Source organism: Hylobates moloch, unplaced genomic scaffold (genome assembly GCF_009828535.3).
Source record: "Hylobates moloch isolate HMO894 unplaced genomic scaffold, HMol_V3 SCAFFOLD_6, whole genome shotgun sequence".
Classification (NCBI taxonomy): Eukaryota; Metazoa; Chordata; class Mammalia; order Primates; family Hylobatidae; genus Hylobates; species Hylobates moloch.
In genome coordinates, this window is record NW_026652281.1 from 115,561,732 (window position 1) to 115,633,122 (window position 71,391).

At 45.5% G+C, this 71,391-nt stretch overlaps 2 protein-coding genes and 1 non-coding gene across 3 annotated transcripts in view; all 3 read right to left on the minus strand.

Annotated features, from left to right (window-relative positions):
• Positions 1–17,993: 17,993 nt before the first annotated feature.
• ETF1 (eukaryotic translation termination factor 1) lies at positions 17,994–53,733 on the minus strand. The gene is made up of 8 exons (XM_032158014.2): positions 53,594–53,733; positions 53,330–53,433; positions 29,135–29,310; positions 28,017–28,156; positions 23,221–23,836; positions 22,741–22,805; positions 20,863–21,010; positions 17,994–20,285 (listed from the first exon to the last, which is right to left on the minus strand). The coding sequence occupies exons 2-8, from the start codon at positions 53,413–53,415 to the stop codon at positions 20,203–20,205; spliced, it is 1,314 nt and encodes a 437-aa protein (XP_032013905.1). The 5' UTR covers positions 53,416–53,433; positions 53,594–53,733; the 3' UTR covers positions 17,994–20,202.
• Positions 53,734–65,830: 12,097 nt separating this feature from the next.
• The window catches only part of HSPA9 (heat shock protein family A (Hsp70) member 9), a 20,619-nt gene continuing 15,058 nt past the window's right edge, over positions 65,831–71,391 (minus strand). The window contains exons 11-17 of the mRNA XM_032158016.3: positions 69,942–70,169; positions 68,619–68,723; positions 67,941–68,058; positions 67,474–67,568; positions 66,844–66,936; positions 66,522–66,662; positions 65,831–66,185 (exon numbers count right to left, since the gene is read on the minus strand). Of these exons, the coding sequence (XP_032013907.1) occupies positions 66,108–66,185; positions 66,522–66,662; positions 66,844–66,936; positions 67,474–67,568; positions 67,941–68,058; positions 68,619–68,723; positions 69,942–70,169 (858 nt within the window). The 3' untranslated portion in view covers positions 65,831–66,107. The remainder of the gene's footprint in view (positions 66,186–66,521; positions 66,663–66,843; positions 66,937–67,473; positions 67,569–67,940; positions 68,059–68,618; positions 68,724–69,941; positions 70,170–71,391) is intronic.
• LOC116472067 (small nucleolar RNA SNORD63) lies at positions 69,037–69,106 on the minus strand. The gene has a single exon (XR_004248978.1). It is a non-coding gene; the product is annotated as a small nucleolar RNA SNORD63 (small nucleolar RNA).

Below are 71,391 nucleotides of genomic sequence, written 5' to 3' on the forward strand. Positions count from 1 at the left end.
AGACTGCTGCATCCTTGGCTTTCTGTTCCAGGGAAAGTGAAGTGGAACCTTTCCTCTGACTCAGGATTTAAAGTGTTTCCCACCCCCTCAGGCCCACAGCATGGGTGGGAGCCTTGGAGTCATGCTCCTGTCACCATGCAGAGGAGCTCTGTGAGCTATGAGAGCCAGGCTGGCTAAAGGCCTTCAGTGATAGATGAGAGGTCTCCCTGATTTTTTTTTTTTGAGATGGAGTCTCGCTCTGTCGCCCAGGCCTGAGTGCAGTGGCGCGATCTCGGCTCACTGCAACCTCCGCCTCCCGGGTTCACGCCATTCTCCTGCCTCAGCCTCCCCAGTAGCTGAGACTACATCCCCAGTAGCTGAGACTACATCCCCAGTAGCTGAGACTACAGGCACTCGCCATCACGCCCGGCTACTTTTTTGTATTTTTAGTGGAGACGGGGTTTCACCATGTTAGCCAGGATGGTCTCGTTCTCCTGAACTCGTGATCCACCTGCCTTGGCCTCCCAAAATGCTGGGATTACAGGCGTGAGCCACCACGCCCGGCCGAGGTCTGCCTGATTAAAACTGCTGGGCTTGGCTGGGCCCGGTGGCTCATGCCTGTAATGCCACTTTGGGAGGCCGAGGCAGGTGGATCACTTGAGGTCAGGAGTTTGAGACTAGCCTGGCCAACATGGTGAAACCCCATCTTACTAAAAATACAAAGATTAGTGAACATTTGTGTGGTGCAGTTGGTTGGTGTGCTTGCCTCCAACTCTGGAGATGGGTGGTTTGAGCCCATTCTGGAGAGTTTCTCTTGCATTTTGGCCAAGTACGGTGGCTCATGCCTATAATCCCAGCACTTTGGGAGGCCAAGGTGGATGGATCACGAGGTCAGGAGTTCGAGACCAGCATGGCCAACATGGTGAAACTCCGTCTCTACTAAAATACAAAAAATTAGCAGAGCATGGTGGTGCACACCTATAGTCCCAGCTGCAGGCTAAGGCAGGAGAATCACTTGAATCCCAGAGACAGAGAATGCAGTGAGCCGAGATCACGCCACTGCACTCCAGCCTGGCGTGGTGGCACGTGCCTGTAGTCCCAGCTACTCGGGAGGCTAAGGCAGAAAAATCACTTGAACCTGGGAGGTGGAGATTGCAGTGAGTGAAGAGGGTACCACTGCACTCCAGCCTGGGTAACAGAGCAAGATGTGGTCTCAAACAAACAAACATACAAAAAAACTGCTGGGCTCTCCAGCCTCTTCTCCAAGAAGCACCTCCTTGCGTCTTCAGATCTCCCGAGGCTGTTCAATTGAGACATCTTGGTCTCTTAGGAAAATTTCAAGGCTTGGGGGGTCTCGCTATGTTGCCCAAGCTGGCCAACTCTCTCATAAATTGGGAGTTGTTCTTGAGGAATCCATATGCCTCAATTTCCTTATCTCTAAAACAGAGATAACAGTAGGATTACCTGAGGGGGGATTAAATGAGATAATAAATGAAGAGTGGTTGACACACTGTGGGTAAATGTTAACTATTAACACTATCAACACCTCCCCTGTTTTGCTCAAGGTCAAAACCTGATAGTTCCTTCCTCCTCTTGCTTTCTCCCTGACCCTGTTCCATTTGCCAGGAAATGACCCTTCTTATCTTTTTGGACAGAAGAATGCACTCAGAAGAGAGCATGTGGGAGAGCAGGAGGAGATCCAGGGGTCTCTGTCCTTGCTGAGACCTGCCTGTCCCCTCCCACAGCACTCAGACCCAGGGCTTTCCCACGAGCATCTCTCTTGGACAAAGCTCTGCCCAAGGGTTCATTTTAGAGACTTCTGTAATCTCAAGAGGATCAGTATTAATCTTCCCCACCTACAAGATGAGTGGCAGCCCAAAGCCAAGTGCTTCCCAGCCAGGGAGAGAAAGACAAGGAAGTTCCCTTTTTTTCTGTGTCTCTCCCCGCCTCCTTTTTGCGGGGGAGCTGAATGTGCTCCTCTGGAGGGACTGAGGGAAGCCAGGGCTGGCTCGAAAGTGATTTTGCCTAGATGAAGCTGGCAGCTGGGAACCACTTTCCCTCCGCTTGCCCTCTGCCGGGGAAACTCCATGACGGAGACAAGGCAGCTGGCAGGGAGAAGCCTCTGGATTGGGGCTGCTGGGGCTGCTGCAGTGCCAGGCAGGGCCACACAGGAACACACGGGCCCAGAGGCAGACGCTGATGCCACCTTTCCTTGCTGAGGACTCCCTAGATAGGCAGTGCCTTGGTGCCTGCGGGGAAGACTATCTTTACCTGTAGCACAGAAGCAAATATAAAGGAACACAGAACTAGTGGAAAAGGTACGGGGCTGGGCTCTGAAGAATGGGGTCCCAGCCCTGGTGCTGCCACTCCACTCCACGGCCATGCGATTTTTGGTCAAGGTGCTTAAGATCTTTCCCCAAATTCTAGTTTCCCTATTTGCAAAATGAATGTTGTAGTATGTCCCTCATAGGAACTGTGCAGAGAATTAATTGAAATGATGTATGGGAAGCTGGGACATGGGAGATGGCTAATAAATATTCATTTTTTCCACAGAGGAACTGAAGAAAAAGGAAATCGCTGGATTTTGGAGGCTTTATGATTTATCAGCTTATTCTATGGAATTAAGCCCTGGGCATCATGCCATTTGTCAGGGGCCTGGTTCTAGCGAAGATATGTGTTTATCCTTCACCATGAGATCCCAAGAGTCTCCCAAAATATTCTGGGCCTCAGAACTGGTTTCTCTGGGTGGCAGAGGATCAGCACACAGGGCAGAAGGAACCTGTTCCTCGGAGATCCAATCGACATCTCCCTTAAGCCTTTTGCTGCCCTCCACGAACCCATCCTTTTGTGCTGCCAGCTCCATGTCCCCGTTCTGGGGGAGGCCAGAATGACACAGCTACATGTCACCCCATAGTCTGCAATGAGGGGAAGGAGCTGTGTCCCTGCTGGAATTGAAAAACATCCTTGAGGGCTGCAACTTTTACAGAGAAGGTTACCATGCCAACGACAGCCTCCTTCCCTGACAGGGATGAAAGGAAACAAGGCCGTGGGTGACATGCATCTATTGTGTGTCCACAAACTTGCCTGGAATCTATCAGGGGCTGTGGATTGCTGCTCAGCAGGATGGAACAGGAGGATTCAGGTTAGATTTCAGTGGGACTCCGGGACGGGCAGGACTGATGAGGGCAGGGCAGGGCAGGGCCAGCAACCGAGGATTGGGAAATGCTTCTCTGAGATTGATACCCATCTCTTGGTGAAATGTGTGGGTATGGTACTGACAGCAGGCGTGGGAGGGGACGGTGTCCTAGATACCAGTTTCTGGCTGTGATGGGGAACCTCGACTTCCTCCAGGTTCTTTCTGCCTTCACAGGATGGTCTAGGAGGTTACCTATGCTCTGGGGTAGACAGAGGAGGGCAGCAGGCAGGGATGGCAGGTCACCGGGGCAGTGGGCCACAGGCATGCTTATGGAGAAGGCCCAGTCTTGGCGAGGAGGCCCCGAGACGCCTAAGGAGGAGCGTCTCCCTCAAGGGGCAGGGCTTCCAGGGAGATTGGCGCCCACTCCTGAACAGGGAAAGGGCACAGAGGACTGAGGAGCTGGCACTGCCGAAGCACCTACGCCACGTCAGGCACTTGACACAGCCCCCATTTCATTTAATTATCTCCACAAACCTGCACAGCAGGAACTCTCACTCCCATTTCACGGAGGAGATGAGGACACAGGCTCAGGAGAAGGTGAGTACCCGTCCCAGCATCACCCGGCTGGCAAGGGGAGACGCTGGGGCTGGAACCCCGCTGTCTGAACTGGAAAGGAAAACTCCAGATTCAGGGTGCCCTATTTTCTTCTGGAAAGATCTCTCCCGAAGCCGTCCGCTCCTCGTTCTGCCCTTCGTACAGGCTTCCCGGGCCTGAGACGGCTGGGAAGAGGCTAAAGCGGCACGACCAGCCGGCGTCTGGGAAACCGCTCCTGCAGCCTGCAACTGCGAGGGCCCGGAGCCGCCACGCGGGCCTCCCCCGCAGCCTCTCGTTTCACTCCAGCCTCGGGAGAGGGCCCGAGGCTCAGAGACGAAGGCATTGCACCCAAGGCCACAGATCGTGCGCGGCCTTGCTGGAATTCCCACCGGGCCCGCAGGCGTCGAGGCCGCGTAGAACCCTGGAGCCCCTGCGCCCCTGCGCCCCGCCCGCGGCTGCGAAGCTCGGGGCCCGCAGAGGCCCCGGCGGAAACAGCTCCATCCCGGGCGGGCTCCCGCCCCCGGCCCGCCCCCGTCCGCCCCGCGCCATTTATGGCGCTTCCTCCCCGAGCCCTACAAGGCGCTTCCTCCCGGCCCCAGGCCCATACAAGGCGCTTCCTTCCCGGCGCGGCTGGCTGGCGGCCCGCGGGCTGGGAGCCCGGTCCGCTGGGCCCGCCCAACCCCGGAGCCCGCGGCCAGGGTACCTGCTGCCAAGGAGGGGGCGGCAGCGGGAGGGACGGGAACGCGGGGCCTGGCCCGGCGCGGGAGGCGCGGGACGGGCCGACCTGGGGGTCCCGCTGGTCCCCGCTGGTTTCGTATTTTGCCCCGCTTTTCTACCCCAGCCCGGAGCACAGCACGCCCTGCCGGAGGTCGTTCAGCGGCCCCAGCCCGGGACCTCCAGCCACACGGGTCTCCGAGCCTCGCCGGCCGCTCTCCCCTGACAGTTAATAAGTGGGTCTTCCCTGACATCTCCCTTCCTCCCCGCTTGCGCTTCTCGTACCTCCCTGGCTTCAGCCGAGCTGCCCCCTCCGCCTGGAATGCCCTTCCCACACTATTCTGGCAGAAAGAACTGCTACGCATCCTTTACTTGGTTCAGACTTCTGGCCTCCTGGAAATCCTTCCCACCCCCACCCATAGGTCACCGGCCTCTGCTGAGCTGATTTAGGATCATAGGATCTTAAAGTGTCGTTATCTGAGTGATCCTGTTTCAGGCCTGCCGCAGTCCCTTTTCACCTTGGACAGGCATCTTTGACTTTAGGTCTGGTCCCCAACGTCTCCACCTGCTATGGCTCCCTGTGGTCTGAGGCTCATGACCCCACAACCCTACTTGAGTAGTTTGACTCTGCAGGAGAAAGCTGGAGGGGTAGGGTGAGGGGAGCCACAGCTAGGGCAAGTGTACACCCGGAGTGAGTTGGGGCTGAGCACTGCCCCTGGGTGCCCCGATCACCCAGAAGGGCCTCTCCTGCTCAGCCTGACAGCTCTGGTTTATCCACCACTGGAAGAACCAGCAAGCCCCTACAGGCCCTCTCGACAGCGCCTCCAGAAACAAACCTGGCCCAGCCATGTGGTTACCCTGATCTGACCTGCCATGAGAAAGGTCACAAACAAGGACTGGATCTCAGCACAGAGGGAGCCAGCAGCAGTTCCCGAGCCCCCTCCCCCCATGTTCCAGCAGGACAGCTGTCACAAAGTCCAACTTTCTGCTGGGGAGGAGATAAGCAAGTCCCCATGTGGCCAGCTAGACCAGCCTGTGAGCCTGTGATTGTTCTGCCACAGGTAAGGCAGGGAAAGAAAAGCTCAGAGGTTGGGACTGAGTGGGTGAATATGTCAGAGAAGGGGCTTTTAGGGCCAAGCAGCCTCTGGGCTCGATCCAGAATAAAATCACTCACAGGCTTCCAGGCGCAACACACACACACACACACACACACACACACACACACACACCCACCCAGAATAAAATCACTCACAGGCTTCCAGGCGCAACACACACACACACACACACACACACACACAGTGGCTGCAAATCCAAAACTTAAGGAGCCTTGTGGGTCTCCACAGCCCCAGGTTGGCTGAATGCCTGTGAATAGGGTGCATGGAGAGAATCTCAAAGGTCCAGGAGGTAGGTTTGGGAAAAAACTGGGTCTCAGAATCCGGGCTGCACACTTAGAGCCTAGGATACTTCTTGCCTTGTTTTCCCACTTAGGGCTGCAGGCCCCCAGCAGCCTTCTCTGCAGAGCTATGCTTTAGGATTGTGGGTAATGCAGTCCACAGAGGCCAGGTTCCCAGTGATGCTGCTTCCTGCCCTCTCCTCCCCTCCTCTCAGGCCTCTGACAGCCACCCCTCTTCTTGCTCCAGGAGGAGGGCAAGTCAGAGTGAGGAGGGAGGCTCCTTGCAGGGATGGGAGATCCCAGGCTGGAAACCAGTGAGCTATTTATGATTCAGCTTAGCCAAGGGGCAAGGTGTGAGGGGAGCTCCTGTAGGCTGCTACAGAATTTGCAGTAACCCCAGGCCTCTGCTTGGGTAGGGCTTTTATTCTCTTCTGGGTGCAGGGGCCTTGATTCTTTTTTTTTTGAGACGGAGTCTCACTCTGTTGCCCAGGCTGGAGTGCAGTGGTGTGATCTTGGCTCACTGCAACCTCTGCCTCCTGGTTTCAAGCAATTCTCCTGCCTCAGCCTCCCGAGTAGCTGGGATTACAGGAATGTGCCACCGTGTCTGGCTAATTTTTTTTTTTTTTTTTTGAGATGGAGTCTCGCTCTGTCACCCAGGCTGGAGTGCAGTGGCGCAATCTTGGCTCACTGCAAGCTCCGCCTCCCAGGTTCATGCCATTCTCCTGCCTCAGCCTCTCCGAGTAGCTGGCACTACAGGTGCCCGCCACCACGCCCGGCTAATTTTTTGTATTTTTAATAGAGACGGGGTTTCACCGTGGTCTCGATCTCCTGATCTCGTGATCCGCCCGCCTCGGCCTCCCAAAGTCCTGGGATTACAGGCGTGAGCCACCACGCCTGTGCGGGGCCTTGATTCTTTGAAAGCCCTATGAAACAGTAAGGGTCCTGGGCTATTCCCTGCCTTAAGAGAAGACCTATGCTCTAGTGGTCCTGGGGCTGGCTTTCGGACCTGTTAGGAATACTGGAGCCTGGGATTGATAATCTTTCAACAACTGCCAATGTGACACCCAATAATACCACAGCCGCCTCTTATTTCCTGCATTTTTCTTCTCATTGTTTTCCTGTGCTTGCTTCCTCCACAAAATGCGATTTCCAGACAGAAACCAAACCTTCTCTTGCCAGTGGATTGGGTGCCACTTTTGTCTCCCTGCCCCACAAAACCCTCTGTGCTTTTAACCACCAAACCAGGGCTTTTTTTTTTCTTTTTTCTTTTTTTTGAGATGGAGTTTCGCTCTTGTTGCCCAGGCTGGAGTGCAGTGGCGCCATCTTGGCTCACTGCAACCTCCGCTTCCTGGGTTCAACAATTCTCCTGCCTCAGCCTCCCAAGTAGCTGGGATTACAGGCGCCCGCTACCACACCCGGCTAATTTTTAAATTCTTTTTAGTAGAGACAGGGTTTCACCATGTTGGCCAGGCTGGTCTAGAACTCCTGACCTCAGGTGATCTTCCCACCTCGGCCTCCCAAATTGCTGGGATTACAGGCGTGAGCCACGGCGCGGCGCCCGGCCCATGGCATTTTTTCTTTGGCTGGGCTTGCCACTAGATTGAGTGCTCTTTAGTTGGTACGTTCTCCCCATGTCTGCATGAGCTTTCTCTGGGAACGCTGGTCTCCTTACACAGATGTACTCATTAGATGAATCAGCATGTCTAAATGGTTGCAGGATGAATGAGTGTGGGTGTGTTTGTGAGTGTGCCCTGCCATGGAATGGCATCTTGTCTAGGGTTGGTGTTTTCCTTGTGCCCTGAAAGCTACTGGGATGGGCTTCTGCCACCTGAGACCCGCAACTGGAAGAAGTGGGGTGGAAAATGAATGAATGAATACAAATTATTGTCAAATAAAAATCTGTAAATATCCAATAATCATATGATGCACAATGATAAACAATGCCATATGAAAGTGCTCAGCAAGCCTTCCATATTTGTGATTGTTTTTGAACTCAGGCAGGTGAAGTAGTAGGAGGTGCTCCTTACAATTTTTGTTTTGCAAACATTTATTTCTTCATTTAACCCACGACCACAACCTCCCTGATTCACCAAAAATTGAGTAAATAATCCTTGTTTTTTTTTTTTTTTTTGAGACAGTTTCGCTCTTGTTGCCCAGGCTGGAGTGCAATGGAGTGATCTTGGCTCACCACAACCTACGCCTCCCAGGTTCAAGCAATTCTCCTGCCTCAGCCTCCCGAATAGCTGGGATTACAGGCATGTGCCACCATGCCCGGCTAATTTTGTATTTTTAGTAGAGACGGGGTTTCTCCATGTTGGCCAGGCTGGTCTCGAACTCCTGACCTCAGGTGATCCGCCCGCCTCAGCCTCCCAAAGTGCTGGGATTACAGGCATACACCATGCTTGGCCAATCCTTGTTCTTATGAATCTTTCTTAAATGTGTGTATAGCCAACATTTTATTTTTATTTTATTTATTTATTTATTGAGATGGAGTCTCGCTCTGTCACCCAGGCTGGAGTGCAGTGGCGCGATCTCAGTTCACTGCAAGCTCCGCTTCCTGGGTTCATGCCATTCTCCTGCCTCAGCCTGCCGAGTACCTGGGACTACAGGCTCCCGCCACCACGCCTGGCTAATTTTTTGTATTTTTAGTAGAGACGGGGTTTCACCATGTTGGGCAGGATGGTCTCGATCTCTTGACCTTGTGATCTGCCCGCCTCGGCCTCCCAAAGCGCTTGGATTACAAGCATGAGCCACCGCGCCCAGCCAGCTCACATTTATTTCATTTTGAGATAGAGTGTTGTTCCATCACCCAGGCTGGAGTGCAGGTGTGGTCTCAGCTCACTGCAACCTCCACCTCCCAGGTTCAAGAGATTCTCCTGCTTCAGCTTCTGGGATTATAGCTGTGTGCCACCACGCCTAGCAAATTTTTGTATTTTTGTAGAGAAGGGGCTTCGCCGTGTTGGCCAGGCTGGTCTCGAACTCCTGACCTCAAGCAATCCACCTGCCTCAGCCTCCCAAAGTGCTGGGATTATAGGCACAAGCCACTGCACCCAGCTTCACTTTATTTTAATGTTTAATATTAGAAGTTGGTGGGGCATGGTGGTTCATGCCTGTAATCCTGGTGTTTCATTGGGCCAAGGCAGGAGGATTGCTTGAGCCCAGGAGTTCAAAACCAGTCTGGGCAATAGTGAGACCCCATCTCTATTAAAAATTAAAGAAAAATTAGCTGGGCATGGTGGCACACACCTATAGTACAGGCTACTCAGGAGGCTGAGGTGGGAGGTTTGCTTGAGCCCAGTAGGTAGAGGATGCAGTGAGCCATGATCCTGCCACTGTATGCCAGCCTGGGCAACAGAAAGAGACTCTGTCTCAAAAAAAGATCAAACAAACAAACATACTACAAAGTAACATAAATCAAAACAATGTGATACTGGTATAATAAAGTTAGAAATACAAACCTATATATCTATATCAGTTGTATATGGGATTATTATAACGTACCCAGTTGGCCATAGGTATATGGGATTATTTCTGAGTTCAGAAGTAATTCAGAGAGTTCAGAGTTCAGAAATAATCCCATATACCTATGGCCAACTGATTTTCTCCAAGGGAGCGAAGAGTATTAAATGGGGGAAATAATAGTTTCATCAACAAAATGGTGCTTGCACAACTTTTTTTTTTTTTTGAGACAGGGTCTTGCTCTGTCACTCAGGCTGGAGTGCAGTGGCAGCACCATGGCTCACTGCAGCCTTGACTTTCTAAGCTTAAGTGATCTTCCCACGACAGCCTCCCCAGTCGCTGGGACCACAGGTGAGTGCCACCATGTCCAGCTAACTTTTTTGTACAGATGGGGTCTCCCTATGTTGTCCAGGCTGGTCTTGAACTCCTGGGCTCAAGTGATCCTTCTGCCTTGGGCTCTCAATGCGTTGAGATTACAGGTGTGAGCCACAATGCCCAACCCCACAACAACTAGATATTCACATGCAAAAGTATGAAGTCGGACCCCCAACCTCATACCATATGCAAAAACTAACTCAAAATGGGCCAATGATACATAACAGATAGGGTCTTGCTCTGTCATCCATGCTGGAGTGAGATGGCACAGTCATAGCTTATTGCAACCTCAAACTCGTGGGCTCAAACGATCCTCCTGCTTCAGCCTCCCAAGCAGCTATGACTACAGGTGTGCACCACCACACCCAGCTAATTTTTAAATATTTTATAGAGTTGAGGTATTGCTATGTTGCCCAGGCTGGCCTTGAACTCCTGGCTTCAAACCATCTTCCTGCCTTGGCCTATCAATGTGCTGGGATTATAGGCAGAGGCCACTGTGCCTGGGCTAAAACTCTAAGAGAAGAAAACATGGGTAAATCATGACCTTGGATTTGGCAAAGGATTCTTAGATATGGCAACAACAGAAAAACAGATAAATTGAACTTCACCAAAATTAGTTCTGTGCATCAGAAGACATTATCAAGAAAGTGAAAATACTTGCAAATAATATATCTCATAAGGATTTGGTACCTAGAATATAAAGAACTGTTATAACTCAACAAGATAAACCAATTCAAGATGGGCAAAGGAGTTGAATAGACATTTCTCCTAAGATATACAGTATCAACCCACGAGAAACAAAAAACATATATTCACACAAAGACTAGTACGTGAATGTTCATAGCAGCATTATTCAAACAGCTAAAAACTGGACACCGTCCAAATATCCACCAGTGGAAGAGATAAACAAAATGTGGTATATTCATACAATGGAATACTACTTTTGTGCTGTTTTACCCACAACACTTCTGACACCAAATGTGTGGAGTTTTGTTCCCACATCAACCTATTCTCCAACTCTCCAGACACAACTGGGTGTCCCACAATTCAACTCAGTTCTGACACTAATACCCTAAGTTAGCAGACCCCACAGATTAAGGGTTCAGTTCCATAAGACTGCCCCAATATTAGATGCCAGTCACAAGTTACCACCTGTACTTCTGACTAACTGGCTATAAGGGGTTCCCATGACCCCCTCTTCAAGTTTGATAATTTGCTAGAACAGCTCACAGAACTCAAGAAAAATCTACACATTGTGGTAGGTTATTACAAAGGATACAACTCAGGGACAGTCAACAGAACAGATGCATAGGGCAAGGTATGGGTACAGAGCTTTCATCCCCTCTCTGGGCATGCTACCCTCCCAGCACTTCAATGTGTTCACAACCTGGAAGCTTCCTGAACCCCGTCATTTAGGGGGTTTTATGGAGGTCTCATTATATAGGGATGATTGATGAAATCATTGGCCATCAGTGATTAATTCAACCTCCAGCCCCTTTCCCTTCTCTGGAGGTGGGAGGCAGGTGCTGAAAGCTCCACTTTTTTTTCTTCTTTTTTGAGACAGGTCTAGCTCTGTTGCCCAGGCTGGAGTGCAGTGGAGCGATCTTGGCTCACTGCAACCTCTGCCTCCTGGATTCAAGCGATTCTCCTGCCTCAGCCTCCTGAGTAGCTGGTATTGCAGGCATATGCCACCAGGCCCAGCTAATGTTTTTTGTATTTTTAATAGAGACAGGATTTCACCATGTTAGTCAGGCTGGTCTTGAACTCCTAACCTCAAATGATCTGCCTGCCTTGGCCTCCCAAAGTGCTGGGATTACAGGCATGAGCCACCGCGCCTGGCCCAAAAGCTCTACTCTCTAATCACGTTTTGGTCTTTCTGGTGACCAGTCCCCATCCTGAAGCTACCTAGGGGCCCCCAGTTATCAGTAATCTTATTAGCATAGAAAAGACACTCTCATCACTCTGGAGATTCCATGGGTTTTGCATGCCAGGAAAGGGGTGGAGCAAAGACCTGTATATGTATATCTTATTGTATCATACTACTCAACAATAAAAATGAACATGCAACAGGCTGGGCATGGTGACTCACACCTGTAATACCAGCACTGGGAGGCTGAGCGGGAGGATCACTTAGAGCTAGGAGTTCAAGACCAGCCTGAGCAACATATGGAGACCCCATCTCTATAAAAATATATATATATATATACAAAAAAATAGCCTGACATGATGGTGTAATCCCGGCTACTTGGGAGGCTGAGGCGAGAGAATCACTTAAGCTCAGGAGATCAAGGCTGCAGTGAGCTGTTATTGAGCCACTGCACTCCAGCCTAGGTGACAGAGTCAGACTCCATCTCAAAAAAAAAAAAAAAAAGAAAGGAGGATAGATGTATCTCAAAAATTTATCTAAATGAAAGAAGCTTCACATGAAAGACTACATGTTGTGCTTTTCCATTAATATAAAAATTTCTAGGAAGGCCAGAACTGTAGAGGTAGAAAGCAGATCAGTAGCAGCCGGGCATGGTGGCTAATGCCTATAATCCCAGCACTTTGGAAGGCCGAGGTGGGCAGATAACGTGAGGCCAGGAGTTTGAGACCAGCCTGGCCAACATGGTGAAACCTTGTCTCTACTAAAAATAGCAAAATTAGCTGTGCGTGGTGGCAGGTACCTGTAGTCCTAGTTACTCAGGAGGCTGAGGCATAAGAATTGCTTGAACCTGGGAGGTGGAGGTTGCAGTGAGCTGAGATCGTGCCACTGCACTCCAGCCTGGGCGACAGAGCAAGGCTCTGTCTCCAAAAAAAAAAAACAAAGCAAGTAGATTGATCAGTAGTTGCCCAGGGTTGGATATGGGAACATGTGGGAACAGAGATTGACTGCAAAAGAGCACAAATAATCTTTTTGGGATGTTGAACATTGAGTTGTGAGTTGTGGGATGTTTACATAACTATACAAATTTACTTTTTTTTTTTTTTGAGACACAGTCTCACTGTCACCCAGGCTGGAGTGCAGTGGTGGGATCTTGGCTCACTGCAGCCTCCACCTTCTGGGATCAAGATGTTAGAGGCCAGGCGTGTAGGCTTGGCCTACACACATTTACTTTTAAAAATAAATAGCCAAACTATACCTACAGTGGGTTAATTTTATAGTTTGTAAATTATACCTCAATAAAGTTGTTAATAAGCAAACCACAGAAATGATAGCAGGATGAAAAAACCAGTGTCCTAGCCGGGTGTGGTGGCTCACGCCTGTAATCTCAGCACTTTAGGAGTCCAAGGAGGGCGGATCACGAGGTCAGGAGATCGAGACCATCCTGGCCAACATGGTGAAACCCTGTCTCTACTAAAAATACAAAAATTAGCCAGGTGTGATGGCGCACGCCTGTAGTCCCAGCTACTCGGGAGGCTGAGGCAGGAGAATTGCTTGAACCCAGGAGGTGGAGGTTGCAGTGAGACGAGAGCACGCCATGGCACTCCAGCCTGGTGACAGAGCGAGACTCCGTCTCAAAAAAAAAAAAAAAAAAGAAAAAGAAAAAAGAAAAGAAAAAAAACAGTGTCCTGAAATCTGAATGTCTTCCTGGCCTTTGGATCCAGTCAGGACTGATCCACGTGCCTCTCCAAACTCACCCTCTCATCTGTCCAGCTAACCCAGGTCCCCACATAGACCTAGCACCCCCAGAGGAGGAAGGAGCCACCCTGCACTCCCCTTGTCCTTTAACATTCATTGTCATTCCTTGTTCAGAGTCTCCACTGCTGGACCTTCAACACCGAAGGGCAGGGTGTGCACCTGCACTGTTCACCACTGAATCTTGCACAGGACCTAGCACACGGGACATATCTAAATGCTTGTTGAGTCAAGGAATGAGACTGGCTTAACCCAAGTCTCATTTAAGGAATAGAGGTGGCCATGGAGTGCATCTGTAGAGAAGGCTGGAGGAGACTGGGGTAGAACTCCTTCCATGTTACCTTTCAGAATCAGAGCCCGGCAGAGGTGCTAGGGAGGGCCCCTAGCCCTGAGCACAGAAATTGGTCTTTATCTGGAGGTGCAACTCTCTCCCAGGCAACATCCTGCCTCATTACAAAGAGTCCCCCTCTGCAGGCCCTCAGGCCCACCGCAGCTGGCTCATCTTGCCTCCCCTTTCCCCACCAGGGAGCCTAGGCTGGGCATGTCTTTGGGTCTGGACAGTAATATAACATGGGGCAGAGGGTCCTGGCATCATCAAGCCCTGATTTCTCCTCATGTCTTCTCCCAGGAATCGGAGTATCTCTGCATCTTTGCCTCTCAGAAGATCCTTGCCATTCCTGCTTGGAGCCTTTCTCTCAAGTTTCCACCCTCCTTCCTTATTCTCCTGGCTTCCTTGGAAATGGGTTTGCCCTCTAGCTTTCCTTTGAGTGAGGACGGAGAGGCAAGCAGAAGGGGCTAAGCCTAGGTATAGTATCTCAGCAGAGTGGGAGGAGCTGGAAGTCTGTGGCAATCAGGGAGAGCTAGATGGGGCTAATTTGGAAGGCCGGGGGCTGAAGCAGCAAGTTGATCTACACACTCAAGCCAACCTTGACTCACAGGGAAGTGACTTCAAACAGCTTTCATAACTCCATCTGGATGTTGGCCACCTTTCCTCTCATAGCTCTTTGGTTTCAGGCCACATGCTCCCTCCAATTGTCCCTTCTCTCATTTATAACATTGGAGAGAACAGGGCCTGGATGAAGAATAACAAGATCATCCAGCTGTTAAGAGCACCGAATCTGGAGTTGCAGCAAGTGTTCATGTGGGCTTTGCTAATTTGCTGCGTGAGCCTGACAGGTCACTATGTTGCTCTCTGGCCTCAGCTTTCTTCTGTCTTCAATGAGGGGATTGGAATAGGTAAGGTGCAAGACCCTTTCTAGTGCTAAAATTAAGGGGCCCGGCACAGTGGCACACACCTGGAATTCCAACACTTTGGGAGGCTGAGGCAGGCCGATCACTTCAGCTCAGGGGTTCAAGACCAGCCTGGGGAGGCCGGGCGCGGTGGCTCACACTTGTAATCCCAGCACTTTGGGAGGCCGAGGCAGGCGGATCACGAGGTCGGGAGATCAAGACCATCCTGGCTAACACGGCGAAACCCCGCCTCTACTAAAAAACAACACAAAAAATTAGCTGGGCGTGGTGGCGGGTGCCTGTGGTCCCAGCTGCTCAGGAGGCTGAGGCAGGAGAATGGCATGAACCTGGGAGGCAGAGCTTGCAGTGAGCCGAGATAGTGCCACTGCACTCCAGTCTGGGTGACAAAGCAAGACTCCGTCTCAAAAAAAAAAAAAAAAAAAAAAGTCCAACCTGAGCAACATGGCGAAACCTCATCTCTACAAAAACAACAACAAAAAACTCAAAATTAGCCAGGTGTGGTGGCGTGTGCCTGCAGTCCCAGCTACTCGGGAGGCTGAGGTGGGAAGATCGCTTGATCCTGGGAGGCTGAGGCTGTAGTGAGCCAAGATTGCACCACTGCATTCCAGCCTGGGTAACAGAGTGAGACACTGTCTCAAAAAAAAAAAAAAAAAAAAAAAAAAAAATTAAGTGCTAAAATTATGATTCCTTAAGAAGTCTAAGTATTGGGTATCGTGGAGAAAAGCTATATAAAGGTATGGCCGTAGACTAAGGACTAGAGTCGAATGAGACTCTAGTCCTTTCTGAGAATGGGCTTGACATTCCCAGGTACAGCTTTGCCTTCATCACTTCCAGGATTGCTCACCTACTTGGGGCCAAGGGCCCCCCAAGAAGCCCTTCTTCGTGTTTTATTTCACTCTGTAGGGATGACCTGCATTTGCACTGGCTTTGGAACCAAATAGACCTGACTTTGAGTCCCAGATTTTGCCACTTAGTAGAACGTGGATAGGAAGATATAAACAGCATCTCCCTCACTACGTTTTTCTAAGGATTACATAACTGTTCAACAAATGTCAGTGACTATAGTTACTTCACAGACGGATAGCTCAAAGCCCAGAATGAAGAGTAAGAAAACTGGGCAGAGCTGGATTGAGACTCCTGGGCTCTCCTCTCCGTTCACTCGTCCCTACTCCTTTGTTAAACTGCCCTCTCCACTTTCCCAAAATTTAAGGGCAAAGCAAGCTGTCCCAGGCACCTCTTAATGCTTGTCAGAAATCCCTCCTACTTCAGATGAAGCAAATTTCTTCCAGTCAGCGTCCTTAACTCTATACCACCACCTTGTGGTCACCAGCACAAACTTTCCCTGGCCACTTCCAAAGGACCAAGATTGGGAGTGGAGGAACCACGAGTAGCTGCCATCCCAGTCCTTGCTAAGTGCCTTCATGTGCCTTACTCCATTTAATCCTTATGAAGTAGGGAAATCCTTATTACAGGTGGTGAAACTGTTCGCCAGCCTCTCAGGTGGAGCCAGGATTTCTACCTCAGACCTCAGAGATCCTGCTTCCTACTGTGCTCTCCTGATAGCTTCCTGGGGAAGCTGGCTGGCACGGCACTTCAGATTCAGGGACTGCCTGATACTGTGAAGTCACAAACCCAGTTAACTGCAGAGCCAGAGCCTTTTTTTTCTTTTTTTTGAGACAGTCTCACTGTCGCCCAGGCTGGAGTGCGGTGGTGCCATCTCGTCTCACTGCAACCTCTGCCTCCCAGGTTCAAGCAATTCTTGTGCCTCAGCCTCCTGAGTAGCTGGGATTACAGGTGCCCGCCAGCTGTCCGGCTAGTTTTTGTAATTTCAGTAGAGACGGGGTTTCACCATGTTGGTCAGGCTGGTCTTGAATTCCTGACCTCGGGTGATCCACCTGCCTTGGCCTCCCAAAATGTTGGGTTTACAGGCGTGAGCCACGGTGCCCAGCAGAACCAGAGCTTTTCTTGACTCCCTTGTTTGGTTCTGGGCTCTTAGCTAAGCCCCAGGTAAGCCTGCCAGTTTCAGGGAAGGACTCCTGGAGATGGCTGTATCTGAAACAGAATTCACCAGACAGGGTTTTAGACTTGATTTATAGAGAACCCTTTAGGTGGTGAATTGTTTTCACCTATATTTCTAGTTCCTGCTATTCAGCCACATCCTCAGCAACTTGCAGCACCCAAACTGCCACAAAACAAGCAAGTAACTGTGCCCTGCTTCCCTAGCTCTAATCGGATGCTCCTACACCACTTGGCTGTTCAGTTCCTAGGTCCCCTGAGACCCAGTCCCATCAGGACTGGACTTGGCAGGCAGGAATCCCAGCTGGCATTCACTCAAGCTGGCAACAAAGGAGAAGCTGGCATGAAGCTGAAATTCCACCTTGGCTCTCAGCTCTGAATCCACTGTGCCTGTCTAGGAGTGTCATGGCATGCGTCTTGGAGTCAGAGAACAAAAGATGGCAAGTGCTGCAGGCCCAGACAGGCAAGCACCACAGCCTATACATCCTGCACCACTATGCTGCCTTCCAACAATTTTGTCTTCAAGAACAGCACCTAGACACGCATTAGGAGGGAAAATTACACTTCCACCAGCACAGGCATGTTCGCCCCTTCCCAGCTGGTAATTGAGTTTCATCGTCAGAGCTATCATCTAGATCAGGTAAGAAAATGGGTGGAAAGTATGCCAAGTGCCATTACTGGTCAATTTTACTTAAAACAGTTTTCTCAAACCTGGAGAAAGCAAACCATGCACCACCTTGGCTCCTCAACTAGGCCTCCTAAACTACCAAAGAGGCTCTTTAAGCACCTCAACCTTGGGGGAAAACAAACAAAACAAATCCTCTTCTGCTCTGAACCTGGCCTAGGAGCCCTGCTCCACTGGACCAGCCCCTGACCTGCTCTTGCATGGGCTACTACTCTCCTACCCAGTGTAAGGTATGTAAGATGAAGGAGCGTGGGAGGGAGAGGGCCCAGGCCTAGTTTCTGCTATTCCATCTGGACCATTCTATTATAGGACTCAAAGACAGATACAGAGAGAACTTTGGAATAAGGCCTGGGATAAAATTTTGGTGTTATCACTAAAGAGCTGCTACTTAACCTTTTGTTCTATCACCTGTAAAACTAGGTACACCATCTACCTCCATGGGATGCTGGGTTATGGGATAATATACTTAACATACCTTAAAAAAAAAAAAAAAAAGGCAAGATTCCCTTTGGCATGCATGTAGAATGGGGGAGAATACAAATTAGTTTGGCCCCAGCAACCTGAACCTTCTTCCTCTAGCATAACTCTGCGATCATGACCTCAGAAAAACTTTGCATATACCTTTCCATAGACAAATGTAGTAAACACAACTCAAACCCAAGGCTGAAATGCTATTGGCTGTGACTAATCTGAGGTATGCCTTAGAGAATCACTGTCTCCACAGTTCAGGCCTTTCTAGACCAGTCCTAAAAAATCTCAAGCACACAAAGTATATTCTTAAATATGGTTTAATACTCTTCTCCATTTCTGTACATCACAACACCAAGATTTTGCTGCTTAGGATCTCTCTGCAGAGGCTATAGAGAATGCAAAGGCTACGGTTTTCACCCCCTCTTATATGTGTTTGTATGTGTAAGTGTAATACATATCAATATATATTGATACACACATCAATATATAATGCAATATATATCACCGAAGAGAACACATTGATTAAAGAAATACAAAAATTTGGCATCATTTCCAAACTTAAATAGTAAAAATAAAAACTACAAAAGGAGCTGCATACCCTAAATGTATCATGTGAAACAACAAGCATATTCAAAAATGTAAATTTACATCCAATTTCTCTGGTCTTGTCATATCACATCAGACCCATTTACAATGGCAAAACCCTAAGGTACTGCTGTGAAGAGAGCATGTTTGCTCGCTCTTGGGTGTTCTGCAAACAAATAGCAGAGCCCAAAGCAAAAAAGCCTGTTCCGGTGAAGTCTCCCACGTTGGTGAACACCAAATAATGGACTCTTCTCACTGGGGGTTGAGACATCAGGTTACACATTGACAGACAGTATTTGGACCTCAGAGTACAGTGTGAGAACCAGAAACTTTACATTTAAGACATACTCCCTTCATTCAAGTGAAACAGGATTATTGGAACGATAGGCAGGTCTGTAACCTGGGAACAAGGAGCTGGTTCAGACCAATAAAGCTACGAGTGACTGAATCAAGTCAGTAAAGAACAGCAGTCAGGCACTAAAGTGTTAAAAGTACCCAATTTGAAAACCAACTGCACCCCACTACCCTAGTCAGTGTGGAGGTGATACCAATTGACTTTTAAAACCTTTGGTCCTTCAAAGTCCATTTGGTATACTTTTTTCCATCGCTACCACTGGGCACATACTATACACTTTGTTCAACTGTCACCACCCTGGGCACGCCATGACCTTGCATGTCAGCTGGGTTCAAGTCTGACTTACAGCCCAGCTTCGAAGCATAAGCTTCAGGGTTTCAGGCCAACTTTTGGATCCAACATGGTCTTAAATCCATGGTGCCAGAAGCTGTGTCCCATCCCTTCCCACCCGCCCCTAATTTCTCATGTGAGAGGTGCTTGTAAGTCCCACATTTGAAACAGATGCTCCAACCCCACCAGGAGGTCAGGAGTTTATAATTACATGCAGTCATACATGTCTGTCGTTCCTGTGAAAAACCTTGCAGTTCATTTTAATAAATCAAAACATTCACATAATCTCATGCCATCCAACACAAGGAAAACACATCCACCTCCCTTTTAACAAGGATTGACCCAAGCAAAATAAAATCCTCTTTAAATTTCTTCGCTTCCACTTAAATTGCATGTTTTATTTCTCCCAATCCCAGCAATAGCACAGAAGCCCCATCACATCCATCCCAAACTGGTTTCGAGTAGGTTAAGGTTATAGGGACCCTTGTCAGAACACTGATACAAAGGGCTCCCAAACGCCGGGCACAAATGTGTCTGCAAACAGATGGAAGTAAACAGTGCACTGGCCCAAATGCTTCATGAGTCAGTTTGATTTTGCAACGCAATTTGCATCCTTGAAACTGCCAGTCTGGAGGGGGACGGGGTAGCGTGAGGGAGTGAAGTTGAAAGTGCCTCCTATTAGCTCACCCTTTCAACATTAAACAGAGACCAAGAAAGAAATGGTTCCAACATTTCACCACATATATTTCTTCTTACGCAGTCTAAGCTGAGAATGCCATGTAAATGGGTCACTGCGAAATGCAGCAATTTAATTTTTCTCCAATCAAAATAAGAAACAAACCAGTATGATCTCACTTCTATTAACTTTTGAAGGTTTACAGCAGTTAAAGTATTTTTGCTTCTATGTATGAAGGTTAAAAAAATCATTTTTTTCATAAAATACAAGAGCAACCAATTTCACCATCCAGTAAAAGTAAAAACTGGGATTCTTTTTTAAATTAGTCCAAAGTGGCATTTAGGAACTTAGTTGTAGGCTGCTGTGCTGACACCATGACAAACCAAAGTGTAGGGCTGGGTCTGGTTTTGTTTCGGTTTTCTTTTCAATATCCAATGCTCATGGATTAAGTTCTGGAAATGTTCCAATTGTAAGGCAGGGATCTGTTTGGATTCCACCATGGGTATGCTCCTTGGGTTGGATGCTGGAGGGTGAGGCACGTTTTGCCGGACCCATGTCGACTACCTAGTAGTCATCAAGGTCAAAAAATTCATCGTCTCCTCCTTGGTATTCCATTCCCTGGAAATCTACTCGGTACCGCAAGATACCTGGAGAAACAAACCAAAAGGTAAATTACCTGTGTTCACGGAATGGGCATGTGTGTAGGTGGCTGGTCACTCTAATAAGGGAAGCCCTATTCTCTTGCAGAATTGCAGAAAACAAAGAGGTAATAACAAACATGGGTCCAGGCCGGGCGCAGTGGCTCACGCTTGTAATCCCAGCACTTTGGGAGGCCGAGGCGGGCGGATCACGAGGTCAGGAGATCGAGACCACGGTGAAACCCCGTCTCTACCAAAAATACAAAAAATTAGCCGGGCGTGGTGGCGGGCGCCTGTAGTCCCAGCTACTCGGAGAGGCTGAGGCAGGAGAATGGCGTGAACCCGGGAGGCGGAGCTTGCAGTGAGCCGAGACTGTGCCACTGCACTCCAGCCTGGGCGACAGAGCGAGACTCCGTCTCAAAAAAAAAAAATAAAATAAACATGGGTCCAAATTAGGAACCTGCAACTGCTGCGTCAATCACCTATCCCAGCAGATAATGAGCACCTCACCAGAAGCAGGGCTAGCCAGGAGGGACCTTGGCCTGAGACCCTGGTTTTAAGTTTGGTTTGCTGATTTGCTACTCACCTCCAATTCCACCAAATCCTTTCACAAACTGAGACCCTTCTTGTGATTTATCTGTGACAATTTCCAACGTAGCTCCAAATTTTTTATAATTGTTAGCAAACCATTCCAACAGGGGCATGCTCTCGATAAGCTCATGTTCCTGTCCGGTCTACAGGGGTGACCATGAGATAAAAAAACGGGGGATTAGGATATATGAAGGCTAATTAGTCCCTCTCACAGCTCCCTTGCCCACCTATCACTCTCATCCTCCCACTTATAGGCATGTCTGTGTGTAAAGCTCTGTAAATCATCTCTGGTTTTGATAACGTAATGGATATAAGCAGAGAAATTCGGATTATTTCAAACAACACTTCTCCTCAGGCTCTACCCTCAGCCATGAAATACCAACACAAAAAGTCAGTGGGTTTTCAGCTTATGATTCCTACTGTTGACTCTAGAAGTCAGGCTGTTGTAGTGTCTCTAAGCAGCACCCATTCAATGGCCCAGAAGAGACATGCCATGACTGCTTTTGGGAGTGGCCTCGCAGAGAACAAAGCTCTCCAAACCAGAATTTGAGGAAGCTACCATTTAAACCTATCTCATATGGGAGGGTGATACTTTCAACTGTTGTGATGCATTTAGAGCAAACCAGAGAAGCCACTGCAGTGGAAGAGCTGATCAAGTGAAGAAAGCAACACAGGTTTCACAGTGCAGGAGAGGCATTATGCAAATTACATTTTCCTCCGTATTAAATTTCAAGGATAATGAAATGTTTTCCTGATTGCTTAACCACTTAAAAATAAAAACAAACAAACACAAACAAACAAACAAAAACCAGGCCAGGCATGGTGGGTCACGCCTGTAATCTCACCACTTTGGAAAACCAATGCAGGAGGATCACTTGAGCCCAGGAGTTCAAGACCAGCCTGGTGAACACAGCAAGACCCCATTTCTATAAAAAAATTAGGCTGCCAGGCACGGTGGCTCGCCTGTAATCCCAGCATTTTGGGAGGCTGAGTCAGGTGGATCACCTGAGGTCAGGAGTTCGAGACCAGCCTGGCCAACATGGTGAAACCCAGTCTCTACTAAAAATACAAAAATTAGCCAGGCGTGGTGGCGGGTGCCTGTAGTCCCAGCTACTCGGGAGGCTGAGGCAGGAGAATTGCTTAACTTGGGAGGTGGAGGTTGCAGTGAGCCGAGATCACACCATTGCACTCCAGCCTGGGCAACAAGAGCAAAACTCCGTCTCAAAAAAAAAAAAAAAGGAATGAGGGCTTGTACCTGTACTCCTGGCTACTCAGTAGACTGAGGCAGAAGGATTGCCTGAACCCAGGGGTTCGAGGTTATAGTGAGCTATGATTGTGCCACTGAATCCAGCCTGGGTGACAGACCAGGACCCTATCTCAAAGAAAAAAAAAAGACCAGGCATGGTGGCTCACACCTGTAATCCCACCACTTGGGAGGCCGAGGTAAGTGCATTGCTTGAGCTCGGGAGTTTGAGACCAGCCCAGGGCAACATGGTGAAAACCCCTCTCTACAAAAAATTCAAAAATTAGTTGGGCGTGGTGGTGTATGCCTGTAGTCCCAGCTACTAGAGAGGCTGAGGCAAGAGGATCACTTGAGCCTAGGAGGTGGAGGTTGCAGCGAGCCAAGATCATGCCACTGCACTCCAGCTTGGGCAACAGAGCAAGACTTTGTCTCCAAAAAAAAAAAAAAAAAAGCTGCAGCTCCTTCCCTGAAATCAGATTCACATGTGGCAGATAGGAGATGACCACCTCCCACAGCACCCCCAATTAGTATGAGGTTTGGTTTTGCAAAGCTCACCCTCTACACTGCCAGTGCTCTAACACACAGATTTATGCTTGCATGTATCATCAAACCAAGAAAATAATCACATACCTCTTTGTCTGTGAAATGAGATTTATCCTTTTCTTGCTCTGGAGTTAGATAGAGAATTTTCTCCTCTGTAGTATTAGGAGGAAAAAATGTGTTAACCTGGCTCTCATATACTAATCTGTGTAAGCTCCGTAAGATGAGGTTAGATGAGAAAAGGGCTCAGGGACTCAATCTCTCAACCTTTTTTCCATAAGCATGTTAGCATACACTGAGTGTCTACTAGGTACAATGCTTCAACCATAAGGAACATCAGAGATGTTCAAGATTTAGTCCTGGTCCTCAGCAGATTTAACAATCTTAAGCAGACGTTAAACAGTTCAAGCAGAAAAATCTATGCAGGAATGTGCTACAGACTGAAGGAGTGGGGAACAAGGGGTAGATCTACCTTCTGATTGCTCCTGAAATCAGCCATCCCTCCCAAATCTCCACCCCAGGCTTCCTGGCTCAGTAACAAATAGCAACCTTATTTTCTAATTCTCATACCTTCTGTGCCTTGGCAATGAAGAACATATCTCATTATATCCAGATTTTCATAGACTATTAGAATTTCTACAGCTCCCATTTCCAAAGCCTTTAGTGTATCTTCAACGCCAAAACAGTACTTGCCCGTGTCCTGGCTGATTTCATCAAAGTATCGTCCTATTAATTTCTTCTCTTGAATGAATTTCACGTTGGAGAGGACTTCGGTAGATAACTCAATAGCTTGGTTGAATCCATTTTCACCACCATAGGATATATCAACTAATTTTAAAACTTTTGATTGTAACCTCTGATCAAACATATCAGATTGACTTAGTTCAGTTTTAAAGTCAGCGGATCCAGCTAAAACTAGACCAGCCACATTCACTTTGTCCCCAGAAATAAACAGCTGCACAGCAGTCTCTGCTACTTTCCGAACATAGTTATGTCGCTTTTCCATTCTTAAACGGGCAAAACGCAAGGCTGACTGACCTCCTCTACCGTGTTTCTTTGGGAGATCCACAGTGAATTTGTGCAGGACTTCTCTTGTGTTTCCTTGGAGTGTGCCAAAAAGTGCACCACTACCATCTATTACAATGAATCCAAACTTGCTATCATCTGAAAGTAGTGCTGTAAGAGCCTGAAAAGCAAACACAAGTACCACACGGTGAATCCCAAAGCTTTGCTAAGGTCAAAAAAACTCTGAAAGGATATATGCAAGCCCTTTCGCTCCACTCACCATGCTATTAGCACTGTGGAAAAACCTTCTATGGAATAATTTATAGACTTTAGTTATAAACATGTAACTCTTTTTTTTTCATTTTATTTATTTTTTTTTATTTTTATTTTTTGAGAGGGAGTCTCGCTCTGTCGCCCAGGCTGGAGGAGTGCAGTGGTGCAATCTCGGCTCACTGCAAGCTCTGCCTCCCGGGTTCACGCCATTCTCCTGCCTCAGCCTCTCCGAGTAGCTGGGACTACAGGCGCCCGCCACCACGCCCGGCTAATTTTTTTGTATTTTTAGTAGAGACGGGGTTTCACGGTGGTCTCGATCTCCTGACCTCGTGATCCGCCCGCCTTGGCCTCCCAAAGTGCTGGGATTACAAGCGTGAGCCACCAGGCAGGGCCAAACATGTAACTCTTACGGACAAATTTGAACCCAATAAAGAAATAACGAATGATATCTATGTGAAGCTTTTCAACATATTTGACATGGGCATGTAAATATAAAACCACAAAGATATCTGTATGCCCATGTTTACAGCAATATTACATACAGCAGTTAATACTACTCAATCTCAAAAAGGAAGAAAATTTTGAAACACGCTACAACAAGGATGAAACTTGAATACATGCTAAGTGAAATAACCCTGTCAAAAAAGGACAAATACTGTATGATTCCACTTATATGAGGTACCCGGAGTAATCAAAATCAGAGACAAAAAGTCAAAAGGTGGTTGCCAGGGGCTGGATAAAAGGGGGGAATGAGGAATTATTGCTCAATGGATACAGTTTCAGTTTTATAATATAGAGTTCTAAGCTGGGTATGGTGGCTCACACATGTAATCCCAGCACTCTAGGAGGCTGTGGCAGGCGGATGGCTTGAGCTCAGGAGTTTGAGACTGGCCTGGGCAACACAGCGAAACACTGTCTCTACAAAAAAATACAAAAATTAGGTGGCCGTGGTGACACGTGCCTGTAGTCCCTACCAGCCACTTGGAAAGGCTTCAGTCTGGGAGGTATAGGTTGCCGTGAGCCAAGACTGTGCCACTGTACTCCAGCCTGGGTGATCCAGAGACCCTGTCTCAAAAAACAAAAAAACTTTAACTTGTTCCTTTTTTTTCTTTTTTTTTGAGACAGGGTCTCACTTTGCTGGCCAGGCTGGAGTGCAGTGGCCATCATAGCTCACTGCAGCCTCAAAGTCTTGGACTCAAATGATCCTTCTGCCTTAGCCTCCCAAAGTGCCGGGGTTACAGGCATGAGCCAGCATGACTTTAAAGGTATTACAGCTAGTGATTCTGAGTTTTATGAGGAAAACCTTCCTTCTATGTTAACTTTATATCCCCATTATTTATGCCTTCCCAAAGAGAAAATGTTGAAACAGTCCTGGGACATACATAGATAAGAGTTCTCACAGTGGAATCAGAATACTACACACTTAGTTGATCTCTAATTGCCAGGGGACAATCTCTTTGGAAGTAAGAAATTGTTACCCATTCCATTTTATTTTTATAAACTGATCCTCCTGTTTGGCCTCCCAAAGTGCTGGGATTACATACGTGTGAGCCACAACACCTGGCCTTACCATTCCATTTTAAGAAAACAGCCCCTTCAATAATTGACTAGAAAGCAGATGGATCAACTAAGAATCCATCTTTAACAAACCATGCTAGATAGTTAGCATTAAGACATGAATATTGTGGCTGGGCGTGGTGGCTCATGCCTGCAATGGCACTTTGAGAGGCCAAGGTGGGTGGATCACTTGAGGTCAGGAGTTTCAGACCAGCCTAGCCAATATGGTGAAATCTCATCTACTAAAAACACGAAAATTAGCTGGGTGTGGTGGTGCACACTTGTAATCCCAGCTACTCAGGAGGCTGAGGCAGGACAATCACTTGAATTCGGGAGGCGGAAGTTGCAAGGAGCCGAGTTCGTGCTATTGCACTCCAGCCTGGGCAACAGAGCAAAACTCAATCTCAGAAAAAAGAAAAAGAAAAAAAAAAAAAGACATGAATATGAATATTGCATGTTAATAATATAGCCTTATCAAAATGACCTGTTAGGTAGATTGAAGTTTTTAATTAATCTGCTTATCAGGGAATAGGCATATCCCTTATTAGAATATATAATTACCCTGATAAACAGGATATAACCCTCTCAGTTAAAGCTAAAATGTACAAAGTTAGCAAGATTAAACAGTATCTCAGAAAAGGAGTTAAGGTTTGGAAAAAAGCCAACAAGGCTAACTCAGTAAGTGAGCAAAAGCCAGATAACATGGGTACCTGGCACCGTTTAAATCAGCAAGATTCAAAATCGGCTTTCATCCAACCAGATACAGGTAAGTGGTTTCAGTGGCTGAGAGGCTCCCCGAAAAACCCTCTGCTGTAAGTAGAGTGTGGTAGTGAAGAGAAAAACAGTCTGGATTGTCTATGCAGTCGACCAAGATCCAACTATAAATGGACTTCCCATCAAGTTAGCAAAAATCATCCACTGTAAACTGTCGACAAATGTCAGTTCTAATTCCACTGTAGAGGTTTTTCCCTAGGTTGATGAAAGGCAAGAGAATGAACTAGGAGCCAGCTGTGAATTCTTGATTGTTCTACTGTTGACTGATTTAGGTCACTCTAATAAGGTTTCCTTTCCACCGTTCAAGTTCATCTTATGGCAGCTTTGTCACTCAAAAGTTTCATGGGGAAAGAGGGGAAAATGAGTTCTTAAGTTCTGCTACTAAAAATTTTACAATTTGTTATGTGAAAACTGAGTGCAATAACTCAAAGAGTATAACTGGATTGCTTGTAACACAATGGATATACGCTTGAGGAAATGGGTACCCTATTTTCCATAGTGTGATAGCTCACATTGCATGCCTGTATCAAAACATCTCATGTACCCCATATACACCTACTATGTACCCACAAAAATTACACATACACACACACACACACACACACACACACACACACACACACTTTGGGAGGCTGAAGCGAGCAGATCACTTGAGGCCAAGAGTTTGGGACAAGCCTGGCCAACATGGCAAAACTCTGTCTCTACTAAAAAAATACAAAACATTGGCCAGGCATGGTGGTGCACACCTGTAATCTCAGCTATTCAGGAGGCTTGAGGCACAAAAATCACTTGAACCATGGAGATGGAGGTTGCAGTGGGCCAAGATTGCACCACTGCACTCCAGCCTGGGTGACAGTGTGAGACTGTCTCAAAACATGCTGAATGACTAGTGTCATAATAAATGTAAATTGCCTTACTTTTTGAAAAAAGCTTTGTAAAATGGTACAACTGTTTGGAAAACAGTCTAGCAACTTCTTAAAAAGTTAAACATAATTACTATATAACCTACACAATTCCACAAATCTAAGAAACATGAAAATGTATGGTCACACAGAAACTTGTCCATGAATGTTCACAGCAGCATTATTCATAACAGCCAAACAGTGCAAACCACCCAAATGTAAAACTGATGAAAAGACATATAGAATATGAAATATGGCATATATGTATACAATGGAATACTACTTGGTAATAAAAAGGGATGGAGTGTACTGATGAATGCTACCACATGGAACCTTAAAAGTATAAAGTAAAAGAAGCCAGTCACAAAAGGCCACAAACTGTATGATTCCATTATATAAAATGTCCAGGCTGGGTGGGGTGGCTCATGCCTGTAATCCTAGTACTTTGGGAGGCTGAGGCGGGCAGATCACGAGATCAGAAGAAGTCTGAGACCAGCCTGACCAATGTGGTTAAACCCCGTCTCTACTAAAAATACAAAAAAATTAGCTGGGTGTGGTGGCATGTGCCTGCAATCCCAGCTACTCAGGAGGCTGAGACAGGAGAATCCCTTGAATCTGGGAGGCAGAGCTTGCAGTGAGCCGAGATCATGCCACTGCACTCCAGCCTGGGCGACAGAGCGAGACTCCGCCTAAAAAAAAAAAAATAATAAGTCCAGCACAAGCATATCTATGGAAAGAAAATATAGTGGTTGCCTAGAATGAGAGAGGTAAGTGGGAGGGATGGGGGACTGACTGCTAATGGGTACGGGGAAAGAATTCTGGAGTGATGAAAATGTTCTGGGTTTGACTTCTTACCTCTGTATGGAATTTGTTGTCACACAAATACAATGACGTATTAATTGGTTTGAAAGGTTCAAAGTCAATGTTGACTTTCTTTTCCTTTCCTTCTTCTGTTACAATTGTTCCACAGTATACAACCAGACCATTTGGAGGTACTGCAAAGAACACAAACAATTTTTCTACTTTACCTCATATCTAGTTTTTCGTCAATTAATAGAAAATGTTCCCATAGCCTACTTTCCCTGCCTGACCCTTTAAGTCATAATTTAAATAAAGCAGAAAAAGCTTGAAATCTCTCAGGCAGAACTCCCTCCCTAATTTTAAAACTTCTTCTGAGACGTTTCAGTAGGATTTATTCTTTAAATAGGCTGGACGCGGTGGTGGCTCACGCCTGTAATCCCAGCACTCTGGGAGGCTGAGGTGGGCGGATCACCTGACATCAGGAATTCAAGACCAACCTGGCCAACATGGTGAAACCCCGTCTCTACAAAAAATACAAAAAGTAGCCAGGCGTGGTGGCAGGCACCTGTAATCACAGCTACTCGAGAGGCTGAGGTGGAAGAATCACTTCAGCCTGGGAGGCTTGTGGTGAGCTGAGATCAGATTACTGCACTTCAGCCTCTGGGTGACAGAGCGAGACTGTCTCATCCCAAAAAAAAAAAAAAAAAAATTGAGACAACGTCTCACTCTGTCACTCAGGCTAGTGTGCAGTGGCGAGATAGTGGCTCACTGCAACTCCCACCTCCCGGGTCCAGTCGATTCTCCCGCCTCAGCCTCCAGAGTAGATGTGACTATAGGTGTGTGCCACCAGGCCTGGCTAACTTTTGTATTTTTTGTAGAGACAGGGTTTCACCATGTTGTCCAGGCTGGTCTCGAACTCCTGACCTCAAGTGATCCACCTGCCTCAGCTTCCCAAAGTGCTGGGATTACTGGCATGAGCCACTGTGCCTGGCCTACTTAACTTTCAATAAACAAAAAACAAAACAAAACAAACAAGCTAACCACCAAGGCCATAGAGACACTGATGACGGCTGACTTAAGGAAACATTAGTGAACAAAGCACCATAGCAGGATCACAGTATAAAACATAACCAAGATGTGTAGAGAAGAAAAAGCAGCAAACTCCAGATTACCTTTGTTATAAAGTTTGAGTCTTTGTTGTACAGATGTAATGGCTCCCAGGACTGAAAGGCGGTTTACTCGTGACTTAATGTTAGATGCAGTTCCAAACTCATCCGCTAACATTTTTGCCACTCGTGAAATCTGGTCTTTGGGAGGAATGATCAATGATATCATGCTGGTGCCATTGCTGTGGAAGAAAGAATAACTCATTAGGGGTTTAAATATCACGTAAGTAAACTCATGTTTCTCTCTGGTAAAAGCAAGCTACAGGGAGATGCCCCCTAAGTTATGGAAACAGGTCACTCTCAAAGGAGTAATGTAGGGACTATATTAGTCTTGTTTATGAACGTATACACAGAGTTAGGAACAGTGTTCAGAATCTAGTGCTCAATTTGATTGAACAGTGAGATAAGTTACGTAAAGAATACACTTGGAGAGATACTTGAGAAACACCTCATTTCCTAAGGGTAAAGAAAGAAGCTATCTATGATAAATAAGGAGTGTCAACAGGCTGGAATTTGGTAGTGAATCTGTCCATGAGAGAGCCTTCAAATGTGGTGGTTGAGTGGGAGATGCCATGACAGGATGATGCAATGAGTCTTTCCAAAGTCTAGGCATATTTTGTAATCACGAATTTAGCACCCTAATGATGGGAAAGGAGAACTCTGGAAGTCACAGAAATGTCCCAGTTATATCTCTCTCTCAGCCGGGTGCGGTAGCTCACGTTTGTAATCCCAGCACTTTGGGAGGCCAAGGCGGGCGGATCACAAGGTCAGGAGTTCGAGGCCAGCCTGGCCAGCAGAGTAAAACCCCGTCTCTACTAAAAAAAAAAAAAATACAAAAATTCGCTGGGCATGGTGGCAGGTGCCTGTAATCCCAGCTATTCAGGAGGCTGAGGCACAAGAATCACTTGAACCTGGGAGGCGGAGGTTGCAGTGAGCTGAGATCGTGCCACTGCACTCCAGCCTGGGCGACAGAGCTAGACTTAGTCTCGAGAAAAAAAAAAAAAAATCTCTCTCTCACAAATTCATTCTCTTTAAATGGCAACATATTAATTGCATTTGAGTTTGATTAAAAAGAGGAATGACTGACAGCCTGATAAATTCTGGGTGCCCAACCAAATTCAAGTTTTTAGAACTAAAAAACGGGACCAAAATCTGACCTATGGAAGACACCATCAAGGCCCTGCCACATGGGAGGTCCCTTCTGAGCAGTTACCAACCCATTTTTAAGCCCCCTTTAAATTTCAACACCAATGCCAGTAACATATCTTTTTTATCTACAACTTCCAAAGACACTTATCATCACTACCAGTCAAGAAATACCTCATTGGAAAATTCCTACTTCTATGCAAAGCAAACATAGTGGCTCACACCTGTAATCCCAGCACTTTGGGAGGCTAAGATAGGAGGATCACTTGAGTCTAGGAGTTTGAGAACAGCCTGGGCAACATAATGAGACTCCCAACTGTACAAAAAATAAATAATTAGCTGAGTGTCACGTGATGCAGGCCTGTAGCCCTAGGCTATCCAGGAGGCTGAGGCAGGAATATTACTCAAGCCCAGGAGTTAGAAACTACAGTGAGCTATGATTTGCCACTGCACTCCAGCCTGGGCAACAGCATAAGACTGTCTCAAAAAAGAAGGAAGGAAGAAAACAAAGTGTTGGTGAGGATGTGGAGAAACTGGAATCCTTGTGCATTGCCAGTGGGAATATAAAATGGTACAGCCATCTGGGATAAGTGTGGTAGCTCCTCCAATAAAAAAAAAAAAAATTATAACACCTAATTACCATATGATCTAGCCATTTCACTTCCAATTATATACCCAAGAGTGAGAGCAGGTACTTGCACACCAATGTTCACAGCAGCATTATTCACAATAGCCAAGAGGTGGAAGCAACCCAAACATCCACTGGTGGATGAACAAACAAAAAAATGCGGTGTGTGTGCACAATGAAATATTATTCAGTCTTAAAGGAAGGAAATTCTGACACACAAAATGGATGAACCTTGAACACATTATGCTAAGAAAAACAAGCCAGACGGAAAAGGACAAATACTGTATGATTCCACTTACATGAGGTAACCTAGAGTATTAAAGTTCATAGAGACAGAGAGTAGAATTGCAGTTGCCAGCAACTGGAGTAAGGTGGAACTAGGCAGTTGTTTAATAGTTGTTTTAGTTTTACAAGATGAAAAGTCCTAGAGACTGGCTGTACAACAGTGTGAATGTACTTAATACTGCTGAACTATACACTTGTAAATGGTTAAGATGGTAAACTTCATGTTATGTATTTTTTACCATGAGAAAAAAATTCTTAAAGATCAACTACTTAGTCCAATTATAACTTAAATTTTTTTTTTTTTTTTGAGACAGAGTCTCGCTCTTGTTGCCCAGGCTGGAGTGCAGTGGCACCATCTCAGTTCACTGCAACCTCAGCCTCCTAGGTTCAAGCGATTCTCCTGCCTCCGCCTCCCAAGTAGCTGGGATTACAGGCGTGTGCCACCAGGCCCAGTTAATTTTCTTTGTATTTTTAGTAGAGACTGGGTTTCACCATGTTGGCCAGGCTGGTCTTGAACTCCTGGCCTCAGGTGATCCACCTGCCTCAGCCTCCCAAAGTGCTGGGATCACAGGCGTGAGCCACAGCGCCCAGCCTATAAGTTAAAATTTTTTAGAGCACGCACTTCCCCAAAACAGTAGTTCTCAATTTTTTGCAGATGAAAATCACCTGGGGAGTTCATTCTAGGTGATTCCTTTTCAAAAAGGATTCCTGTAAGTTTCATTTCTTTTCTCATCCTGATTTTTCTTAGTTTAGACATAACATGGATAAACGACTATTTAAAATATTAAATGATCTACATCAAGTGGATTTCAAAATTAAAAACTTTTTTTTTTTTTTTTTTTTTTGAGACGGAGTCTTGCTTTTTCACCCAGGCTGGAGTGCAGTGGCTCAAATCTCGGCTCACTGCAAGCTCCGCCTCCTAGGTTCACACCATTCTCCTGCCTCAGCCTCTCCGAGTAGCTGGGACTACAGGCGCCCGCCACCACGCCCGGCTAATTTTTTGTATTTTTAGTAGAGACAGAGTTTCACCGTGGTCTCGATCTCTTGACCTCGTGATCCGCCCGCCTTGGCCTCCCAAAGTGCTGGGATTACAAGCATGAGCCACTGCGCCCGGCCTTCAAAATTAAAAACTTTTAGGCTGCTCTATAGAGTAGCCATTGTCTTGTTTTTTTTACTTCTCTAATCAACTTGCTTTCATTCTCAAAAAAAAAAAAACAAAAAGAAAAAAAACCGACCTTTGGACTTCAAAGGATAGCATTAGGAAAGTAAAAAGACACACAGAATGGGAGAAAATACATGCAAATCATATTATCTCTTAAGATTTATGTAAAGAATATAAAGAATATGTAAAAACTCATAATTCATCAACAAAAAACCCAAATAAAAACTGGGCAAAGGGTGTAAGGAGACATTTCTACAAAGACATAGCATGTGAAGAAATCGAAATCTTGATTCAATGCTGCTGGGAATGTTAACAGTCCTTAGGAGTTTAAACACAGAGTTACCATATGACCCAACCACTCTACTCTTAGATACCCAAGAGAACTGACAAAGTATGTTAACACAAAAAAATTTGTGCTTTAGGCCTGGCACGGTGGCTCATGCCTGTAATCCCAGCACTTTGGGAGGCCGAGGCAGGCGGATCACAAGGTCAGGAGATCGAGACCATCCTGGCTAACATGGTGAAACCCCGTCTCTATTAAAAATACAAAAAATTAGCCGGGCGCAGTGGCAGGCCCCTGTAGTCTCAGCTACTCAGGAGGCTGAGGCAGGAGAATGGTGTGAACCCGGGAGGTGGAGCTTGCAGCGAGCCGAGATAGCGCCACTGCAGTCCATCGGGGCGAAAGAGCAAGACTCCGTCTCAAAACAAACGAACAAACAAAAAACAGAAAAAAACTTACACTACATCAAGTAAAAACTGTCACAAAAGAACACACATTGTAGACAGGGCACAGTGGCTCATGCCTGTAATCCCAGCATTTCGGGGGGCCAAGGTGGGTGGATCACGACGGTCAAGAGATCGAGACCATCCTGACCAACATGGTGAAACCCCGTCTCTACTAAAAATACAAAAATTAGCCAGGCGTAGTGGCGTGTGCCTGTAATCCCAGCTACTCAGGAGGGTGAGGCAGGAGAATCGCTTGAACCTGGGAGGCAGAGGTTGCAATGAGCCGAGATCGAGCCACTGCACTGCAGCCTGGATGACAGAGCTAGACTCCGTCTCAAGGAAAAAAAAAAAATTAGCTGGGCATGGTGGTGTGTACCTGTAGTCCCAGCTACTAGGGAGGCTGAGGCAGGAGAATCGCTTGAACCCGGGAGGTGGGTGAGCCGAGACAGCACCACTGCACTCCAGCCTGACAACAGAGTGAGACTCTGTCTCAAAACAAAAAAACCACCATATATTGTATAGTTCCATTTACACAAAATGTTCACAACAGGCATTCCAGAGAGACAAAGGTAGATTAGTGGTTGCCAGGGGCTGAGGAGAGGGAGGAATGCAGAGTGATTGTTAAAGGGTACAGGGATTTTTAGGTTGATGGAAATACTGTTTTTCTTTTTTTAAGGAAAATATTTTAAAATTAGTGGTTGCACAACTCTGGGAAAACAGTGAAATAATGCACTTTAAAGGGGAAAGGCTGGGCGAGGTGGCTCACACTGGTAATCCCAGCACTTTGGGAGGCTTGAGGCAGGAGAACTGCTTGCGCCTAGGAGTTTTGAGACCAGCCTGTGCAATGCAGTGAGACCCTGGCTGGGCGTGGTGGCTCACACCTGCAATCCCAGCACTCTGGGAGGCCGAGTCAGGCAGATCACTTGAGGCCAGGAGTTCAAGACCAGCCTAGCCACTATGGTGAAACCTCATCTCTACTAAAAATACAAAAAGTTGCTGGGCGTGCTAGGCGTGGTGGCTCATGCCTGTAATTCCAGCTACTCTGGAGGCTGAGGCATGAAAATTGCTTGAACCTGGGAGGCAGAGGTTGCACTGCAGTGAGCCGAGATTGTGCCACTGCACTCCAGCTTGGGTGACAGAGTGAGACTGTCTCAAAAAAAAAAAAAAAAAAAAAGTTGGGCATGGTGGCACACGCCTGTAATTCCAGCTACTTGGGAGTCTGAGGCATAAGAATCGCTTGAACCTGGGAGATGGAGGTTGCAGTGAGCCCAAATCGTGCCACTACACTCCAGACTGGGTGACAGAGCGAGACTGTCACAAAACAACAAACCAAAACCAGAAAAATATAGTGGGACCTGTCTCTACAAAAATTAGGCAAGTGTGGTGGTATGTGCCTGTAATCTCAGCTACTTGGGAGACTGAGGTGGGAGAATTACCTAAGCCCTAGAGGTTGGGGCTGCAGTGAGCCGTGATCACACCACTGCACTTCAGCCTGGAAACCAGAGTGAAACTGTGTCTCTTAAAAAAAGTACATATACATATATATATAGATAGATAGATAGTATATACATATATTTTATATATATATATGGAAATGATACAGACAGTACATAACAGGTTTCTTTCCTTTTTTTTTTTTGAGACGGAGTCTCGCTCTGTCACCAGGCTGCAGTGTAGTGGCGCGATCTCGGCTCACTGTAACCTCCGCCTCCTGGGTTCAAGCAATTCTCCTGCCTCAGCCTCCCCAGTAGCTGGGACTACAGGCACACGCCACCACACCCGGCTAATTTTTGTATTTTTAGTAGAGATGGGGTTTCACCAAGTTGGGCAGGATGGTCTTGATCTCCTGACCTTGTGATCCGCCTGCCTCGGCCTCCCAAAGTGCTGGGATTACAGGCATGAGCCACCGTGCCCCCGGCCAGGATATTTCTTTCTTTCTTTTCTTCCTTCCTTTCCTTTTTTTTTTTTTTTTTTTTTTTTACATTTTTGGAAGTTAATTATATGAAGATGGTATACAAAATACATTCATCATGACTAGAAATAATAGGACCCAGGATATTTCTTTTAATGTCTCTTGGTCTCAACCTGACAGTTTCCCCCATAAAAGCCAAAGCATGTTTTCCTGAAAGTATTAATTTGTGTTTTTACTAAATTATCAATAAATTCTAATTTTATCATGTTAAGAAAACCAGCTATTAATAATTTTTTTTTTTTTTTTTTGAGATGAAGTCTCACACTGTCACCCAGGCTGGAGTGCAGTGGGGCAATCTTGGCTTGCTGCAGCCTCCACCTCCTGGGTTCAAGCGATTCTCCTGCCTCAGCCTCTCAAGTAGCTGGGACTACAGGTGTGCGCCACCACGCCTGGCTAATTTTTGTATTTTTAGTAGAGATGGGGTTTCACTATATTGGCCAGGCTACTCTTGAACTCCTGACCTCGTGATCCGCCTGCCTCAGCCTCCCGAAGTGCTGGGATTACAGGCGTGAGCCACCGTGCCTGGCTTATTAATAATTTTATAAGGAGAACAAGCAGCAGTATAAACAGAATCAAATCTACAACATATAGGAAACTAGAAGTCTCAAATCTGCCCTGACCTGATCTAAAGGCTGGCTTTGGTACAAGAGCTATCAGTATAAATTGAGCTGACTTACATCTTGAAGGCGAAGGCTGATCTGATATGAACCAAAGCACACTAAAAAATGTAGTATCACCTGGCCAGGCATGGAAGCTCATACCTGTAATCCCAGCACTGTGGGAGGCTGAGGCGGGTGGATCACCTGAGGTCAGGAGTTCGAGACCAGCCTGGCCAACATGGTGAAACCCCATCTCTACTAAAAATATAAAAATTAGCTGGGTGTGGTGGCACAGGCCTGTAATTCCAGCTACTTTGAAGGCTGAGGCAGGAGAATCGCTTGAACTTGGGAGACAGAGGTTGCAGTGAGCAGAGATCATGCCACTCATTTCAGTCTGGGCAATAGAGCGAGATTCCGTTTAAAAAAAAAAAAAAAGAAATGTGGTATCACTTTATAAACTGTTTCTATCTGATATTTCACGAGACCGTAAGAAAGTTACTTCCTGAGATCCTTATAGATTTTGGATCTATACCCTTAAAGGGTATTATAACAAGTTTAATATTGTAGTTAGACTGCCAGAACCATCTAAACTTTCCCCTAATTACTGAGAGTCCATAATCTCACAGTAGCCCAATATGCCAGCTTTAATAGAATCTCACCCACCCAGAGTCCAGTGGAAGCTGGCAAGAAAAAGAAATTAGAAAGCTGGTTACAGAATCAAATTAAATGGGCTTACGTGTTAAGTGACTAGTAAGAAGAGAAGCAGCACTGTGAGGGGAACAAAAATAAACCCCTACATTAGCTTTTAACTACAGGTGTTTAAAATATGAAAATATCTCAAATTGGGTCCTAGAAAGCTTATGTTCATAAAGCAAAATTTCGTAAATGTGTACTATGGTGTCTTCGGTATTTGCATTGGGAAGGGATCTCATAACAGGACCTCTTGCCCTGGAAGTTTTCTCCTAGTGGTTAATTCCACAAGTTTTCCAGGCAGAAAATGGTTTTCTTCCCCCCTACCCCCTGACCCCCAGGATGGAGTCTTGCTCTGTTGCTCAGGCTGGAGTACGATGGCACGATCTTGGCTCACTGCAACCTCCGCCTCCCAGGTTTAGGCAATTCTCCTGCCTCAGCCTCTGGAGTAGCTGGGATTACAGGCATGCACCATCATGCCCACCAGCTATTGTTTTTTTTTGAGACAGAGTCTCGCTCTGTTGCCCAGGCTGGAGTGCAGTGGTGCGATCTCAGCTCACTGCAAGCTCTGCCTCCTGGGTTCAAGCGATTCTTCTGCCTCAGCCTCCCGAGAAGCTGAGACTACAGGCGCATGCAACCACACCCAGCTAATTTTTTGTATTTTTAGTAGAGACAGGGTTTCACCATGTTAGCCAGGATGGTCTCGATCTCCTGACCTTGTGATCCGCCCACCTCAGCCTACCAAAGTACTGGGATTACAGGCGTGAGCCACCATGCCCGGCCTTCTAATTTTTGTATTTTTAGTAGAGATGTGGTTTCACCATGTTAGTCAGGCTGGTCTGGAACTCCTGAGCTCATGATCCACCTGCCTTGGCCTCCCAAAGTGCTAGGATTACGGGTGTGAGCCACCGCATCCGGCCCAGAAAACAGTTTTCTTTCTAAGTAGATGAGCTGGCTGTCCAGTCCTCCCACTATCAAAAATAGCTACTCTCAGATTGGCAGCCAAAGTTACATCTCCAAAAATCAGAATTCTGTTTGGGTGTCTACCTTGAAGGCTGGTTCATAAACTTTTGTGCTATTTTCCCCAATAAATTACAAGCTAATCAAAGACAGTACACAGGAGAGTATGGTGTGTGCTCTGCTGCCACCCCTTGGATAGGGGAGCAAGTATTCTGGCCAAACCACGGAATCAAGGAAATTTATGATACACTGCTTCAGTTATCATCATAAACACTTGCTAGGCTTCTAAACTGTAATTTCCAAAAAACTTTTTTGATAATTCCTTCTGGAGTTATGTCAAACTCTACATACAGGCCAATGGAGAGAAAAGACATTTGCTTTGGGAGAGGCTGGAAACACTGGGAAACTAAACAGAATTTCCATCACAATCTAGATTGTAGGTGCCACCTACCTGACACAGGGGTCCACTCATGCACAGGGAGAATACGAAGAGATAAAAGATGGGGAAAACCCTTGAGTATCAATTTTACTGGCTTATGCTTGGTAAGCCAATTCTCAAGGGGCCTATAACCCTAGGGGTTTGTAGGAAGTTCTTTCTTTTCTTTTTTTTTTTGAGACGGCGTTTCCCTTTTGTTTCCCAGGCAGGAGTGCAGTAGTGCGATGTCGCCTCACTGCAACCTCCGCCTCCCGGGTTCAAGCAATTCTCCTGACTCAGCCTCCTGAGTAGCCGGGGTTTTAGGTGTGTGCCCCTACGCCTGGCTAATTTTGTATTTTTAGTAGAGATGGGGTTTCTCTATGTTGGTCAGGCTAGTCTCGAACTCCCGACCTCAGGTGATCCGCCCACCTCAGCCTCCCAAAGTGCTAGGATTACAGGCATGAGCCACCATGCCCGGCTGCAAGTTCTTTCTTACAAGGGTTGGTTTTTTAAAAAGCTGACATGCTCTGACTTACAGGGAACAGTTTCCTAAGATGCCGTCGGCAGGGAATGGAATGAAAACGGATAGCAGAGGTGAAGGCTCAGAGCTGAGGAAGAACAGGCAACAAACCCCAAAGATTTGGAAAGTTTAAGGCTAAAGAGGGGAGAAATTTGGGACAAATTAACTGAGAGAACTCAAAATGCCTTACAGCAACACTTCAAATAAGATAATGATGTGGAGGGCAAAGCAATGCCCTTAAGATAAGCAGCTACTTACTTTCCACTGCTGATAGTTTAAGAAGATAAACATTCATTAAGCAACCCTACTGTATAGACCAGTTGGGCAACCTTACATTCCATATCCATGTAACATTCCAGAGGACCAAGGAGCAAATACACCTAAGAATGTAATCTTGTTATAGGATTCCACTTTAAAAAATGGCTCAAAAGTGTAGCTTGCCTAAGAATTGTTTTTTGTTTGGTAGACTTCTACAAAGTTGATAAATGAAACAAAACTTGAAAGTTGGTCTTAGCTTCTTATTCCTTTTGAATTAGGTGCAAAAAATTACCTTTCACTAGTTTCCCTGCATGCCCCCTCCCCCTACCTTCTGTGGGGGAAACATTAAGTTTCTGAATTTACCTTTAAAATAAGACACCTGACTAGGGAGGGGAAATGCAGATTATTAAATGGATGGCGTTCACTTTAAAAATTTAAAGGGTACTTTAATAACTTCTGATGTTTTGTATGTTAGGTTTAATACAAGCAGACTGGGCCGGGCACAGTGGCTCATGTCTGTAATCCCAGGACTTTGGGAAGCCGAGGCGGGTGGATCACCTGTGGTCAGGAGTTCGAGACCAGCCTGGCCAACATGAGGAAACCCCATCTCTACTAAAAATACAAAAACTAGCTGGGCGTGGTAGTGCACGCATGTAATCCCAGCTACTTGGGAGGCTGAGGCAGGAGAATCGGCTTGAGCCCAGGAGGCAGAGGTTGTAGTGAGCCAAGATCCCGCCATTGCACTCCAGCCTGGGTCACACAGCGAGACTCCATCTCAAAAAAAACAAAAACAAAAACAAAAACAACCCAACAAAAACCAAAACCAAACAAACAACAACAAAAAAACAACAAGCAGATTAACGTTTTTCCAGTAAAGTTTCCAAACGAGATAAACGTTCATTTACCCTCACTCCTGCAAGCCAATCAAAGTTGTTAGACCAGTTTGTGTAAACCCCCAAAATAAAATTAAGTTGAATACTTCCATGTCTTTTAAAGTGATCACCCTTCAGGGGAGAATGAAAAATAAAGCTCTCACTAAGGAGATGCTGGCTACACAGGCGATCTACAACCTTCTTTAACTATAATAGTTTTCCTTCGTTTTTCTACTGTCCCTATACTCCTCTTCCGAAATCAGAGAACTAGTGAATCATGGGGTACAGCAATGAGTCACATGCAGGTTGTAAAAACTGGGCAAAACAAGAGACAACATACAGCAATGTATCCCTCAAAGCTCCCAAGGGCCTCTGCACTCAGATCCCTTCTTGTTCTCATTGGTTTTAGGGGCACTTTGGCTTACCAAAGCTTTCATCAATGCTTCACCCAGAGGGTTAACTTCTGAAAAATCAAACAGGTGAAAAAAAGGAATTGTAACAGAACTAAACCAAATAAATCCCAAACAAAACTCCAGTAGAAAGATAATTTATTTTTTTAGAGATGGGGTCTTGCTCTGTCACCCAGGCTGGAGTGCAGTGGCACAATCATAGCTCACTGTAACCTGGAAACTCCTGGGTTCAAGTGATCCTCCCACCCTAGCCTGGGACTATAGGTACGTGCCACCACGCCCAGCTAATTTTTCTTTTTCTTTTCGAGACAGGATCTCACAAGGTTGCCCAGGCTGGTCTCAAACTCTCGGGCCCAAACGATCCTCCCACCTCAGACTCACTGAGCAGCTAAGGTTATAGGCGCAAGCGACCGTGCCCGCCTGACCCACGAAGATCTTAATCAACGTTCACCATCATCAACAATGCTCAAGAACACTTCAGTTTGCATACCTCCCCGCCCCGAATCCTTTTAGAGCTTTCTAAAAAAGCAAAATAAAAGAATACATGCTCAGACACAAAAGATCCCTTCTTCCTCCATCCTGACTCAATAGTTTCCGAATAGGGAGAGGGAGGGTGGTGATGATTTTGGGTGAGACAGTCTCAATTTTGAAATATGAAAGATTCTTTTTTTTTCTCTGAGACAGAGTCTCTCTCTGCCACCCAGGCTAGAGTGCAGTGGTGTGATCTCGGCTCACTGCAGCTTCCGCCTCCTGGATTCAAGCGATTCTTCTGCCTCAGCCTCCCAAGTAGCTGGGATATAGGCGCCCACCACCACGCCCAGCTAATTGTTGTATTTTTAGTAGTGACGGGGTTTTGCCATGTTGGCTAGGCTGGTCTCGAACCCCTGATCTCAAATGATCCACCCACCTCAGCCTCCCAAAGTGTTGGGATTACAGGCGTGAGCCACCGTGCCCAGCTGATTCTTCTCTTTGAGAAGGAGTCTCGCTCTGTCTCCCAGGCTGGAGTGCAATGGCGCCATCTCTGCTCATTGCAACCTCCGCCTCCCCAGTTCGAGCGATTCTCCTGCCTCAGCCTCCCAAGTAGCTTGGGTTACAGGCACGTGCCACGATGCCTGGCTATTTTTAGTAGAGATGGGGTTTCACCATGTTGGCCAGGCTGGTCTCGAACGCTTGACCTCAAGTGATCTGTCTGCCTTGGCTTCCCAAAGAATTGGGATTACAGGTGTGAGCCACTGTGCCCGGCCTCAAATACAAAAGATTCCAATGCCTCCACAACCTTACCTCCACCCAAGAAGAAGAACCCAGAGCAGTCGTTTGCTACGTTTACCCTATGCTATGGTTTGAAGGTGTCCCCCCAAATTCATGTGTTGGAAACTTAATCCCCAGTGCAACAGTATTGAAAGGTGGGGCATATGGGATGTGTTTAGGTTATGAGGGCTCTGCCCTCATGAATAGATTCATGTTGCTATTTAAAATAAGGTGTAAGACCTGAGAACTACAGTCACACACGCACACAAAAAAGATAAAATGAGGTGCTTATAAGAGTGGGCCATCTCTCTTTTGTTCTCTTGCCATGAGATGAACAGTGTTCCTCCCCAACAAAGGATGCAGCGTTCAAGGTGCCATCTTAAAAGCAGAGAGCAGGCCCTTACCAGAACACCAATCTGTGGTATTCTGTTATAGCAGCACAAAAACAAAAATCAAAAAACCCCCAAAACCTAAGACAACCTAGCTATAATACAACCATAATGAATCGTGACAGCTCAGAGATACTCAACTTTTACCAGCCCGAACACTCACTCCCCCTCAAGTACTCTGCCATCCAAGTCATCACTTGTAAGTCACGTTAACTACTTTCAGGTTAGGACCAGGAACGTTTTAGACACTGCCTACTATACTCCCTAATTGGGATGTACAGTACATGCTCCCCAAGAAGCTTTCATCCCAGGGTTTGATGGCTGGGTTGTGCCTAGGCTATGGATGACCAAATTTTTCACCACTTCCCTTTTCAAGCTCCCATCTGCGCCTGCCTCACAAAGCTCAATTTAAATCTCAGCCAGATGCCGGGTGCAGTGGTTCACGCCTGTAATCCCAGCACTTTGGGAGGCCAAGGTGGGCGGATCACGAGGTCAGGAGATTGAGACCATCCTGGCTAACACGGTGAAACCCCACCTCTACTAAAAATACCAAAAAATTAGCCGGGCGTGGTGGCGGGCACCTATAGTCCCAGCTACTCGGGAGGCTGAGGCAGGAAAATAGCGTGAACTGGGAGGCGGGGCTTGCAGTGAGCCGAGATCGAGCCACCGCACTCCAAACCTGGGCGACAGAGCGAGACTCCGCCTCAAAAAAATAAATAAATAAAATAAATAAATAAATAAAGTCTCAGCCAGATCATTTCTGGGGAAGTCACTAGGCCAGCAGTATTACATGGATCACCACCTGAAAATCAATGAGTTCCTCTTCAATTTCTACTCCATTTCCAAAACTGTCATTGTTTTATTCACTGTGTGTTTTCTATTTTTCTTCTCCCAAATTTGCAAAACTAAGTTTAAACTTTTAATCTAAGATAGTCTTTTTGATATGGGGTTAATATGGGAACAGAATAGGAGGAGCCCAGATTCAGGCTCACGTCCAGCTCTATCAGTTAATGGCTGTGTGACCAAAGGCAAACCACACAAATCCCTGTGGGTCTGTTTCTACTTACTTCACAAGATCATGAGGATTCTACAAGATCATATATGTCAAGTGCCTACCTTGGAGAGCAGATAGTAACTGATCACTAAATGGTAATGAGATGGAACTCTAGTTCTTTACTATCGCCTCCCCTCCACCAGTAGTACCAGTTGGAAAGAAGTAGCACAGCCCAACTAGAAATGGAGAGGGGAGAGAGGTAATATCAGATGGGGTTGAAGTCTTGTTTGAATCCTGTTAAGTCCTGAAGTATGAGCTGATTTTTTGCAGCAGATGATGGTCACCTTTATAGGATTACGGGACTTGTGAAATCTTCCACAGAACAAAAGAGCTATACCAAAAATAATATGGCCAGAACACTGGAAACTCTGTAATTTATCATAAGGCAGAACCACAGAAATTCATTCCTTTCTAAAACTTTTGTGGCATGAGTTCAGTATTCTGATATAACCTATGGCCAGTCACTTCACAGGGACCTGATACCCAACTTCTCTTTTCTCTTCCACCAAGTATCAAACAATGAAACACACTGTTTACAGTAAGTGTATATAAGCTTCTTCTTTTTTTTTTTTTGAGATGGAGTCTTGCTGTAACCCAGGCTGGAGTACAGTAGCGCCATTTCGACTCACTGCAACCTTCGCCTCCCGGGTTCAAGCAATTCTCCTGCCTCAGCCTCCCAAGTAGCTGGGATTACAGGCACGGACCATCACGCCCGGCTAATTTTTGCATTTTTAGTATGGACAGGGTTTCGCCATGTTGGCCAGACCGGTCTCGAACTCCTGACCTCTCCACCCACCTCAGCCTCCCAAAGTGCTGGGATTACAGGCATGAGCCACTGGGCCCAGCCCAAGTGTATATAAGCTTCCTGAGGGCAAAAATCATTTTAGCACATAGTGGTGCTCAAACATTTGAAAAATGAATAAATGGCCAATTCCTACCATCATTTCTATATACTCTTTTTTAAGCAAACACCAGAGATTTATTCTAAACTACCAAATAAGATATCAATAAAAAAATCTGGCTGGGCGCAGTGGCTCACACCTGTAATCCCAGCACTTTGGGAGGCCAAGGCAGGCGGATCACGAGGTCAAGAGATCGAGACCATCCTGGCCAACGTGGTGAAACCCTGTCTCTACTAAAAATACAAAACTTAGCTGGGTGTGGTGGCGCGTGCCTGTGGTCCCAGTTACTCGGGAGTCTGAGGCCGAAGAATCGCTTGAACCCAGGAGGCAGAGGGTGCAGTGAGCCAAGATCGCACCACTGCACTCCAGCCTGGAGACAGAGCAAGACTCCATCTCAAAAACAAAACAAAACAAAAACCAACAACGAATTGTCAGTCCTTGGAGAGGAACTAATGTGCCTTAAATTGACTAACTGTCCCCAACTTTCACTGCACCTAAAAGCTCAAACCATCATACTATTAGGCGTTTAGCTTAACAAAACCAGCACTAAACAAAACCAATCCTTATGAAGTGTCTTATTTTAATTTTGTTGATCCTCACATTAATGCCACCCCACTCCCGCTGCTACTACCTAATCTATGAGGCAAGTTAGGAGGTGGATGGGGCTGCCTTTTATAAAAGGTTTAGTTAGACTATCAAATTAGGAGGGATGATTCTGTTACCCTTCAAAGGGACTAGGAAAGTTACCTGAAATTAGTTTACGCAATTGACCTTAGAGTCAGATGCTATTACCAAATGGGAGAAATACCAAGACCAGAACTTACTGAGACATTACAGCAACTTCCACCCTAGGGTACAGAATAACTCAGATGTCCAAACATTTTCAGAATAAAGTTCACAAAGGTTCATTTTAGCTTTTTATCCCCCAGAGAACAAAGATTTACTCAGTCATCTAAAACAAAAATGTTCACATCTGGTAGAGTGTGTATACTTTTTCTACAATGATAGGCATTATTAGTCTTAAAAAGAAAAATTAAAAGATCTTCACAAAACCCAGTGGAATATTCCACCAGGAAGCAGCTTTGAAGCTGGAAAATTTCTCTAGTGTTCTTACAACAGTGCAAAGCAAGAGACTGCAATCACAACCAGTGTTCGGGATTCACTACTTCACTACTTAGATCTTTCTAATATACGAATGAACTTCTGGGGAGGGATTTTGCAACAAGTTATTTCTCTCTCCACTGATGCTCATCAAGAATAAACATGTTCAGTATCCAAGTTCTTCCTAGGGTGGAAATAGCATGCCTGTTTTCTTTTAAATCTTTGCACCTGAGTCTCAGCACACCTGCTCCTTCTACTAAATTACAAATCTCCATGGACAAGAGTCTTCCTTTCAGAAGGGAATGGGAGATGTCTCTATTCAGCAAAAGAAATACTTGCCAAAGAGCAAGGTAGTGTTGTACAAATTAGCACCACAGGCTTTGAAATGAGAAAAGTGAGTACAGAATCTGGCACTGACCCTTACTTTTTTTTTTCTTCTTGAGATGGAGTCTCGCTCTGTCACCCAGGCTGGAGTGCAGTGGCGCAATCTCGGCTCACTGCAAGCTCCGCCTCCCGGGTTCACGCCATTCTCCTGCCTCAGCCTCTCCGAGTTGCTGGGACTACTGGCGCCCGCCACCACGCCCAGCTAATTTTTTGTATTTTTAGTAGAGACGGGGTTTCACCATGGTCTCGATCTCCTGACCTCGTGATCCGCCTGCCTCGGCCTCCCAAAGTGCTGGGATTACAAGCATGAGCCACCGCACCCGGTCCCAATGACCCTTACTGAAGGCTGTGATATTAGACAGCTATTTATTCCCTGTATGTACTTTAATTTCTTCATCCATGAAATGGCAATAATAGCTTTCCTCCCAGAGCTGTTGTAAGTGGGGGTCAAAATGTATGCTACTCATCCTCAGAAAACTAGTTTCTTTTTTTTTTTTTTTTTTTTGAGACAGAGTCTCCCTCTATAGCCCAGGCTGGTATTGGCTCACTGCAACTTCCACCTTTTGGGTTCAAGCGATTCTCCTGCCTCAGCCTCCCGAGTAGCTGGGATTACAGGCATGCGCCAACACACCTGGCTAATTTTTGTATTTTTAGTAGAGACAGCGTTTCACCATGTTGGCCAGGCTGGTCTCGAACTCCTTACCTCAGTGATCTACCTGCCAAGACCTCCCAAAGTACTGGGATTACAAGCATGAGCAACTACACCCAGCCAATGTTACCTTTTTCAAAGAAGAAGAAAAAAGCATTATTTCCCCCGTGAAGCAGATGGGGAAACTGAAGCCCGTGGATGAATAATTGGCTTTTTTTTTTTTGAGACAGAGACTGGCTATGTTGCCCAGGGTGGAGTGCAGTGGCACAATCTTGGCTCACTGCAACCTCCTTTAAATAAAAGATGAATTTCGGCCAGGCACGGTGGCTCACGCCTGTAATCCCAGCACTTTGGAAGGCCGAGGGGGGGCGGATCACCTGAGGTCAGGAGTTCGAGACTAGCTTTGCCAACATGGCAAAACTCTGTCTCTACTAAAAAATGCAAAAATTAGCCAGGTGTGGTGGTGGGCGCCTGTAATCCCAGATACTCGGGAGGCTGAGGCAGGAGAATCACTTGAACCTTCGAGGTGGAGGTTGCAGTGAGCTGAGATGGCACCACTGCACTCCAGCCTGGGCAAGATGGCACCATATCAAAAAAAAAAAAAAAAAAAAAAAGACCTTAATCATCTGCTTATACTAAATCCCCTTCAACATGTACTGTGTTATTCTGTACTCACTAATATGGAGTTGAAAATGGTTTATATTATCATTCCATGGTTGTGTGGCACATCATGTTTTCATTTTATTACATATTTCTTCCAAAATGTCTAGTGCCCAACTCACAGCAGATGTCTGGTGAAGCCCATTAGCTTACTAGTTAATAGTAAAAGTGCATTTCTGGCTTCATATTCATATACCCAGATGTGTATTTTGGAGGAAAATCTAGTTTATAAGGTCACAGACATGGCAGGAAAACAAAAAGAACCTTTTATTTTGACTATGATCATTCTTCTAAAGGAGATCTTAGAAGAACAAATGAAAATGTGAAAACAAGAGTACAAACTCAACATGCAGAGTTATCTGACAAGAACCAGTTGTCAGGCACCTGAAAATGTCAAGTCCTCTGAACCTGAAAGGATTGTGAGAAGAGTAAAGACAGTGGGCAAGGATGTGTGTCAAATGGCATAAGATAAAACCGTATCAGAGGGAGCTTCATCATACTCTCTGAGAACAGTACCCAGTGAGAAACCTCAGACTCTCAATTTCTAACCTGCTGGAGAAAAAAAGCCTGAACCTTCCTAATTCCTTCTCCCCCTCACTAAAATAGCAGGCTGCTGAAGAATTAAAAGACACCTACAGAATGTATCCTAGGAGAAGGTTCTATTCTGAGATCCCTAGAGAATAAGCTGGACTGAGAAGTAATTTCTACTGTCCAGCCTCTTAGTTGAACAGATCGAGCAGTGGGAAGGCAAATTTCTCCTTCCTACTCTTCAAATAGGATCGAAGACCATTTAGCCCTGCTGCAAAGCTGACACTAACTTTTTTAACAATGAAGTACCATCCCAGGACAGGGGGTGGTGCTGTACTGGGCCGACCCTCAATCTCAAGTTCAAAGAAAACAAGCCCTCTGAAGAAAGGGTCCAACTGGTGTGGAGGATTGGAGAGACCTATAACCTACACAGCACTCTGCCTTAAATGATACTCTAATTATGTACTCTTGCTTACCTTGCAGTATGTCCAGAGTAAGCCTTCCTTCCCTGGAAGGGTAAGTATATCTGCTATTACAATAGGAAGTCTGTCAAGACTTGAAATTCAAAGGGAGTAATTGTTCATTAGGTTCACAGTGCATAGAACACCATGCCAGATACGACGGCTGTTAGGACTAGTTCTGAGTTGAAGCAGGCAGCCTACATACTTGGAGGAAACTAAGGACCACCACCACATCCTTTCTAACATATATACTCTGTCCTCTTCCCTTTACCACGTCTTTTCTCTCTCATCTATTTCTCCTCTTTCTTAGTTCAGATCTGTGGCATCTGTATCCTGATCTTTTAATAATACAATTCTCCATTAGGATATCTCTACAAAATCAATGTATATACAAAAGGAAAGAGCTAACATTACAGAGCACTCTCTATGTGGCAAATGTGGTGTTAGGTATTTTAACCCGTATTATCTCAATTATTACCACCTAATCCAAGATTAATGTCCATAGTTAGACATGTGGAAACCAAAATTTGGAAAGAGTGAGAGGTCTGTAGTTGTTTGTTCTATATTCATCTTCTCACAAAACTTAAAATAGTCTAGTTCTTGACTTTTTTCTCATGTGGTCTTTATTTACTATTATTGTTATTTTTTTTTTTTTTGAGATGAAATCTTGCTCTGTCGCCCAGGCTGGAGTGCTGTGGCGCAATCTCAGCTCACGGCAAACTCCGTCTCCCGGGTTCACGCCTTTCTCCTGCCTCAGCCTCCCGAGTAGCTGGGACTACAGGTGCCCGCCACCATGCCTGGCTAGTATTTTTAGTAGAGATGGCGTTTCACTGTGTTAGCCAGGATGGTCTTGATTTCCTGACCTTGTGACCTGCCCAGCTTGGCCTCCCAAAGTGCTGGGATTATAGGCATGACCCACCGCACCGGGCCCTTATTTATTATTATTATTATTATTATCATCATTTTTTTTTTTCTGAGACGGAGTTTCACTCTTGTTGCCCAGGCTGGAGTGCAATGGTGCAATCTCGGCTCACTGCAACCTCCACCTCCCAGGTTCAAGCAATTCTACTGCCTCAGCCTCCCTAGTAGCTGAGATTACAGGAATGCGCCACCACGCCTGGCTAATTTTGTATTTTTAGTAGAGACAGGGTTTCTCCATGCTGGTCAGGCTGGTCTTGAACTCCCGACCTCAGGTGATCCACCTGCCTTGGCCTCCCAAAGTGCTGGGATTACAGGCGTGAGCCAGCACGCCCGGCCTGGGCCCCTATTATTTTTGAGACAGAGTTTCACTCTGTTGCCCAGGCTGGAGTGCAGTGGCGGGATCTTGGCTCACTGCAACCTATGCCTCCAAGGTTCAAGCATTTCTCCTGCCTCCGCCTCCCGAGTAGCTGGGATTACAGGTTCAAGCCACCACACCCAGCTCATTTTTGTATTTTTAGTAGAGACAGGGTTTCACCATGTTGGCCAGGCTGGTCTTGAACTCCTGACCTCAAGTGATCCGCCCACCGTGGCCTCCCAAAGTGCTGGGATTACAGGTGTGAGTCAACGTGCCCAGTCCTTATGTGGTCTTTTAATCTGTCTAACAAACAGTTTGGGGGGAGGGAGGCATGGAAAGAGCCAGAATAGAGGACAAAAAAAGTCGTCTTTATGAGCCTGAACTTTAAATGGTTCAGGTATTTGTATCAAAGACCACAGTGTATCACTTTGGCTACAACCAGCCCTTCAAGGATAGTGAGGGAAAAAAAAAAAAGAATGTGAAATTCAGTGCTTTGAGAACATTATTTCCACCACCATTTAGGTGAATATTCTATTAACCAACAATGTTTACTTGGGGAAGGTACTCAAACACATCCAACATACCTTAAATTTTTTTTTTTTTTTTTTTTTTGAGACGGAGTCTCACTCTGTCACCCAGGCTGGAGTGCAGTGGCGCAATCTCGGCTCACTGCAAGCTCCGTCTCCCAGGTTCACGCCATTCTCCTGCCTCAGCCTCTCCGAGTAGCTGGGACTACAGGCGCCCGCCACCACGCCCGGCTAATTTTTTTGTATTTTTAGTAGAGACGGGGTTTCACCGTGGTCTCGATCTCCTGACCTCGTGATCTGCCCGCCTCGGCCTCCCAAAGTGCTGGGATTACAAGCGTGAGCCACTGCGCCCGGCCAACATACCTTAATTTATTCAAAGTACATAAATTAAGCCATCTGTTCATATTAATTATCTCTAAGATTTAAAACATTAACCTATTCAATGATCTTGCCAAAACATTAACTGTTAAATCTATATAATGTGAGGAATTCAGTGGGGATTCTTTAAAAATGGTTATATTTGGGGGCAGGAACAACTAATTTTATTTTATTTAGAGTTAAGATATCAACAAGTTATTTTTAAGTAAACAGCTTTTAAAATGCCCTAACACTACAGCAGAAGTTTGCAAGCTCACTGACCTTCAAACAAGGGTTATGGTTATGGTTATGAGGGTTATCTGACCAAATGTTCATTAGATAAGAAACACATAAGGTTTCCTAGTGAAGATAAGTGAAAAGACATTTTAACACCCACAGACACAACCTAACCCAAATTAACACTGCCCATTCCTTTGTCACATTCACCACTGTTCCTAGCTAGGACAGGCTGTAGTTATGATTTTATTAACATTACTTTAAAACTATAAGGTGTCCAACACTATTTCTGAGGCCACCTCTTGCCTGCTCAGAAAACACCAAGAGAAAAAACAACCAATAATTCTCCCCTTTTCCAACATACGTTCACCTGTTTTAGTTCCTTATTCAAGATACCCTCAACCACAGCATTGGTTTATGTACATATTTGTCCTTCATAAGCCAACTGTGGAGCATATACCAGGAGCAATCATGAACAGGAAAGAACTACCATCAACTTTAAGTGGGGCCTATGTCTACCAAAATAATTAACTGGTTGTTTTACTAGCACATACAAACTAACATTTGACCAGGCTTATCCGAAATAAGCATGTTCTACCCAAATTAAAAATCAAGTTTATGTGTGACACTCCTTTCAACTCAGAAGATTAAGTATGATGCTGGTTACAAAACAGAATGCTATCAAGTTCCCCATTTTAGTAATGTGGCCTCTATAAATGCTCTTCTACACACGTGTAACATAAAATAGAATCTGTTATAGCTCAGACTACATTTTAAAGAAATCTAGTTTTGTATTTTCTGAAAATAAAATACACCCAGTGTAGCACATTGGTTTAAGTTCTGAACTCTGCTACATTTTTGCTGTGACATCTTGGACAAATTATCTCTTAGCCTAAGGTGCCTTGTCTACCAAATGGTGGCAATACTTGTGAGGATTAAATGACTTAATAATGTACTGTAGCACAGTCTATAATATAGTATGTGCTTAATAAATTATTTTGCCAACATACTTCCCTTTATTCAGATGTAGTTAGTGAGCCCATTTTGCAGGTGGTTCCTTTTTCAAGCTACATTAAATTTGGGTCATATATCAAGAGATAACCACATAGGATTATCTTAATTTCAAAATCACTCTTATTCTAGCATATTTTAATAACTACTGTTAAAAACCAATCCATGATTCCTATGCCTAGAATTCTACACTGCTAAGGGGAGGAAATGGCTTTTTCATTTCCAAAACAATACTGTTACTCCACCACTAAGTCTCACTATCTTGTCCTAATAACCATGCCTGAAAACCTGTTGTTTCCTCCTGAAAACCAGAGTATCCCCAAAACATCAGCAAATAGATTCATTTCGCCATCCACTTAGTCTTTAAAGCCCATTACAATTCTCCTAAAAATATTTTATCACTAGGTAAAGTAGGAATAACATTTTTCACTGTGCCCTATCTATGAAAATCTAGAGTCTGACTTTAACACAAGTTGGCAATGAAAATATTCCCACCTCCAAAAACTGGTATACACTGGGGAATCTTCTGACTCCCTTACCAATACTCAGAGATGGCCAAGATTTTAAATTTCCACGGGATCAAGACGCAACCAAATCCTGATTAAAAGCAAAGTAGGACATGATTATTAACCACAATGTTTAGAGGAAGATCCTCCAGCTATTTTAGACAGCTTAATCATGTCTAAAATATCCAAACTCAACAACTTGAAATACAAGTTTTGTCTTATAACTTCATTTTTAGCATGCTTTAAACTTTACTGAACTTTGCTAAACAAAGAGGTAAAGCCTTCAAAAGCCTTAAAGAGGAGATTAAAAGTTTCTAGTGGCTAGGTAACATGGGTAGAACAAATTTAAGAATGAGTTTCCTTCATCAAGCAGTAGAAAGGAATGCTGTTACTTATTAAGCAATGTCATCTTCAATGTTACTTCATTCAAACAGGCAAATTATAGTCACGATTTAATTTTTTGGACTGTTTCAGAGAATATAATGTATGCAAATTAAAATGTGTGAACCTGCCTGCTAATGAAAGTAGTAAGAACAAATCCACAGGTCACATCCACCTATATACAATACCACAATAGCAATCTATAAAATGCAATACTGGATTGAAGGCTTCAAGTAACAAAACAGAAGATCCTACTGAAACAAAAGAACCTAATTCTTGGTAGTGCAACATAATGGGTCGTGACCTATATTACCCTTTCCGTACAGTATTCTCACATTTTGGGAATAACTGGTCACTCTACTATATGGCACAAGTTCCTGTAAGATTATTAAGAAGGTCTGGATATTCTATTAAACTCAAAGAAAAACCTAAGGACTAAAAAATAAGCTGCTGTCTTCGATTCACATTAAACTAACGTTTCTCCAGTAAATCGAAGGAGTGAGCATAAGCCCAAGTCATTGAATGGGGCCAAACTTTGAGAAGCTTCATTCCAAACAGAACTGTCCCTAATTTATTAAGAACAAAACACTAGCAAAACCAACCTGTGAACTGGGCCTTCAGTACAGTTAAGCACATCCTGTTTCATAAAACAGTAATGATGAAGAGCTTGGAGGGGCTGTCATTCTAAAATTGCAAATCTACCCATAAATGACAATGCTTGTGCTGAAATCAACTTTTCACATGGCCTGAGGCAGGCCATTCTACTAGTCTAAGAATGCTCAGACATACAAGTATGTAATAATGTTCCAAACACTTTTTTTTGGGGGGGGGGGCACTTCCTGTAAGTAAAAAGTTTCTATGACTGGGAAAGGAACAAAATAAAGTGATAAAGGAAACAGGAATACCTCTGGCACACCTTCCTCAAACGAACAACATTAAAAAAAAAGAAAACACACACACACACAGCTAATTTTAATCTAGCCTACTCTCCCCACAATGGACACACCTACGGTTTCTTATTAAAATGTACAAGACTCAAAGCCCATTTAATTCAATTCTGAATCTCACTCAACAAGCATCAAGTACATCAGGCGCCTCTCTACAGCGATATCCCCACAAGTTTCAGAGAAATGCCAGCAGGGACTCTGTAGTTACGATTCCTATCAAACGGCCCCCTAATCCGTATTTCTCCTGGACATACACATGCAGATTCATTAACCAAAACCTACCCAGCACCCCTCACATCGCGCATACGTTGGCATTTTCCGTTTATAGGTGGGTCCTGGAACAGCTAAAACCAGGAAGCTCCGGGGTAATTAGAGGACTTGGGAGAAGTCATCTTGGGACAGGTGGAAGACCCAGAGAAATCAGGAATCAAAAAGAAGCTGTCCCTGGCCACCTCTGCTTCCCGTTCCATCCAAACTTCACCCACCCGGGTCTCAGAAGCCCAGGAGGGAGAGGCCATTTTAATGAGGCCTGGCTGAGGAACGAAAGGAGAAAAGGAAATTGGGGAAGGGCCTTGGGAAAGGCCGAGCACTTTGCCACAATAGCATCCGAGTCGGGTGGCAGCACCTGGAGCCCGAAGAGGGAGGACCTGGACTTAAGGGCCCAGGAGAGGTGCAAAAGTAGCGGTGGCCTACCACGAAGGGGGCCAAGTGATCTAAACCCGGGGAGCGCGGGCCCCTTACCCCCATGCGGGGAAAGGACCCCTTCTCGGGCCAACCGCGCCGACCCTCGCCCCTGGGTCAGGGGCTACTACCCAGAGATCCAGAAGGCGGGAGTTGGCTAGTGCCTGGTTCTCCTCATCCGGCCATGCGGCGCGGGGGCGTCCATCCTGAGGGGTCCGGGAACCAAGAGGGCACGGAGGGTGCCGGACGCGGCGCTCACCCGCGGGCCGCCTCCAAGCTCTTAATGAGCTTCTTGATCTTCCAGATCTCCACGTTCCTGTCGGCAGCACTGGGGTCGTCCGCCATCTTCTCGCCTCCTCCTCCCTAGAGCGGCCCGGCGGGGCCCGGAGACACCAAGACCACAGAGTTAGCGCCGCCGCTGGGGCAGAGCGGCCCCCTTCCTCGCCACCCCCCAGAGGCCCTCTTCTCCGGTCCGGCGCAGCTCGCCACAGAGGTCGCCGGCCTTTCCCTCCCCGTGCCTTACCTAAGGGCCCAGTCCTGGGCGGCAGCGGCTGCTCCTCCCCGGCGGCGGCTCCGCGGCGGCGGCGGCTCTGACGTAGGACACCGGCTCCCTCTCTCCAGGCAGCTGCATGTGTTGCAATCCGCTCACATGGGGCCTGTGACATCACTTCCTCCGCCAGGGGCGGAGTGGAGGGCGGCAGGCGGAAGGGAAGGGGCCGGTGCGAGTGAGGAGAAACTCTGCGTCCGCCGCGACTTCTCATTGGCTCTCTGCCCCGCAGCCTACAATGAGCCCGCCGATTGGCCGCAGCTGGGTCCGCGCCGCCTTGTGAGGTAGAGGCTGGGGGGTGGGAGGTGCCACCTTTCTTCCGGCCCGGCAAGGCGAGAGGAGGAAGCGGGCGGAAGCCGGTGGCTCTCGCGAGTTTACTGAGAGCCCTCGTCAGGCTCGAATGGGGGTGGCTCTTAAAGAGAGAGGACCGGGGTCGTCGTCTTTTCAGTCCCTTCTCCTTGAATAGGGTGGACATCTGAGGCTTTGCGACTCGAAGCTAGGCACTTGGGCCCGACGCGCGGTTTGAACGGTGCTTGAGAAGCCGCGAAGAAGCGCGTCGCGCTCTGCGGCTTCTTTGCTGACGAAGTGCTGCGGTCTGCGTGCGTCATGGCTGCGCGGAATAGTGTGGAGGAGTCCTGGCCAGTAGGTCTGGATGAGGAGCCTGCCTCCGGGCGGTCCGGGACCCTCACCTGCAGGGGCGAAAGAGGCCTGTTTTTTCTCGCCCCAGAGCTAGGACGGGCTCACTTTGGACTTAGAACTTTATGGGGTGGAAGACAGCGGGGGCTGCCTGGGCTTGGAGACCTGAGGTATCAGACCCCATGTATGGTTTGGCCTGAGCCGTTGAGAATGGAGGTGGAGAGAGTTGAAACAAAATGGGCATCCACATACGGTTAGAACTTTAGCTTTTGGAGTTAGGATTTTTAGGTGGCTACTTTGCCCCCCTCATCTCGTCTGGGTTCAAATATTGAGCCCAGACCGTGTGCTGGACCGTGTTTTCCTGGGGATACAGAGGTGAACCAAACAGATGACAGTACTTACCCTCATGGAGCTTATAGTCGATTGGGTTTCTAACCGTTTGTGATTTTATACTTTTTGTAATAAAATAATTACACAAATGCTTAAGTACTTCAGGGTGCTCTGAGAGTGTATGGCGGAGACCCAACTCTGAATTGAGACCCAAAGGATGAGTAAGAGTTTGTCAGGAGGAAGCAGAACACAATTGAGAACTACAGAAATGCCAGTGTGCTAGCACAAGGTCAGGGACGGGGAGAGTGGTTTGAGGGAGCAGCAGGGGAAGAGATCATGTAGGGCCTTTTAAGCCAGATTCAGAAGTTTGGTTTCTTTCAAGAATAGTGGGTAGTTTAAAGGGTTTAGAGCCCTGGTTTGGACTGGAGAGAGCACAGGAGAAGCCCAGAGACCATTTTGGCTGCTTCATTATCATGTGAGAGAGAATTTTCGCTTACACTAGGGTGGTGACAGTGCAGATAGAAGTGAATGAAGGGCCTGGTGCAGTGGCCCACGGCTGTAATCCCAGCACTTTGGGAAGCCAAAGGGGAGGATCGCTTGAGCCCAGGAGTTTGCGAGCAGCCTGGGCAACATGGCAAGATTCCGTCTTTACAAAAAGTACAAAAAATTAGCCTGTTTTGGTGGCCCGCGCCTGTAGTCCCAGCTACTTGGGAGGCTGAGGTGGGAGGAACCCTTGAGCCCAGGAATTCGAGGCTGCAGTGAGCTGAGATCACACCACTGCACGCCAGCCTGGGTGACAGAGCGAGACCTTGTCTCAAGGAAAAAAAAAAAAGGTGAATAGGACTGGATGATGGATTGGATGAGGAAAATCAAGAATGGTTCCCACATTTACTGAGGTGGGAAAGGTGAGGAGCAGGTGTTGGGGGATGATTGAGAATTTCATCTTGGGCCTGTTAAGTTTGAGACTGCTTATGAGACATGTAAGTAGGGATGTCAGTCATAGGCTTTCATTTGTATGGTTTTTGAATACTTTTTGCATGTGTTATAAACTTTGTCCACACTTTGAAGATGGGGGTATGGCCTCCATTTCATACATGGGGAAACTGAGGCAAAGAAAAGTGAAAGGGACCTGCTCAGAGTCCCACAGCTAGTTTATGGCTTCCCGACTCCATTTTTGGTGTCCAGTGTATTATACAGTGACCCCTTTATCTGTATTTTCATAGGGTGGGTACATGGTCATACTTCTGTCCCCCAGGAAATGAATCTCAGGTTGGAACCTCTTCTTTGGGTTCCATTTTGTAGTTTTTGGCATATGTTCGTTTGTCGTATAGTATTGTACTGTTGTGTGTGTGTCATTCACTGTGTTTAGTAGTGAACGGAGGGGTCTTCTTAGTCATAAACACTACTTACTGACTAGGAATCAACTGTGTCCAAGGTGTTCCTTCATTCCTCTTGCCCTAGTTCCTCCTTTCTATATTAGATTGCCCTACTCTACCCTTCCTGTTCTTTTTTTTTCTTTTTTTTTTTTAAAGACAAAGTCTCCCTTTGTTGCCGAGGCTGGAGTGCAGCGGCACGATCTTGGCTCACTGCAACCTCCACCTCCCGGGTTCAAGCGATTCTCCTGCGGCAGCCTCCTGAGTAGCTGGTACTACAGGCGGGTGCCACCATGCCCAGCTAATTTTTTGTATTTTTAGTAGAGTCGGGGTTTCACCGTGTTAGCCAGGATGGTCTTGATCTCCTGACCTTGTGATCCGCCTGCCTTGGCCTCCCAAAGTGCTGGGATTACAGGCGTGAACCACCAAGCCCAGCCAATTTTTTTATTTTTTTATTTTTTATTTTTTATTTTTTATTTTTAGCAGAGACAGGGTTTCACCATGTTGGCCAGGCTGGTCTTGAATTCCTGACCTCAGGTGATCCGCCTGCTTCCGCTTCCCAAAGTGCTGGGATTACAGGCGTGAGCCACCACACCTGGCCTCCTCTTCGTTTTGATGTTTGTGTTTACAGCATTGCTTCAGGTCCATGCTTGAAGGCTTTCTTCTGTGTGATTCAGGCTGAAGTAAGCATGACGACATCCCAAGTAGGATTGCTGTTTGTCAGCCTCTGAATTCTTAAAACTTATTTCTTAGACAGTTGCAGGCCCAGGTAGCCCCAAAAGCTCCTTGCCTAGTTGCTGCAAATTCACCATCTCTGCATTTAGAATTAGAAATCAGTGCATTAGAGGCAAAGGCTGGGATAGCTATCTATGTGAAGAGATTTGGGATGTATGGAGCACGGATGGTAGTGCCTGCATCAAGGCTTTTTAAATGAGACCATGATTCATTGTTGAGGAGGAGTGTTCTGTGATATAAAAGTGATACAGATTTTTCAAACTGCTAAATGGTGAGAACAGAACATATAACCTCTCTAGGCACACAGATTCTCTGAAAAATAAAGGAATTGTTTTTTATGATTTCAGAACTTCCTCCTCAGCTCAAACATTATGTAACAAAGTTAAATATTGGGGTATAGGTGATGTTCCTACCTAACTAGGTGGGAGTAGGCGAGTAAGTTTTTGTTTCATTTTGTTTTTTGAGGCAGGGTCTCACTGTTGCCCAGGCTGGAGTACAGTGGTGCGATAATGACTTACTGCAACCTCGACCCCTAGGACTTAAGCGATCCTTCCAACTCAGCCTCCCTAGTAGCTGGGACCACAGGCGCAGGCCATGATGCCTGGCTAATTTTTGTATTTTTAGTAGAGATGGGGTTTCACCATGTTGCCCAGGCTGATCTCGAACTCCTGACCCCATGTGACCCACCTGCCTCAGCCTCCCAAAGTGTTGGGATTACAGGCCTGTTACAAGTTTTGATGTTGAAAGCACAAATAAGTCTTTGTGCTTAGAGAGACCTGGTCTCTACAAAAACAAGAAAAAAAAAAAAAAATCAGCCAGGCACAGCAGCATGTGCCCCTTGTCCTAGCTACTGAGGAGGCTGTGGCAGGAAGATGATTGGAGCCCAGGAGTTTGAGGTTGCAGTGAGCTATGATCACTGCACTCCAGCCTGGGTGACAGAGCAAGACCCTTTCTCAAAAAAAAAGCTAACAGAATGAGGTGGTTGGTTACTAATGTGAAGATAAGTTTAAGAGTAACGAAGATAGACCACGCACGGTGACTGATGACTGTAATCCTAAGACCTTGAGAGGCCAAAGCAGGAGGATTGCTTGAACTCAGGAGTTGGAGTGCAGCCTGAGCAACCTAGTGAGACCTCAACTATATTACAAATTTAAAAAAAATTTAGCTGGGCTTGGTGGTGCACACCTGTAGTCCCTAGCTACTCAGGAGGATCACTGGCGTTCAGGAAAAAAAGTAGCCAAAATGAAGGCAGGGAAGGGATGGTTGTGGTAAGATTTGCTAAAGGGCTACCTTTGACTCTTCTGGAAGTCAGTGTGGTTGTTAGAGGAAAGTTTTCTTTTCTTTTGATACGTAGTCTCGCTCTGTCACCCAGGCTAGAGTCAGTGGCGCAATCTCAGTTTACTGCAACCTCCGCCTCCCGGGTTCAAGGGAGTGATTCTCCTGCCTCAGCCTCCTGAGGCACTAGGACTAGAGGCGCACACCACCACACCCGGCTGATTTTTGTATTTTTAGTAGAGACGGCGGGGTTTCACCATATTGGCCAGGCTGGTCTTGAACTCCTGACCTTGTGATCCACCTGCCTTGGCCTCCCAAAGTTCTGGGATTACAGGTGTGAGCCACTGCATCCGGCCAAGGATATCTTATAAGTTAAAGTAAATGAAGACCTAAGCTGTAGTAGTACAACATAAAATAAGATTTAAGGTTTTTATAAATTGACCTAGGACAAGTTGTTTATGGAGTGCAGTGTGTGTGAAAGGGACTTGGAATGGGCAAGTGTAAGGTATCCTTTGTTCCCCTGTGGACACCTAGTGGTGAAATGTAATTCTTCAGTTGAAGGGGGGACTGCAGCTAAGGAATGACAGTTTCCTCTCTAGAGGATCAGACATCTTTACATGAATTTGTAGTCTTGTTGAATTAAGCACATACTGGCCATTGATGCTTTACTCTGTAATGATTTCCTCCTTTAAGAAAATAAGGCCCACGGAGAACTAAAACTTAACGTTTTTCTCATTCAGTATAAAAAAAGTGTGTGTGTGTGTGTGTGTGTGTGTGTGTGTGTGAGTGTGTGTGACAGAATACCTGTTCTAGGGAGAGCTCATTAGCTGGGGTCTACCTCTAGCATGTAAGAGAGTATTTATAGGGAGAGCCTGAATCCTGCCCTTGGCCCACCTGAAGAGGCAAGTGCTTAATGTTGCCACTTGCCAGTGGTGCCTTGTTTGACTCAATAGAGACACTTGTAGAATAGCTAGACAAATGTTAATCTTTTAGTTCAATTCCATAAATATTTATTGCATGCCACTTTTTTGGTCCAGCACTGGGACAAGTGCTGAAAATTTTTAGATGTAATTCAGTCCTTATATTTATGGTCTTTTGTGGGGGTGCAGGGGAGACATAAGGATGTTAAACAAGTAAGATAACAGATAAAATAAATAGTTGTTTCTTGGACTGAAGCAGAAATGAACAAGGTGAGCCCGGAACATCTTGTTATATCAGTAAGCAAAGAAAGTAACATAGATTACTGGGGTTTTGTCAAAACGACTTAGCCAACAGCAAGAGGCTCTCAGGCCAAGGTTAGAACAATTTGAGTATCACTAAGAAAGGTTGCAATGAAGTAAAACACAAAAATAAGTCGAAATCCATGAGTTCACAATGACACCCAAGAAACCTGATTTCCCCACTTTTGATTATGGAACTAACTAATTCTGAAAACTAGTAAATTAAGGAAAAGAGCTGAACATTTAACTGCTCTTCCCTTATGTATAGGTACATTGCAGTGTAACTTGGTACTTGTTAAAAGGGGAATTTTCTCACTATAGAGGTATTCCAACTAAAAATGAAAAGACAAGTAAAATAATATACCTTTAATGAAATTAGAGAGCTAGGTAATGATCATCAGTGGCTACTAACGTGACAAAAGAGCCAACCGAAATTATGTTTGGAATTCATGTAATATTTTAAATTCTCATGGAAATACACATCACCTGTTGTAGAAAAGTGAAACAGGCTGGGCGAAAGGCTTATGCTTGTAATCCCAGTGCTTTGGGAGGCCAAGGTGGGAAGATCACTTGGCTCAAGGAGTTTGAGACCAGCCCGAACAATATACTTAGCAAGAGTGCCATTTCTACAAAAATCATTTTAAATTAGCTGTGTGTGTGGTGGCGAGCACCTGTAGTCCTAGCTGTTTGGGAGGGTGAGGCAGGAGGATTGCTTGAGCTCAGGAGTTTGAGGTTACAGTGAGCTATGATAGCACCACCACACTCCAGCCTGGGGAACAGAGTGAGATCCTATGTCAAAAAAACTGAACTTGAATTGGATTAAATGGGATGAAGGAATACATTAAATTACATCACAGGGAAGCAATTAGTAACATCTAGAATGTAGGAGACGCTATGGGACCAGTGGTCCAGTTTCTAAACTAAATTGCAAAGGGGAAAAAAGGCAGGGAAGCCTAAATTGAAAGGAACTTGGGACATGTCAAACAATGTGGGTGTGACCCTTGGTTCCTGACTCAGATCAACTTTAAAGTTATGAGACTATTGGGAAAAGCATATTCTTGTTTGCTATAAAGATGTTAAATATATATATAATATATATATATTTTTTTTTTTTTTTTTTTTTTTTTTTTTTTTTGAGAGAGTCTCGATTTGGCAGAGTCTAGTGAAGCTCCGCCTCCCGGGTTCACGCCATTCTCCTGCCTCAGCCTCCCGAGTAGCTGGGACTATAGGCGCCCGCCACCACACCCGGCTAATTTTTTGTATTTTTAGTAGAGACGGGGTTTCACCATGTTAGCCAGGATGGTCTCGATCTCCTGACCTTGTGATCCACCCGCCTCTGCCTCCCAAAGTGCTGGGATTACAGGCATGAGCCACCGAGCCTGGCCGACAATGATATATTTTGCAGTATAATCCATTTAGAAGTATATACTTTGAGTCGGCCAGGCGCGGTGGCTCACGCCTCTAATCCCAGCACTTTGGGAGGCCGAGGCGGATGGATCATGAGGTCAGGAGATTGAGACCATTCTGGCTAACACAATGAAACCCGTCTCTACTAAAAGATACAAAAAAAAAAAAAAAATTAGCCGGGCATGGTGGCGGGCGCCTGTAGTCACAGCTACTTGGGAGGCTGAGGCAGGAGAATGGCGTGAACCTGGGAGGCGGAGCTTGCAGTGAGCTGAGATTGCACAACTGCATTCCAGCCTGGGCAACAGAGCAAGACTCCGTCTCAAAAAAAAAAAGTATATACTTTGAGTCAAATTATGAATTCTAAAATTTGCTTCAAAATAATCCAGAAGGTAGGGAAAAATGTAATAGAAGAGATGAAGGCCAGGCACGGTGGGAGGCTGAGGTGGACGGATGACTTGAGCTCAAGAGTTTGAGACCAGCCTGGCCAACATAGCAAAACCCTGTCTCTATTAAAAATAAAATTAACCGGGTGTGGTGGTACATGCCTGTAACCCCAGCTAATACTCGGGAAGCTGAGGCAGGAGAATCGCTTGAACCCAGGAGGCAGAGGTTACAGTGAGCTGAGATTGTGCCACTGCACTCCAGTCTCAGTGACAGAGCAAGACTCCATCTCAAAAAAGAACAAAGAACAAAAAGATGAAGTTGCTAAATGGAACATTAAATAGTTAAAAAAATAAGAGCGTAGGGACGGGTGTGGTGGCTCATGCCTATAATCCCAGCACTTTGGGAGGCCGAGGTGTGCGGATCGCCTGAGCTCAGGAGTTCGACACCAGCCTGGGCAACACAGTAAAACCCCGTCTCTACTAAAAATACAATCTGCTGGGCTTGGCAGCATGTGCCTGTAGTCCCAGCTACTTGGGAGGCTGAGGCAGGAGAATCGCTTGAACCCGGGAGGCGGAGGATGCAGTGAGCCGAGATCGTGCCACTGCACTTCAGCCTGGGCAACAAAGTGAGACTTCAGCTCAAAAAAAAAAAAAAAGCGTAAGAATTTGAGTGAAATGATCTGTGTGAGCTGAGTGGGGAAGGTATACCAAGGAGGTGGATGGTAGACCAAGGATGCTAAATAAATGCACAGGATTGAGAGGATGGCAAATGGCAAAGGGATGACCGGTATGGTATGACTTGAAGCCATTTAAGCTAGTAAATTTCCCATATAATGGTTAACCCTCTTTGGGACAGACTCCAAAGAACCAGTGAAAGCAATGGACTATTTTCCTAAAAATAATCAATACTCACAATCTTGCACTTTATAATCAGTCCCTTATGGACTCCCCACCCCACAACCCCATCACCTTTGACCCTAATCTTCACTTTCTCAGTCAGGGGCTTCAACAATCTGTTTAAAAGCCTGTGAGTTTGGTGGAACATTTTACTTTCCCATTCCTGATTGCAGGGCTGATGCCTACATTAAAGGCTGGTTTGATGTTCAGCTGCAGTCTTTAGTGTCAAGACAGATTACCTGACCTGCTGTAGCAGAAATGGCTCTAATAGATTTAACTGTAAGAAATTGCTGATATTCAATTGTGTATCTACTCAAATGCCTGTTTCAGCAATTCTGTAATTGCTAAAGCACAGGTCCTGCATGCTGTTCAGAGTGCTGTAGGTCGCCCTATAGCTCCTTTATCTGTTCCCAGGGCTTTCACTCATTTTGTATTCTGATACTAGAGATGGGGAAAGGGAGAAGACAGAGCCCTTACAAAGTGGCCTTATGAGCCGGGTACAGCGGCTCATGCCTGTAATCCCAGCACTTAGGAGGCCAAGGCAGCTGATCACGGGGTCAGGAGTTCGAGACCAGCCTGACCAACACGGTGAAACCCCGTCTCTACTAAAAATTCAAAACTTAGCCGGGTGTGGTGGCACGCACCTGTAATCCCAGCTACTCAGGAGGCTGAGGCAGGAAAATTGCTTGAATCCGGGAGGCGGAGGCTGCAGTGAGCTGAGATCATGCCACTGCACTCCAGCCTGGGTGACAGTGTGAGACGGTCTCCAAACAAAAAAACCTGGCCTTATGACTGGAGAAGAGAATAGAGTTGCAATGGTATCTGAAATGGTGAAGGGTCTCTTCAATATTGGTTATTTCCAAAATTTGAATTGTTTCTTCATACCCAATCTTCTCATGCAGTTTGTAAGAACTTGCTTTTATTTCTGCTGCATCTTGCTGTAGTCACTACTATAAATGTTATGTGGATCAAAGAAATCGAATGTCTTGATCTCCCTGAGAATTGACACATTATGTACACATGTATGTAGCATTTCTACTGATAATGTATACCTCACTCAACAGTCAGGCTGGGCACCGTGTCTCATGCTTGTAATCCCACCAATTTGGGAGGCTGAGGTGGGAAGATTGCTTGAGGTCAGGAGTGTGAGACCCTGTCTCTACAAAAAAAAAAAAAAAAGCCTGGCATGGTAGCGTGCACCTGTAGTCCTAACTACTTGGCAGGCTGAGGCAGGAGGATTGCTTGAACCCAGGAGTTCGAGGTTGCAGTGAGCTATGAATGCACCACTGCACTATAGCCTGGGTGACAGCAAGACCCTGTCTCAAAACACAACATAAAAAAAGGAGGCCAGGTGCGATGGATCACCTGAGGTCAGGAGCTTGAGACCCAGCCTAGCCAACATGGCAAAACCCTGTCTCTTCTGAAAATACAAAAATTAGACGGGGCACGGTGACTCAAGCCTGTAATCCCAGCACTTTGAGAGGCCAAGGGGAGTGGATCACCTGAGGTCAGAAGTTCAAGACCAGCCTGGACAACATGGTGAAACCCCACCTCTATAAAAAATTCAAAATTAGCTGGGTGTGGTGGCAGCCTGCCTGTAATCCCAGCTACTAGGGAGGCTGAGGCAGGAGGATTGGCTTGAACCTGGGAGGTGGAGGTTGCAGTGAGCTGAGATTGCACCACTGCACTCCAGCCTGGGTGACAGGAGACGGTCTCAAAAAAAAAAAAAAAATTAGCTGGGTGTGGTGGTGCGCACCTGTAGTCCCAGCTACTCGAGGCTGAGGTGGGAGAATTGCTTGAACCCAGGGGGCAGAAGTTGAGGTTGCAGTGAGCTGAGATCACACCACTGCAATCCAGCCTGGGCAACAGAGCAAGACTCCATCTCAAAACAAAAACCAAAAAAACACAAAAAACCAAAAACAGGAAGTTGGTGTAAGAGGGATACCGTAAGTTCTTCTTGGGACCTACGCAAGTGCTTACAATCACAAAAGGGAGGCTCTACTAAAGAATAAAACCATTTCTTTTTATCTTTTGTGATAGTTAATTTTATGTGTCAATTTGGCCATTGATGCCATTTAACTGGTTAAACATTTGTCTCTCTCCAGAAGAGATCAGTATTGAATTGGAGATTGCTCTGCTTTGATGTGAGTGGACATCATCTAATCAGTTAAGGGCCTATATAGAACTGCCAGAGCTAAGACATCCATATTCTTCTAACCTCGGACTAGGACACCATTGTGTTCCTGGTCACTGAAATTTTACCCCAACAGCTTTCCCAGCAGTGGATTGTGGGTGTTACCTAGGTTCCATAATTGTGTGAGCCAGTATCTTATAGTAAATCTTATTCTAGATATATATCCTATTGGCTCTATTTAGGGAATCTCCGTATACCTTTTTGCTATTTATACTATTAGCTTTACTGATAGGTGACTGAAATACCGCGTCCACTCATACCCAAGCAACTTCTCCCTCCTAATAGAACTCAAATATATATTTTGCTTGGGCAATTTGGCTCCTCTCTCTGATCCCAAGGATGAATCTTGACTAATGTAAACCAGTAGTTCTCAACTGGAGTACTCTGGAAATCCTGGAGGGCTTTTAAAGCTATCTTTAGGAGACAGTAGAGGCAGTGGGCAAGGGCCAACCAAAAATGCTAAGGTATCTTCCAACACACCATATAACAATCCTTCATAATCCTACAATGTTCCCATTGAGTGTTCATGTGGTTGGAAACCTGAGCCTAGAATTTTTCACATGAATCCCAAGAATCTTTTACATGGGTGTTAACAAGCACTGAATCTTCCAAAAATGTTGTCTAAATCACTTCCTTCATACTTGCAAATTAAATTGATTTCTTACACTGATTTTTGGAAATCCGTTAATCTCATTTCTATATATTACAAAACATCATAAAAGGAGCTGATACTCTAAGCCCATCTTGACAACAGACTCCTTTGACCATGGCATATGACATTAGTCCATGAAACATAAGGGAAATGTGCTGGGAGACTTGGGAAATTTTAACATTGAATAAAGATGTAGTCCCCTTTCTGCTGAAGTTGTCAGTACATGATAATTAGAACTACATCAAAGAATTTGGGACAAGCCAGTACACTGAGGACAGAAAAGCAGAAATAGGGAAAGAAATCTGGGTTCTTGTTATTTTTGAGCCATATAAATAATATCTTAGGACTTATTTCTAGATGCAGTTTCTTTAATGTATGCCAATTCTGGTTATTTCTACTTGGAGCTGAAAGCAACCTGAAAATAGCCACCTTGGTTTTCATGTTAGAGATCTAAAAACTTTCATTTTAGAGATCTAGAAACTTTCAAGATTCTAAATGTACCAAAGGTCTAAGGGGAGAAAATAAAATCCTTCAAACAAGATTTGCACATGCTGATACTAATTATTTCATTATACCAGCCCTTCCAAATCTTGAATTTGCATTTTTAACCAGTGTTAGAAAATCCTGTATTTCCCTCTTTGGGAAATCTGGGAAGCATAAGCCATGTCATATTCCTGAAGCTAAATCTCAGGGCATCACCCCTCACAAACAAGAGATCAAGATGCTTTCTATATTTATTTAAAAAAAAAAAAAAAAATTCCAGAATGGGTAAGAGAACATGTAGGTGCCAGACACAGGGCAGAAGGTAGCTAGAAAAGTATGCCTTAGGGAAGTTAAGTGTCTAGCCTCATTCCTACCTTGTTTTAATAGCTGTACCTAATAGCTAAGTTTTCCATTGTTCTAGATTCCTCTGCCCCATCTACAAACATGGCACAGCCAGCTTGACTTGCCTCAGTTGAAGGACCCCATGTACATACAGGCCAGTACAGCAGTACTAGGCTAACTAGAAGGATCTCATCCCCATATGTGGTCTATTTCAAGTCTATGGATGACTACCTTCATTGTTGTGTGCGAGATGGTTTCACCCCTTGAAAATATGGCCACTTCAGCATAAAATAGTTAAATCTTTATAATCCTACCTCCTTTTACATGCAGCTGAAAAATGACAGGCTAGGAACACAGAATATTGTGAACTTTATACTGTTAGAATCACCATCCATTAAATGATCACTAGCTAATGGTCACTAAATTTACAAATTAAGGAAATTATATATAGAATACTGCAAAAACACAGTAAAAAGACTGAAGTTCGCCCATTTCTGCTCAGGAAGTCTCTTCACTCCTAAGCTTCATACGTTGTCCTTCTGGCTTCAAAATTTCTGCTATTATTACTGTTTTTCCTCCTTTTGATCTTCCTTTTGTTCCCCAGTGCCAGAACTTCCAGAGCCTTCTCGCTCAGATGCCATCTGTTAAGAAAACATTTGAGAGCCACTCAGATTTAATGTTAGGGCTAACCATTTGCTCTTTGTTGCACTCCAAGATGAGGGACCCACATATGTCCCCATCATTCATATCTATTCCACTCCCCCTCCCCGCTTTCTACCCTACTGGTAGTTTCTGGATTCCTTCCCTTTGACACTACCCCCAAGGCCAAAGTAGAGTCAAGATGGCAGGAGAATATCTCCAACTCTAATCTCACTCTCAATTCCACAAATGGCTAGGGAGGGAGCCACCAGTGACAGTCATCAAGAACAGTTCCATCAAGATCAAGTTAGGATCAAAATCCACTTCAGCCCTTGTACCTTTTTATATGCCATTTCGAAGAGCTTCAATGATGCCTGCTGAAGACAGGATGCTGCCTGTCTAATATTTTCTCCTGTTTCGCTGTCTTTTCTAGCCAGGAGCTCCCTCATTTTGGAAATCTCTTCTTTCAGCTTGTTGCACTTAAAAAAAGAAAACAAAAATCCTTACTTTTCCAGGTCTCCTGTACCATTACAAGTAGAAGTCCTATTTAGAAACATTTTAAAATAATTAAACCCCTATCAAAACCCACAGAAAAATACACTTCACTGGCATTGGTAAAAATGTGTCCAACCTCTTGAGTTACTTTAAAATAGAACTCACCTCATCAGCAGGTAATTGGTCCTTGAATTCTTCCATCTTGGTTTCTGTGTCATGAATGATTCCTTCAGCCATATTAACTGCTTCAACTCGTTCCTTAGAGAAATTAGAAGTTTAAACGAAGACTTTCCAATCAACCAAAGTTTGCTGAATGTCTATACTCAGTAAGACAATAAGCTATGTGTTACATATAGTTACAGGTAAAAATAGAGTAAGAGGGAGAAATCAGAGCGGCATGAAGCAGCAAGAAGGCTTTCAGAGAGATTTGGGCTAGATTTTGTAACATCGGAATTGTGACAGGGAAAACAGAAGAAATAATAAAGGCACTGCACACATAAGGTATAAGCAACGGGTAAGGAAGAATAGATTATCTTAGGTTTTCTCTTACCCACAACCTATGACATGTCCAAACTCTCCCACTTTCTTGTTCAAGCGATTCTCCTGCCTGAGCCTCCCAAATAGCTGGGACTATAGACGTGCACCACCACACCCGGCTTCAAACGATCTGCCCACCTTGGCAGTGGGCTTACAGTGCTGGGATTACAGGAGTGAGACACTGCACCCAGCCCCAAACTCCCACTTTCAAGACTGAGCTTTACTAAGATTAAAGTTCAGAAGACAAAAAGTAATCACCTTCTTTCGCCGGTCTTCTTCAGCGTATTTCTCTGCATTTTTAACCATATTTTCAATATCATCTTTGCTTAACCCACCAGAAGACTGGATTACAACTGTAGTAAAAAGAAGGCATTTCATTAATTCCCAGGTAAAGTTATATGCCTCTGCTTCCTCCATTGCATTAAGAGTACTCCTGCTCATAGCAGCCAATCTTGATACAAATTATGAAGAGGAGAAATACCCTATAGTCCTATAAAGCAAAGGGAAACCAAGGACCCAATATATACACAAACACCAACTGGCCTGTTTGCCCATCAAAACTTCAGCAATCCACAGGCTCAGTGCCTGTTTGGGGGGAATAAACACTACACTTGTACAAGTAAATATGATAACTGAGGGGCAAAGAGGACTCATCATCCTAAGAGGGTCTATTCCCAAGACCTCCCTCACCTCACTCTTAGGGTCTCATAAACAAGGTGACTTACTCTGCTGCTCACGTCCTGTGCCTTTATCTTTAGCAGAAACATGTACTATCCCATTGGCATCAATGTCAAATGTAACTTCAATCTGAGGAACTCCACGAGGGGCTGGTGGAATTCCAATCTAAAATAAATAATATCCAGAGTAAGGTCCTCTTACAGAGAGGTCCGGTGCTATTATTTCCAAATCTATATGGTTTTCTAGTAAACAAGTCACTTGGTTCCTGGGAGAAAGAAGTGATTTAATGTACAAAACCACAAAGTTTATAAGCAACAGTAGTAGTTTGCTGCCTGAAATCAACTGGTTTTATACCAGTGAAGTTTAGCTATATCAAGTAACCATAATGGCTGTATGTACCTGTGGACACACTAAATGACAGCAAATCTCCCCACTATTATTTACCTCACCAATAACCAATAAGCAATGCTGATCAGAAACCAGTAACAAATGTCTTTTAAATGAGTAATCAAGAGTTTATTTCTGAGGAAATTCCTAAGGCACAAGGAAAAAGCAAGGCTTTCAGGTAAAAAGTGAAGCCATGGGTATCCAGTTGCATCCCTTCTTCTCAAGACTACTCAATATGTATGTGTATGCCAGCAGTTCATACTAATATTTTTATGGCTTAGATTATTATCTCACTTTACAGTGAAGGAGGCATAGTATTCAGGATTCACAATACCTACCAAAGTAAACTGTCCAAGGAGTTTGTTGTCTCCAGCCATCTCTCTCTCCCCCTGACACACTTTAATTTCCACTTGCGTTTGACCATCAGCGGCAGTAGAGAATACCTAGGGAAAAAGAAACCCTCCTGGGTTGGCAATCTGATTAACCTCCCTTTCTACAGAAAAAAATGAAAGCTAAAAGTTCACATTCCAAGATTGGAAGGCTCCTAATTTACGGTATGTTCAGAACAAAGGCTGATGTCTTTATAGGGAATAGGAGTAGGATTAGTACAGCAAATGGGCATACAATAGCAATTGTTTCAACTAAGCAAATGCATTGTACAAAGATGCAGCATTAGGACAGAAGTCCTCAGAAAAAGGAACTAAAATGTTGAAACATGCTCATCTGGGGAAACAGGATCAGAGAAAGAAGATGTATCGTGCTCAGTCACAGGAAGTCACCACATACTTTTCTTCAGAATGATGTGTTGACAAATACATCACTGCACAAATATACCAACAACCATAGTTTTATGGAAAAACAACATCACAAGATTGGGGAAGTCAGGAAATAATTTTTTTTTTTTTTTTTTTTGAGACAAGGCCTCACTTCATACTGTCGCCCAGGCTGGAGTGCAGTGTCATGACCTCGGCTCATTGCAACCTCTGCCTCCCATGCTCAAGTGATCCACCCACCTCAGCCTCCTGAGTAGCTGGGACTACAGGTACACAGCACCATGCTCAGCTAATTTAACTTTTTGGAGAGAGGGAGTTTCACCATGTTACCCAGGCTGGTCTGAAACTCGAGCTCAAGCGATCCTCTCGCCACAGCCTCCCAAAGTGATGAGATTACAGGCATGAGCCACGATGCCCAGCCAGAAATAATTCCTACTTCAAGAACAAGCCATGTCCAAATAGCCCTGCTTGATATCTCCGCACCCTCATACCACCCCCTTCATTCATCCATAAGATAAGAACACTCCCCAAAGTCTGGTCCAGACTATCCTTTTTACTGTCTTTGAGAACAGAAGACTACAGGGAATTCAGTCTCAAATGACTGAGATCCCTTTTAGCAAATAATGTTAATCCTGTGGAGGAGACTACTGATGTCCTTCCTATAATCATCACTACCAGCTAACATGTAAGAACTTTTCTGGTAACAACAACAACAACAACAAAAAAACAAAATACACAGGATTCTCACCACCCACAGTTAACTATTTATTCTAACAGCAAAACAGAAAAAAATGAAGTTTTCTAGAAAAAACTTATGAAAGTGGCTGCAATCACATCCGTCATAGAACCTAAAACCCATGTGACAAGGTAGGAAGTGATGGCTCTTACCTGGCTCTTCTTGGTTGGAATAGTGGTATTCCTATTAATAAGTTTGGTAAAGACACCTCCTAGAGTTTCAATACCCAGAGACAGGGGAGTGACATCAAGGAGCAGCACATCTGTGACATCGCCGGCCAACACACCTCCCTGAATGGCAGCTCCAATAGCCACAGCCTCATCAGGATTGACAGCTTTACTTGGGGCTCTACCAAAAAGATCCTGCACAGTCTGCTGAACCTGAGCATCAAGGAAGAAAAACCTGTCAGCCCACACTTGGGAACTACCTGAGCAGAACAAAAGACAGCGTGTGTCCTACGCTCCCAGCCAAATCTCAAGACAGGCTAACTCAAATCTGAGAATGTTTATTCAAATAACCATTTCATACTTGGGTTCCTGCTAATGATCTTGTAACACTCATACACTTTTTTTTTTTTTTTTGAGACGGAGTCTTGCTGTCGCCCAGGCTGGAGTGCAGTGGCGCAATCTCGGCTCACTGCAAGCTCCGCCTCCCGGGTTCACGCCATTCTCCTGCCTCAGCCTCTCTGAGTAGCTGGGACTACAGGCACCCGCCACCACGCCCGGCTAATTTTTTTTGTATTTTTAGTAGAGACGGGGTTTCACCGTGGTCTCGATCTCCTGACCTCGTGATCCACCCGCCTCGGCCTCCCAAAGTGCTGGGATTACAAGCGTGAGCCACCGCACCCGGCCAACACTCATACACTTTATACCTATAGGAGTATCTCCTTCATGACCCTTGTAAAACTGGGAAGGATTCTCCTAAGTTTTATTATCTGCTTTCCCACACAACACATTAAATCATTTGAAACAGAGGATGCAAGGCAAGGAGACTTAGAAGTCCACATTCTCTTGTATATTATCAACTAAAGACCAAATTATCATAGGCAGCTGTAGTAAAAATTTGCATTGCTAACATGGGGCATGGTCTTCCCTTGTGTTTATTAGTGATAAAGTTCCATTTGAATAGTATTGGGGATAATTTCTTTTTTCTTTTCTTTTTTTTTTTTTTGAGATGGAGTCTCGCTCTGTCTCTCAGGCTGGAGTGCAGTGGCGCAATCTCCACTCACTGCAAGCTCCGCCTCCCGGGTTCACGCCATTCTCATACCTCAGCCTCCCAAGTAGCTGGGACTACAGGCGCCCACCAAATTTTTTATATTTTTAGTAGAGACAGGGTTTCACCATGTTAGCCAGGATGGTCTTGATCTCCTGACCTCATGATCCGCCCGTCTCGGCCTCCCAAAGTGCTGGGATTATAGGCGTGAGCCACTGTACCTGGCCTCGGGGATAATTTCTTAATATAGAGGCATCCACCTGGTCCAGGACCTTTTTTTTCCAGGTTCATTTTTTTTTTGCATATTTCCTTAAGGCCATGTATTTCAATGGAAAAATTAAGAAAAAAAAAAGTCACTATATTAGGCCCAAGATAATCCTATTTAGGCTA

What these genes read in the sequence shown, in the direction of transcription:
- ETF1 (XM_032158014.2), bottom strand. Translation starts at nt 53,415, where the DNA reads ATGGCGGACGACCCCAGTGCTGCCGACAGGAACGTGGAGATCTGGAAG. An exon ending in AGCTTGGAGGCGGCCCGCGG is followed by an intron (nt 29,311 to 53,329) that starts GTGAGCGCCGCG and finishes TTTCTTCCACAG; the next exon opens with CAATGGCACCAGCATGATAT. An exon ending in CTCATTTCACAGACAAAGAG is followed by an intron (nt 21,011 to 22,740) that starts GTATGTGATTAT and finishes TCACCCCTGTAG; the next exon opens with ACCGGACAGGAACATGAGCT.